The sequence below is a fragment of the Ammodytes marinus genome, assembly GCF_949987685.1.
Source record: "Ammodytes marinus genome assembly, chromosome: 2".
NCBI lineage: Eukaryota > Metazoa > Chordata > Actinopteri > Uranoscopiformes > Ammodytidae > Ammodytes > Ammodytes marinus.
In genome coordinates, this window is record NC_137231.1 from 35,996,948 (window position 1) to 36,069,036 (window position 72,089).

The window sequence follows — 72,089 nt, forward strand, 5'->3', positions numbered from 1 at the left end:
ATCCGCTACCTGTCCGTACTGTGTGCCCTGAAACTAATCACTGGTATTACTACATAGCCTAGGCTCTGTAAATGAGCATGTACACAAAAGGTATGTAAACAAAGGGGCCCATCGTATAAGCAACATTTCCGTTTACAGAGCCTAGGCTGTGTATTAAAACTCAGTTTTTTTGTCAGTGCACACACAGTACAGACAGGTAGCGGATTGTGAAGAGATATTCGCTGATCATGAGAAAAAGTGATTTGACAACAAGCGTTCTCCAGAATCACTGACTCCACCTTTAAACTGCTTTAAATGTGCTGCCTTGTTTTCCTGAACCAAAGTGAACACACACTTACACTTCTTCACACCAGGTATCAGCCTCTGCTCTCCACAATGTTCCACCCTGGAGGGAGAAACAGAGTCAGAATGAACCTTCAGAAGCTTCCTCATCAGCGACATATTCTTTTTGGTCTTTGGTTTTTGAAAGAGAGACAGAATGTGTTTAGTCTTAAGGGTAAGTTGGGAAAGATCGTTGAATATTTGTAATTCTATCTCATTTATACATGGCACAAATAAATAAATGTCTACCCTTTGAAAATCAATGGAAATATACAGAAAAAAAAACAATCATCTGGATAAATTATTAATCGGGTGATAATTTTTTCCCATTAATTAATGATTTTTTTTAATCTTATTCCCAACGCTTTCTTTTAAAACACAGAACATTATTTCAAACTGACAGTGATACAAAGTTCACAAACAACAGGTCCCTGAGCTTTTAAAAGTAATATTAAATTCTAAAATAATAATAATAAAAAATTATTAAATGTTTCCTTTTCCTGTCCTTTTTTTATTCTATATGGCCCATGCTTGCCCTATGTGTTTTTTTTTATTTTTTTTTTCATTCATCCTGAAAAACAAATAAAATAAAGTTAAAAAAAACGTTGATGTGAAATAGCTTTAACCCATTGATGACTATGGCACTCTAGGATACATGTCCTCATTTCCTGAGGGTTTTCTGAAAAAATACTACGAATTTTCAACGTCTACCAAAACCTTAATATCTAAGCCTGTGTAGCACATAGAAACATGAAATAAAATACATTTAAAAGGTAGGGGTCACAGGTTTCATTTGGACATGCTCTCGTAGCACTTACAAACCAACACATTATTCTAAAAATCGTCAAAATTAGATGGGGGGAAAAATTAATAAATTATATAAAATATAATAGCCTAATATATGTGCTAAAAAAGGTTATAATCCTGCTTCCTTTAAGCATGGATAGTAGTGACTGAGTGTGCAGTGGAGAGAGAAAGACAGATAGAGGGAGGAAGAGATAGCTTTATTTTATAATTTAGTTCAGTTATCACTGGCACCATGAATCCGACATCCCAGTACAACTGGAACGCAGACTGACTCCCGCTGTCGGGAGCCGATCAGCTGGTCCAAACGGCTGTATACCACGGAGATGAAAACAAAACTGAAACTTAACTATCGCCTGGCTGGGCTGACTTGAGTTGGAGCAGCAAAATATAGCCTGAATCAATAAATATTGTTACTAAATATAAGTAATGTGTTGTGTGATTTTCGTCAGTAGCCTAGAGTAGACCTAATTTCTGCGCTCTGAACGCCACTAACTGTTTTGTAATACACTATCGCCGATCAAGTGAACACAGAGGTGGAAAGAGTACAAAAATATTCTACTCAAGTAAAAGTATGATTACTTGGATGAAATTTTACTTAAGTGAAAGTAAAAGTACTGGTCTAAAAATCTACTGAAGTAAAAGTGAAAAAGTAGCTGATTTAAAATGTACTTAGAGCACAAGTTACTAGTTACTTTTTAACAGCGGGAGGGGGCGGGGGTCTCTTCTAAGGCATTATATATATAGACAAGGGGATATAAATCTCAAACTAGTTTTGTTTAATTAATGCAACACTTTTACAAATTAAAGTGCAAAATTAAACAAATCATGTCACCACACATGTATGGATGTATACTGTGTCATTATACTTTAGATAAGCAAATATGGAGCAAATAGTCTGTTAATGGGGGAATGGGAATGTAACCGGTCTACAGACCTAAACAGACTGCAGCTGCAGTTCTAATAATGTAATTGTGTATAATTGATCTAAACCATGGAAATTGCAAGGTTAGGCTGCTCGATTTTGACAAATCATAATCATGATTATTTTGATTGATATTGTGTAATTAAGCAATATCACACGAGAGGGAGCATGTTGTCGCTCTATATCAGCACTGCTGTGATTCGGTCGTAGGTACGAGGCCGCAGAGAAACACAGCAGTGCTGATATAGAGCGACAACATGCGACCTCGAGTGTGATATTGCTTTTATACAGCAGTTTTACAACTTAAATTCACAAGTTAACTTTAAAATGTGATCTTTAATCATTTAAGAATGTATTTGCTTCCGCCAACACAAATAGTCCGACAACAGCAGTCAGAGCGGAGCGCGTTGCTAAGCAACAACTTGACAGGAGCTCGTCCTGCTTTGTTTACTCTGGTCACATTAACCACGGCGGCCCGATGTCCCATAAAAATCACTAAAGAACAGGAACGGCGGATCTTAATCTAGTTGGTGATAAGGTCCGCTGCCCATTCCAAACTCCCACGCTTCATTTCCCAGAGTTTATGAGTTTATTTCTGCCCGGGGAAGTAACGTTATACAATGATGTGGGAAAGCTAGGCTAGGCTAAAGCTATGCTGCGTCCGGATCGCGCCCGCTCGTATTATTCAGCAGCCTGAGTTTATCTCCACACACTATTGCTGTCTTCAGTAACGTGAGTGAGAGCGACTACCGCACACTGTCTCTGTCTGTGTGTGGCAGAGATGCCCTCTCATAGGGGAGAGACTCGCAACAGTCAACCTGAGTCACACACACACACACACACACACACACACACACACACACACACACACACACACACACACACACACACACACACACACACACACACACACACACACACACACACACACACACACACACACACACACACACACACACACACACACAGTTTACACAAGTGAAGCTCCGGCTCATCAGTGAGCGGACTGATTTTGACAGATGGTTTACAGTTTGGTGAACAGTCCATGAACAGTCAGAGTGATGTTGTTCGCTCATATCAGCACTGCTTCAGAACGCATCTAAGGTCTCTCGTCCAATCAAATCACTCGCTCAGAACCACTGCTGTATAATCACAATTATTATAGACAATTATTCATTGATTTAAGAATAGCAACATGCACTTAGTTAACATTTGAAAACATGACTTTGGACTTTAAACATATCCTAATTGAACTGAAAACCAGGAAAATGCAAATAAGTAAAACATATTTTTAATAATTAAATAAAATAAGTGTCAAAATCAAAATAAACCGTTGCAAATGTTGTCGATAGGGCACGTCTTTTGCTAGCAGGAATGTGAGGGCATATTTTATTTATATCTCATGGAGCTGGCAGGATAAGCAAGTTGCATTGTAGGCTACAGTGTTCTTAATTGATGACTGTTGTGGTGGCAAGAGTCAAGGAGCTTTAAACTTCCAGTGTTTTTTATTCCTTTATTGCTTGGTCATAGACCACTTGGATTCGACTTAAAGTGAGTAAACTAATTGGTCGTGATGTTTTGAGGTGCAGCTGGGTCGCATATGCCTTTTTCTCTCTCTCTCTCTCTGTCTCACGGTCGCGCATGTCATCTGACTCGCGTGTCCGCGCGTAACATATCTTGCATATTAGTCTATTAGTTTTACCTTTCTTCTCGACCAAAGGCTGACTTTCTGCTGTCTTCTGGAAGTTTTTCAAAGCTCCCGGCAACACGCACCGTCTCCATCCTACTCTGCACTGTAAAGCTGAAAGCTAAACTATCAGGTGAGGGAGGGGCCGATCGCACGGCTGGATGAAAGGTTTGCTGCATTTAAAAGCCTTCACGTCTTCACGTGCGGTACAATGATAGTTGAACTAGGATTATTTTGTTTTAATGATAGAGGGAAGCAATGTGTTGCATTGTTGTTATCATGTAGTCGCAATGTGTTCTCTCCTCCTGTCGATCATTCACTGTGTTTTTTCTCTCCTTTAGCCTATCTATTTTTTTACTCAGTAATGCAGGTGATATAAAATGTAGCGAAGTACAATACTTCACAATAAACATACTCAAAGTAAAAGTAAAAGTATAGGTTTTAAAAACCACACAACATTAGAGTGGTCACGTGGTTTTAAAAAATCAACAAAACCCACGTCATGTGTATTTGAACCAATGACAGTGCATTCTATGCATGAAAATAAGATAAAACAACAATGCTGCACCACGCAGCAGCCGGCAGGAGATACAATGTTGCTTCGCGCAGCATGGGTCATCAACAGTGTTGGGAATAAGACATTAGTTACCTAACGCCGTTATTTTAAACGGCGTTAGGTAACTCCGTTCTTTTTTCAGTAACGGGGTAATCTAACTAATTACTTTTTCCGTCGTTACAACGCCGTTATCGTTACGGAACGTTAAATGCGGTGCGTTACTATGAATTGATTGAATAAACTGTGTAATCCGAACACACCCCTGGCTCCATAGCCTACTACACAAACTGCTGTTTTAAGTTGTGTTTTATTCAGTGTGGATGACATTATAACTGTCAGTTAGCGCCGTCACGTCAGTCAGCCGGAGCGCCTGTTTAGTGAAGTTTATTTTTTTTTCCCTCTCTGTTGTGTGAGCTTGCACGTTGCCGCAGTAACCACCTATCAATCCACGGTTGAAACGTGCTCTCCCTGAGTTTGTTTGCATCGCCCTTGTGAGTAAGTGCATGGAGTTTCCCGATCTCTATACATTATAATTTATGCACGTTATTAAACGGCCGCGATTCGCCGGTTGCAACAGCTGTTTAGCGTGTCATCACGAGCCGAATATTGCCATTGTTCTTTTCCTGGGATCTGTATGCTGCTGTGCATGTTAAAGAAGGAAATAAACATAGGATAAATCCTTACTCCTCCTCTCATGCTTCATAGTCTGACGTTTTTGGCCTTAAGTGGTGTTTTAGCCGACACCCCTGAAGTGAATCCAGTGATATAGCAGATCAGCACGGTACATTCAGCAGTTTCCTTCCAAATTTGTTGACATATAGCAACTTTTTTTTTTACAGTAGGCTAACGCAAATAGTTACTTTCCCTGGTAACTAGTTACTTCTATTATAAAGTAATTCAGTTACTAACTCAGTTACTTTTTGGAACAAGTAGTGAGTAACTATAACTAATTACTTTTATAAAGTAATGTTCCCAACACTGGTCATCAATGGGTTAACTGCAGGCCTCTGCTAAATATATAAGCTTTTAAGTAAATACCACCTCTTTTAATAATTGATTTTTATCCATTCCTTGTTGCAGCCCTAGAGCGTAGTGGACGGGCTGAGGTGTTTGGTTGAATTATTGAGTACAAACTATTTTCCTACCAGAGACATGAAATTAAATATAGTGTAGTGACAGAATGTGACTATTTTATTATTTATATTTAGTCAATTCATTGTCTTCATGTTAAAAAATTACAAACACAAGGTAAAACTTATAAGCAATAGAATTAAAAACAAACAGGATCCTTAGCAACAAAAACAACAACTCAATAATATGGTTCATGTTCAAAAGGGCCTAGAAGAAGTTAAAAACGTATCTGGTCCTACACCGTCTAAAATTGTATACTGTATATTTAAAGGGACACTGTGTAACATTTTAAGTAATTTATTAGCTAAAATCAATATCCTCATTCATAAATATGTCCTCATTGGTGTAAAATCACTCTGCCAATAATCTGAATTATCCTCCTGAGCGGAGAATTACAAATATGAATATTACATTTTGTACATTGAGCAGGCAAGTCTTATGGAGGCATCCATGTTGGTTGGAATGTCATCAGGTGCATTGTTTAACATTTAGAATTGTTCTTGTCCTTGAAGGCCACTGTAGCTTCTGTTATTATTCAAAAGGGGTGGTTTACCCAGGGAGCGTTGCATTCTAGAACTTTCTTGATGATGTCATATTACACAGTGCCCCTTTAATTGCTGTTGTCAGTCAGCTACACTGATACAGACTGTGAGCCAACAGTCCTCAGCCTGTCAGTGTAACAGAGAAACAGTGTGTGAGCTCTTGGTGTCTCTTCATACCTGAGAGTCTCCAGTCTCAAGAGGAGCAGCTTCACCCCTGAGGCTCCTGGATGGTTGTAGCTCAGGTCCAGCTCTCTCAGATGGGAGGGGTTGGAGCTCAGAGATGAGGCCAGAGAAGCACAGCCTTTCTCTGTGATCAGACAACCTGACAGACTACACACACACACACACACACACACACACACACACACACACACACACACACACACACACACACACACACACACACACACACACACACACACACACACACACACACACACACACACACACACACACACACACACACACACAAACCATATATTGTTTCTTTGTTTTTGTTTAGGTACATTTCGGTCCAGATAGAATACTTTAGAGCCATGTTTATAATTAATGTTACACATAATCTGAGGTATTTAGTCATTCAACAACACAAATTAAAAGAAAAACTGATGCAAATCAGACGTTTAATGGTCATCAGTTGAACTGGTGACCCCAGTGCACTTCCAGCCACAGAAAGGTGGTGAGTGGGGCGCTCCTCGTGTGCGACCCGAAGCAGTCTACTAACTGTTGTATAAGTCTTGTTTGTTTTTAACGTTTCGTGTGTGGAGAGGTTTTTATGTCAAGATTCATTATGTGGAGTCTGGGCTCTTTTGCACAGTTCTATGGACTTTTATTCGTGTCAAGGCTGTTGCTGGCGTTCTTCTGTCAAGACGCGGAAGGGCTACATGGCGGCTCAGCCAGCCGAGTGACTTTCAGCCGCGAGCTTCTTCTGTCATTACGAGCATCGATTAGAGGCGACGTGCCGGTGGGATTACCGACTGAGCTCTTTGTACCTCACAGCAGTGTTAATTTCGTTGACTAAGACTATGACGAAAAATATTCGTCTACGAACCTTTTTCACGGACGTAAACTAAATAAAAACTAAATAAAAAGGCAGATAAGATGACGAAGACTGAGACGAATATAACTGACACTATAGTCTACGAATAGGAACGAGACAAAACTGTTAGGGCGGGACGAATGGAGAAGAGATCCAATCAGAACTACTCTTTTTGTGGGACAAGTTGGGAAGAAATCCAATCAGTGCAAAGCAGCGAATACAACCCTGTGTCGGTGAAAATCGACGGGAGACCTCGTCAGTGTGAGCGGGTGGAGTGAGCAGCTGTGCAGAAAAACTGCGGTTTGATGGACAAAAATTATAGTCAGGGATATCCTTCCCGTTAACGTTGTCTAGGGGAACGGCTAAGTTCCGCGATATGTTTGTAGTAGGCTATGTCTCGAGCTTGAATAGAGCCATGTCCCCAAACTGACTGCGCAACTATATAGGAAATGAACTGTGAAACTGCCGCCTCCCTCCGTTAGTTTCTGTTTTCACTCGAGTAAGTTACAAACAACTCCGACGCATGGACAGCGTTCAATTAAAACCTCTAATTTTATTATCAAAAAGGCTTTGATGCAAAAGAAGTCCGAACACACACAGGGGCAGCAGTGTTGCTTAAAGGAAGGCGCAGTTGCTCAGTTTTATCAGCACCTTACTGCGTGCTGCTGCTGCTGCTGCCCAGGGGCGGCCTTAACGATCTCGGGGCCCGTTTCAAGACCAAGTGTGGGCCCCCCCACTTTTTTTAAAATATTTTCTTTATTTTAATTTTTTTATAAATAATGCTTGTGCATGCTCCCCGCAAAAAGAAAAAAGATTGTGGAATCCAGTTGGTTCATAGACAGATCATGAGATAATGGGCCCCCAGCCACAGACTCTTAAAGCCCCCCCCCTCCCTCCTATCCAGTCAGGTACACTGATTTTATGTGAGATTATTACGAATGAAATAGAATACATGTTTTGTATTACAACCATTAAATCTGTGTCTGTATTGCATATTCAAAACTTAATACCATTCAATGAAGAAATAAACACTTAGTCGACTAAGTCCGCTGTAGATTTAGTCAACTAAAATCTGTTTATATTTAGTAGACTAAGACTAGACTAAGACTAAAAGATTTCAGATGACTAGAATAGGACTAAGACTAAATGGTGTGATATTCAAAAGACTAAGACTAAGACTAAATCACAATTTGCTGCCAAAATTAACACTGCCTCACAGTCCTAACAGACTTTTTCCTCCCCGTCGGAAAAGAGGAAGGAGGGGTGGAGTACGCCGAAGACTGAAACGTCTCAGTCTGGATAACCGCCGCAGGCTTCCCCCGCTCCCCACAGTCCTGCTATCCAACGTGCAGTCAATCAGGAACAAGGTAGACGAGTTGGAAGCTTGGGCCAAATTCAAGCAAGAAATCAAGGAATCCTGCCACCTAGCTCTTACTGAAACGTGGCTCAGTGAAGAGGACCGGGATGAGGACCTTGAAATAAGTGGCTTTGGCAGCCCACTTCAGCTGGACCGGTCACCCAAAATCACCGGGAAGAGTCGAGGTGGAGGAGTGTGTTTTTATGTAAACAAGCGGTACTGTAACACCGTCGTTGTTCGGGAAAAGCTCTGTACTCCCGATATTGAACTTTTGTGTATCTCACTGCGCCCCTACTACTTTCCCCGTGAATTTCAGCAACTTTTCTTCACGGTTGTTTACATCCACCCGAGAGCCAACGCGTCCGCTGCTGCACAGCTGATCGCTGACGTCACTCACCGACTCGACTCAATCTGCCCGGATGCCCCTAAATTCATTCTTGGCGATTTTAACCATTGTTCTCTAGGGAAAACTATGAGGACTTATGAACAATATGTCACTTGCTCTACAACCAACACACATTCCACATTGGATCTATGTTATGGATCAGTGATTGGCGCTTATAAATCTCTACCCATGCCTTCTCTTGGTGCGTCATACCATAACAGCGTGTATTTAATGCCCATGTACATACCCTCCTTCAGACGCCTCGAGTGCAGAGAGAAGGATGTAAAAACCTGGTCTGAGGACAGTGTCTTAGCTCTCCAGGCATGTTTTGAATGCACCGACTGGGATTGCTTTTTTGATTCTTGTGACAATGTTGATGAACTCACTGACACAGTTTCATCCTATATATCTTTTTGTGTGGACTCTGTAATTCCGAACAAAAAAATTATTATCTTTCCAAATAATAAACCTTGGGTAACGAAAGAGCTAAAAACAAGTATCAACAAAAAGAAAAAAATATTTTACACAGGTAATCTTTTTGAGAAGAAGGCTGTCTCCAGAGAAGTAAAGAATGCAATAGGCAAGGCCCAAATGAACTATAAGAACAAAATAGAAATGCAATTTACCACTAACATCAGAGCAGCCTGGCAGGGAATTAAATCTATGGCATCTATTAACCACACATGCGAGGCCAAGCAACCGATCGGAATCAGTGGAGTAGTTGAGGCAGATCTGCCAAACTATTTTAACTCTTTTTTTTCTCGTTTTGAAAGGTCTGACCTCACGCACAATGTCTCCAAATTAAAGGATTCTCTTGTACCCCAGAAAGATTTGGTGATATCTCAAGGATTTGTCACAGCCTTGTTCAAAAAAACAAATATAAGGAAGGCTGCTGGCCCAGATGCAGTCTGCGGGCGCACTCTCCGATACTGTGCCGACCAGCTCAGTGGGGTGTTTTCAAAATTATTTCAGATGTGTGCCGATGGTTGCAAGTTGCCCTCATTATGGAAGACCTCAACTATTATCCCAATTCCAAAAATAAAAAATCCAAGAGAACCGAACCAATTCAGACCTGTTGCTCTTACATCACTGGTGATGAAACATTTTGAAAGAATTTTAAAAGATGAAGTTGGCTCCTTGGTTAAAGACAAACTTGACCCCCTAAAGTTTGCTTATCAAGCAGGTAAAGGGGTGGAGGACGCTAAACTCCTCATCCTGGACAGGGTCTACAAACACTTGGAAAAACCAAAATCACATGCAAGACTTTTATTTGCCGACTTCTCGTCCGCTTTTAACAAGATGCAACCACATATTCTGATCAATCGTCTACTTGCTTATTTTAACTTACCCGATCAGCTCTTATTGTTGCTCTTAAACTTCTTAACGGAGAGGAAGCAGCAAGTTTTAGTTAATGGAGCTATATCAAATGTTCTGGTCTCCAACACCGGCTCTCCCCAGGGGTGTGTTCTGTCACCACTCCTTTTTATTCTTTATACAGACAGTTGCAGGTCTCATAAGGAGGGAAGCTGCATGATAACATTTTCTGATGATACCGCCCTCTTGTCTCTCCTTCAGGGTTCAGATTCAGACCATGGTAGCGCCCTATCTACATTTGTTACTTGGTGTGATGAGAATTTCCTTGACCTCAACGTGACAAAAACAAAGGAACTCATCATTGATTTTAGAAAAGACAACACTATACCGAAGGCTAGCATTATTCACGGTGAGGAGGTCGAGATTGTTGACACATACAAATATCTGGGAACTGTGTTTGACTCGCAGTTAAAGTTTGATGTCAACAGTGATTCTATTGTCAAACGCGGTCAACAGAGAGTCCACTTACTTAGGAAGTTAAAATCTTTCAATATTTGCAACAAAATTCTAATCGTGTTCTACCAGTCATTTATCGAGAGTCTCTTAACCTTTTCTTTCATTTGCTGGTTCGATGGCCTCTGTGTTAAGGACAGCAATGGCCTGAACAGCATTGTAAAGGTGTGCTCCAAAATAATCGGAGTTCGGCAAAAACACTTATTCTCCCTTTGGGAGAGGCGCGTGGTCCAAAAAGCTAAAACAATAGTAAACCAAAAGGACCACATCATCTTCCCAGAATTCAGATTAATGCCTTCAGGCCGGCGCTTTGCAGCACCAAGCAGGAAAACGAAGCGCTATTCTCAGTCTTTTATTCCGTCTGCTGCCAGGCTGTTAAACTGATGTTGGATCTGATGTTTTTTTATTTTTTTAACTGTGCAGGCCTACTCATGCCCAGCCATTGTGTCTCTCTGACATATCCTGTGTCCTGTTTATTGTTTTTTATTGGCTGTATATTGTCTGTTATGTGTTGCTTAGTGTGTGTAGGACTGCTGGACTGAATTGCCCTCTGGGATAAATAAAGTTGTTTGATTGATTGATTGATTGATTGAATCTGACCTGAGAGATTCCAGTTTACAGTGTGGACTCTGCAGCCAAGCAGACAGATGCTTCACTCCTGAATCCTGCAGGTTGTTGACACTCAGGTCCAGCTCACTCAGATGGGAGGGGTTGGAGCTCAGATCTGAGGCCAGAGAAGCACAGCCTTTCTCTGTGATCAGACAACCTGACAGCCTACACACACACACACACACACACACACACACACACACACACACACACACACACACACACACACACACACACACACACACACACACACACACACACACACACACACACACACACACACACACACACACACACACACACACAGAACATGTGATGGTGAGTTTTATTTGTTTCTTTGTATTTTATTGTACGTTATGGTCCAGATAGAATACTTTAGAGCCACGTCTATACTAAACACTGATCTGTGGTATTTAATAATTCAACAAAAAAGGAGAGAAATTTCTGAAAACATTTGGAAACTAATCTGGAGTCTAGAAACAACTCTTGAAGTTTAATTAAAGATATTTTGAATAATCATTGTACCAGACACAATCCTACAAAGGTTAAATTGTTATAAACTGATATAAATCAGATGTTAAATGGTCATCAGTTGAACTGTTTGGTAATCTGACCTGAGAGTTTCCAGTTTACAGTGTGGACTCTGCAGCCCTACAGCTAGCCGCTTCACTCCTGAATCCTTCAGGTCGTTGTTACTCAGGTCCAGCTCTCTCAGACTTGAGGAGGAGCTGAGAACTGAGGACAGAGCGTAACAGCTTCTCTCTGAGAGGTTACAGCCACTCAGCCTGGAGAGACAACAATGACAAAAAGAGTAATACATTATTATTTTTTCAGTTAAAAGATGGCAGAGTATGTATTAGTGAATAAATCCTACTGTACGTACAGAGCTTTCTTGGAGGCTTTGACCACTGGCAGCAGCCTCAGAAGAGCCTCCTCTGAAGCAGAGTATTTCTTCAGGTCAAACACGTCCAGATCTTTTTCTGATGACAGTAAGATGAAGCCGAGAGCTGACCACTGAGCAGCAGACAGTTTGTCTGTGGAGAGACGTCCTGAACTCAGGGATTGTTGGATCTCCTCCACTAGAGAACTGTCATTCAGTTCATTCAGACAGTGGAACAGATTGATGCTTTTCTCTGCAGAGGGAGTCTCCTCAATCTTCTTCTTGATGTAGTGAACTGTTTCCTGATTGGTCTGTGAGCTATTTCCAGTCTGTGTCAACAGACCTCTTAGGAGATTCTGATTGGTTGGCAGTGAAAGACCAAGGAGGAAGCGGAGGAACAAGTCCAGGTGTCCATTTGGACTCTGTAAGGCCTTGTTCACAGCACTCTGGTAGAACTGTGTCTCTGCAGATTCCTGGGAGGTTGCAGTTAATTCTTTGGTCGGCCGAGCCTTATGCAGTCTGAAGACTTTAGAGAGCCAGGATGTTTTTCTTTCTTGGTAAAGTTGTTTCTCTGCAGATTCATGGGAGGTTGTTTGTTCTTCTGCCATCAGATTGACTCCGGAGTTGATGAATGTCAGATGGACATGAAGAGCAGCCAGAAACTCCTGAACGCTTAGATGGATGAAGCAGAACACCTTGTCCTGGTACAGTTCACTCTCCTCTTTAAAGATCTGTGTGAACACTCCTGAGACCACTGAGGCTTCTGTGATATCAATGCCACACTCTTTCAGGTCTGATTCATAGAAGATCAGGTTTCCTTTCTGCAGCTGCTCAAAAGCCAGTTTTCCCAGAGACTCGATCATCTTCCTGCTCTCTGGACTCCAGTGTGGATCTGTCTCAGCTCCTCCATCATACTTGACGTTCTTCAGTTTGGCCTGAACCACCAGGAGGCGGATGTACATCGCAGTCAGGGTCTTGGGCAGCTCTCCTCCCTCTCCGGTCTTCAACATTTTCTCCAGAACTGTAGCAGTGATCCAGCAGAAGACTGGGATGTGGCACATGATGTGGAGGCTTCGTGATGTCTTGATGTGGGAGATGATTGTTTTGGCCTTCTCCTCTTCTTTGAGCTTCTTCCTGAAGTATTCCTCCTTCTGGGGGTCAGTGAACCCTCTGACCTCTGTCACCATGCCAACACAGTCAGGAGGTATCTGATTGGCTGCTGCAGGTCGTGTGGTTATCCAGAGGCGAGCAGAGGGAAGCAGTTTCCCCCTGATGAGGTTTGTCAGCAGCACATCCACTGAGGTGGACTCTGTCACATCAGTCAGGATCTCATTGTTTTTGAAGTCCAGAGGAAGTCGACACTCATCCAGACCGTCAAAGATGAACACAACCTGTAACTCTTCAAAGCTGCAGATTCCTGCTGCTTTGGTTTCAGTGAAGAAGTGATGAACAAGTTCCACCAAGCTGAACTTTTTCTCTTTCAGCACATTCAGCTCTCTGAAAGTGAATGGAAATGTGAACTGTATGTCCTGGTTGGTTTTGTCTTCTGCCCAGTCCAGAGTGAACTTCTGTGTTAAGATTGTTTTCCCAATGCCAGCCACTCCCTTTGTCATCACTGTTCTGCTTGGTTCACCTCTTCCAGGTGAGGCCTTAAAGATGTCTACTTGTCTGATGGTTGTTTCTGGTCTATCTGGTTTACAGGATGCTGTTTCAATCTGTCTGACCTCATGTTCATCATTGACCTCTCCAGTCCCTCCCTCTGTGATGTAGAGCTCTGTGTAGATCTGATTCAGAAGGGTAGATTTTCCTGCTTTAGCGATCCCCTCAAACACAGACTGGAACTTCTTCCTCAGTTTTGACTTGAGTTCACGTTGACACTTTGCAACTCTGGCTCCTGAAAGAACAAAGAACAAATGTGATCAGTAACTGAAAGCTACAATAAAACTGATTAATCCAAATTTTAACTTTATTTTCATCTTCCATTAAATCTCTTCAGAACATCAGTTGTGAACAGTATAAACACAGGACATTCTTTTCCGCCCACACTACGGAATAGGTGAGCAGATATTCACTGATTTTGACTAAAATAGTTTTGGATAACAATGACGAGTATGCCTTTAATTAGTTGATGCTAAAATCAATGTTCCATGTTGACGTCTCCAGTCTCTTGCAGTTTGATGCAGAGCTCTGTGTAGATCTCATCTACAAGTTTAGATGTTTTGTTTTTGTGATATTCTCAAACAAAAACAAAAACTTTTTCCTCAGAGTGGATCTGAGTCTTCTCCGACTCAGCAACAATCTCTGAATGAATTAGATTGTAATTCACTGACCTTTTCTATTTGTATTAATAAGAAACGATCCAAAGGTGGTGAGGGCCATTATAAGCCGGAGGTCATTGCACTTGGCAGGAGAATGTGGGTTACGGCATATTGTGCACATGTTAAAATAATTTCTAATCATCAGTGAAAGATGAAAACTTTGTTTCTCTGAAACGAGTCTGACTTGCTGCATCTGACTTCTCCTTGTCCCATGTGTTGAACTGAATCTGATCAGAGAATGTTCGGATCTACCCTTTCACACAGCAGGATGTTGTAGGTGTGAGACAGTCACACACTACGCCCATCCCTGCTCCTGAACCTGAATTAAACCGGGGGTGGGGGGCTCTGAGTAAAGTCAGGGTGGGTGGAATAACCATGAAAAACTTTTGTTTTAAAAAGTGAACACAACATTTTTTTTTCTTGTGAAGCGTAATATGTTTGGAATACACTATTTCTTGTCAAAAGAAAAGCAAATTCAGTATCTGTACTCTGTTTATACAACTTTTGCTAGTGTTCTGATATTCCCTTCAATCTTCACATCACTCACCTTTGGGTTCTGAAATGGTCTTGAGGAATTTTGTCACCAGATCATTTCTATTTATTTTGACCAAAACCTTCCTGGTCACCTCAATAGATTCTGTACTGTAGGTCTGGACGATCAGATCCACAGTCCGCAACCGGTTTGCATTTTCCAATCGACTCTTATGGATTGGTTTGAGGTTGGGAAGAATTGGCTGTTGCAGATGCCAGTTGAATTTTTCCAATTCCTCATTTCCTAAATGATCCAAAATGTTTAAGAGGGCCTCTTTAGTATTTGTCATCTCTTCTTCCTGCAAATATCTGAGAGATACCAAAAGAAAATAACTTCAGAGAAAAATTCTACTTCATATTTAGATTGTAAACACAATTTAAACAGATCATCAGCCTGCTGTTCATCTTTGAACCCGAAAGGTTTATCCCTAGACCTGTCACTCTTATGATGCAAGAAACGCCAACCACATGGGAAAGCAATACCAGCAGTAAACTTTGTAAGGGAGGGACACAAGCCATCAACCGCAGCAACAACAAGAAGCAATCTGCTGCAAAAGGCCCAATCATGGGAACTGAAGGTAGACCTGGGGGGAAGACTGCAATTCCCCCCGGTTGTCCAGACAACCCTGAGGTCAGACGCGGTACTGTGGTGTGAAGAGGCAAAGAAGATCATCCTCATTGAACTTGCAGTCCCATGGGAAGAGGGTTGTGATCAGGCGTTTGAGAGAAAGAGCAGCAAATACCAGGATCTCGTGCATGACTGCAGAGAGAAAGGATGGCAGGCATGGCTCTTCCCAGTCGAGGTCGGCTGTAGAGGATTCCCTGCCCAGTCAGTGTGTGGAGGATGCTCACAGCAATTGGGGTGACGGGGAGGGAGAGAAAGACGGCAGCTCGCAGGTTGGGGGAGGCAGCAGAAAGAGCCTCTTGCTGGTTGTGGAGCAGGAGGGAGGAGTTTGGCTGGAAGCCAGGAGGAGTTGATGGGCAGTGATTTGGCCACCACTGCCGACCCCGGTCAGAATGTCTGGTTGAAATAATTCCCTCTGCAAACTTTGAATTGTGTTCCCATTTGACAGGTAAAAAGAAACCTTACAGGTCACATGACCGGCAGCAATTGTTTCTAGCGGAAACACTGATCTGGTCTGTTACACACACACACACACACACACACACACACACACACACACACACACACACACACACACACAAACACAAACACACACACACACACACACACACACACACACACACACACACACACACAAAGCTTGGAGAGTGAATAATGATGGTGCAGGGCTGGCACTTCACAGAATTACTTACACCTGCTTTGAAAAGCGGCACCTTTTCATCCTGGATTGGTGTTCGTGCAACTGACTAATCCAATGTGCCCAGACTAGACTTTGTCAAGGCTGGCTTTATCAATCATCCTGTATATCTGAATTCCACTTTTGTGCAATAGGCCTCAGTGTGTGTGTGATCTGAGGATGCTGCCACACCCTCATAACTTCACATTCTAAGAGAAATCTTCAAGAATAAGCTTAGACCCTGTTTCCACTTGTCTTTAACATCTGATTTTTGTGATCTGATCACGTGAATACAGCTCTAACTACAGGTGAAAACACTCTCAAGACGCGTTGATCGGATCACAAAAACCACATTCGGAGGTGGTTTACGTCACTTGTGTCCGATGTGTCCGCATTCATTTGGTAGTGGAAACACCAATGTGACTTTTGTCCACATTAGGGACCTCCTACTCAACTGCCGCCCCCTGCCTGGGAGGAAATACGTTGAAAATGCATCACTGGCGTTCATGAAGCTTTTATAGAAGCCTCATGACCGTTAGTTGCATCCGCCAGTATTGCAAATGACAAGCTTTCTGTCCTCTGTTTTCATTTCACTGCGTAAATCTCAAAACACGGAAATCGGTGCTATTGACTGGTGTGCTGCAAGGCAACAACTTCCTGTTCTTATCTGCTTAAAAATAAAAGTCAACTCACGTTTGGCTAGTAACAGGCTTTTACTGTGAAGGCGCACAGGAAATATTCTGTTCGCACGTAAAGTAACTTAACTGCATAAAGCCGTGTACTGATGGTGGTGACAAGAGTGTAGCAGACGTTAGAAAAGCCGCCCGGCAAACACACATCTTTCACCATATACTATCTATGATATTTACCCGCATTTGGCGAATGTAGAGCCCTCTAAGCAGTGTTGTGCATCGCTCCTCCTTGTCTAAATGAGACAGTAGCCTATCTCGTCAACCTAGACTTGTAATTATCTTCGCACGTAATGCATTTTAATAGCAAATGCGATTAAAACTGTGGCACTGTATAGCCCTGTATGTTTACTTGTTTGAACCCCACCGGTTAAAAACACCAATGCAAACGGAAATGATGTACGTGTTGATTTATATACAGCGCGGGTAAATGCAATCCGATCACAAGTAGACAAAGAAGTCACATGTGAAAATACAAGTGGGAACACACGGACTGAGAGCTGGCCACCTTTGATCGGATCACCAAAATCACATCATAATCCCAGGTGGAAACAGGGCCTTACATGTCTGTAATGTCATGTCTGGGGTTGAGGTGACCCTCACCCTCCAGGGGCACCTTGCCAGTAGAGGCCTGGGGCGAGGTCAGACCCCTTGGAAAAGTAACAAAGAGCGCTATGCCCTCAGGAAGGCTGACCTTAACTCAACACACCTCAGCTCAGCAGACTCAGAGACACAGGGTCTAGGCAGGATGTACATACATACACACTGTCAGAGGAGCCGAGGAGCGTTACCAAAAATACGAGAGGAGTGGTTGGAACGTTATAGACACACGCCTGCACATTTATTTAGCCTACATTAAATCGCAATCGCAGCCATATGTGCGGTTATGTAATTGCACTAGCTCACATCGCAATTAGATGAATCGTGCAGCACAACACCCAATATTACATTTAATATGACTTGATACATTTCAGGTGCACTAGTGCGACCAATGAAAATATTTGGGCGCACTCAACACATTTCTGGGAGCCCTGACTAGTCAAGCAAAGTAGATTTTAGCCATCAATGCATATATGAATGCATGAATGCCAGTGTGAGTGTGGCATCAGTTAGAAAATAAATAAATGTTAAGTAAACAAAGCTGAAAGAAAAAAAAACAGGTCATATAACAATTCTAGGAACAGTTTACCTTTCTGCAGCAGACGGTTTTTGTCCTTTAAACTCAATGGAAGCACCTTTAGACCGGTCACTCTTGAAGGACAAACAGCTGGGTCCAGGTTTAGGTTCAGGTTTAGGTTTAAGTTCAGGTTTAGGTTTAAGTTCGGGTTTAGGTTTAAGTTCAGGCTTAAGTAAATCCCTTTTCAACCAGAAACTCTTTAAGTCTGAAAAGCCGGGTCCAGGAGAGTCTGGTCTGTTGAACACAACAAACACACACACACACACACACACACACACACACACACCCGTTGTTTAAAAGTAAAAATATTTAAATTGTAGATGTTATTAGGGATTAAGAATAGACTGTGTGGAGCACAATTATCCCCTTACATTTAATTTGATCATTATTATGTCAAATATATGACACTTGTTATCTCCTCACGTCGTCCATAACAGTGTGTCCACAGAGAAGGTTTCAATCTTTCATATGCAATAAAACCTATTAAAAATTTACTTTAATGATTAAAATAGTTTTTGTCATCAAAAGCAACACTGAATAATCTCTCATATCAATAAAAACAGTTTTTCTACAACATATTCATGTTTTATATGGTTTCTAAGTGGGGGGACACTTTTTGTCACCACCGTCAGACAATCCATTAAAATGTAAGAAAATCAGCCAAAATAAGGGGCAGCTGTCACTATGAAGGACCTCTCATCACATTCCACCTCTGCAGAGTACATTAGAGTCAGATGATAAATTTTGTAGTTTTAGAATATTTTACATTCCAAATCTTGAAAGTCCTGCGACACAACCATGATATGTCAACCCCGACTTACAATTTCTGAAGAAGTTATTTGAAATGTTTCGATCATTTTATTTTCCTGGAGCACCTATCATCGACAGAAAAAACAAATGGCAAACTATCAACTTGGCTAACTAGATTAATTCCATTTGTTTTGTTTAAGAAACGTTAAATATGTCAACACCATCAGATGTCAACTCCATCAGATTTCCTGTCTGACGGTGGATGACAGGCCAATGACAGAGTTGACATTCAATGTGAAGGCATCATATTTGGGTGGTTTTCAAGTTATTATAATTATCAAACACAGAATTAGTCTGACAAGTCTGATTGAAAGACTGTAATGTGAATCTTGAATTAACGCTCAGCCAATAGTATGCTGTTATAAAATCACTGTTATTAATTATTGATGGTTAAAATGATTACATCTGGGAATTTGTGTTTTTGGTGTCTGACGGTTTTGACACAAAATAAGGAATGGCAAGGTAAAAGCCCATTTTGATAAAAAGGACAAAGGCTGGGAGGTTGTGTCAAACCTTAGCTCAGTAGCGTAGTATATGTTGGATACATACATTTAATTTGCCTAAACATAGAATCAAGAATCACTGACATACATATACACTGTCAGGAGCCGAGGGGGGCTACCAAAAGACGAGAGGAGCGGTTAGAACGTTATAGACACACGCAAGTAAGGGTTAATGCCCGACGAGGTGTCCATGTATCAGGGGTTAATGGACACCGTGGAGGTGAGAACTGTCCGACGCGCCTTCACGAAGTCCATTAACCCCTGATACATGGACACCTCGAAGGGCATTAACCCGCTTATACCATAGTCACCTACTAATAAAAATAATAATTAGACCAATCAGTTATATTTTCATGCCTTTTTGCGATCAAATTAATGAAACTAGATTTGTTTCGAACGAATAACAACTCCACAGTTTCCACAGCAACGCCCGAGACCTCGTATAATAACTGGAATACCCATCGCAAACCCATAAGGTTCTTATGTAATGAAAACGTAGTTCAGTACTCCAGTCAATAGGAACTACCAAGGATACGACCTAGCGACGACAGAATTTAGCTGTAATGGTGCGTTCAAATTGTACTGGGAAGTCGGACCAAGGATACGAGCAATGGGAGACTGCGGCAGCTGTTAGCCACAGAGCTACTGTTATGCTAGCAAGAAGATACAAAGTCAAAAAACATTGCGCACGCTGTACAAACAGTAAATGTAATCACCCAACATGTTTAACAACAGTTCCACCGAGCTAACAAAGCATTTCCCCCAAAATAAATAACGCATTTCACGGAGAATGTGACTGGCGAACATGTGTATTATGGGCTACAGCCTGAAGTTACGTGAGGCAGTGACTGACAGCAGTAGCCTGTGTCCAGATAGACAGTGAAGCCGGGCTTTGGTGGCTAAACACATGTAAACTAAGTTACAAACCTTTTTCAAATTAAACAGGAGTCTTACTCACCTTTTTAACGAGATCACCATTGACGTTTAGCCAGAGGACATTAAGTTTAGCCACTTTATTTTACTACTATCGTTACTACAGCTCTTGTGTTACGAGCGCCATCCTGTGGTATCCAGAGGCTATTGCACGGCAGGATATTTTAGGCTTTATAAATCCCTTATAAACACAGTTTAATCAGCGGCGAACCGGCGACGCATTAAAGTGGACAGAATGTAAACAGTTCCATCTAGGTGTCCATACATCAGGGGTTAATCCACACCTATGGAATGTTCTCCAGCCAATCAGAATAGAGTATTCACACAGACTATGGTATAAGCACATTTATTTAGCCTACATTAAATCACAATCGCAGCCATTTGTGCGGTTATGTAATTGCACTAGCTCACATCGCGTTTAGATGAATCGTGCAGCACTACACCCAATATTACATTTAATATGACTTGATACATTTCAGGTGCACTAGTGCGACCAATGAAAATATCTGGGAGCCCTGACTGGTCAAGCAAAGTAGATTTTAGCCATCAATGCATATATGAATGCATGAATGCCAGTGTGAGTGTGGCATCAGTTAGAAAATAAATAAACGTTAAGTAAACAAAGCTGAAAGAAAAAAAAAACAGGTCATATAAAAATTCTAGGAACAGTTTACCTTTCTGCAGCAGACGGTTTTTGTCCTTTAAACTCAATGGAAGCACCTTTAGACTCACTCTTGAAGGACAAACAGCTGGGTCCATGTCCATGTCCAGGTTTAGGTTTAAGTTCAGGTTTAGGTTTAAGTTCAGGTTTAGGTTTAAGTTCAGGTTTAGGTTTAAGTTCAGGTTTAAGGAAATCCCTTTTCAACCAGAAACTCTTTAAGTCTGAAAAGCTGGGTCCAGGTCCAGGAGAGTCTGGTCTGTTGAACACACACACACACACACACACACACACACACACACACACACACACACACACACACACACACACACACACACACACACACACACACACACACACACACACACACACACACACACACACACACACACACACACACACACACACACACACACACACACACACACACACACACACACACAGAGAGAGCTTTGAGAGTGAATAATGATGGTGCAGTGGTTTGAGTCATGGACAGTTAGAGATCCTCATGTCACCTGTGAGCTTTGGTCTGGCCGCCATGTTCCCCTCCCTCCTCTGTGTCCTCACTCTGATCCATAGCAGAGCCCACACCTTCACACACACTTTCACCTGCAGAGAAAACACATCAACATCAACTGAAATCCTCCTTTCCATCACTAGTCCTGTAAAGTATCAGCTGCTCCTCCAGTGATTGGCTGTTATGCTCTGATTCATAACATACAAATATGAAGAAATTACATTAAAATTCAGAAATTATCATCAAATTACAGCATGTTTAGTAATGACATGTAATAAAAATAATTTATCGAGTATCTATCGAGTATCTATCGAGTATAAATGTGAAAATGTCCTACAGATGGCCATGGTTACCAAATCAACAAACTTTGACATCACTTTATTGTCCTGAAAATAGTTCCGTTTAAAAGTGGCTGTAATGACAGAGACATGAAGGGACATATAAACAGTGCAAACGGAAAGTATGTGTAGAATTTATTCCAGGCTGTAACATAACACAATGTGGAAAAAGTGAGGCGGTGAATACTTTACTGTATAACTATATATTATATTTGTTTTAAAGTCAAAATCGCAGTGTTCTTAATATTTGAGAGGAAATAACTGATTCAAATGTGTTTTTAGTAATACATCCTAAAAAGTATTAATTACAAAACCAAACATCAAAACTCTGTGTTGAGGAAAAGATGGAATAAAGAAATTTGAACATAAAACTGTATTTTTTCAACATTCCTGTTTTCTCCCACTTCTCAAGAATCACTGACATAACAATGTTTAAAAAGTCCAGGAGAGTAATTAACTAAGCAATTATAACATAATTAACGTACAATTAAAAAATTAAAACATCCTATCAACAGTTAACCAAATTAAATAATAACCCATAGATGACAGGTGACTGCAGTCAGACAGTGTGAGGCAGAGGAAGCTGCTATCAGCTGCTGTACTTCTACTATCAGGCCACTAGGTGGAGCCATGAATCAACAGTGAAGTGAGGACGTTCATATAATATTGTTTTATTATGTTCTACTTTCAACTGTGTGAATGTGTTTCTACCTGTTGAGCAATACACTTGACCCCAAACTGCTCCAGGGGCGCTGTGCTATGGTCTGCAGTCAACATACTAACACACTAGCACACTGTCAGATTAGATTACTGCATCAACACACTCATATGTCACTAGTACTATAATAACAGTAACACAAAATGGAGGATCCCCGGCACCGGACAGGAGGGTGTTAGTAGTTAAACTAGTGGTGGCTTCTATTACATCTACAGTGCCCACCATCTCTACCATTGTGTCCTTGAGCAAGACACTTAACCCCAAACTGCTCCAGGGGCGCTGTACTAGGGTCTGCAGCCCACTGTCAGATTAGATTACTGCATCAACACACTGTTATGTAACTAGTACTGATACTTTTATAACACTGACACAAAATGGAGGATCTCTGTTAACGGCTGTGTCACCTCCTTCGTCTCTAGTTTCCTGTGAAACTCTGAGTTTTGAGTTTGGACAAATTCCACATCTTTTTGTGTTTCTACTGTAACACGATTAATACACTAGACATAATAAAATAAACCAACATTACAATCAGAAACTTTGTGGCAGAAATTAAAGATTCTAGGGCGGAATGTCCGTTCAAGGGCGGAATGTTCCCCACTAGAACCAACCGACAAAAGCAAAAACTCCTTTAGGCTACGTCCATACTATCTACTTCCAACACGATTTACACTAGAAATAATCAAAAATGATCATTAATATTGTGTAATTTGAGAGCAGAGTTGATCCCTTACCTTCAGCCGTAGAGGAGAAAATAAACTGCGACACGTCTTTCAGCTGAAGTTCAAGCTCCTTGAGTGTTGGAGTTAAATATTAATCTGATAATAAAGATAAGACGGGACAGAGTCTGCTGGTAAATGGCAGCAGATAAAGCCATTGGACAAAGTCAGAATCATCAAGTCAACTTTATTGTTATTTCTGCAATATGTGCTGACACACACGTACACATTAACAGACACACAGACACACACACACACACACACGCTGACTGTTACAACGCACATACGTGCACACACACACACACACACACACACACACACACACACACACACACACACACACACTATACAGAGGAATGGACAGTCAGAACAGAGACATGTTTAAAGGTGCTACATGTAACTTTTAAATATTTCTGAAACAGTCTAATTATTTCTCTGATAATCATACATTACATGTAACAGCAATAATACTATTTCTGTATAGTTTTTCTTAATTTCTTTGTCATGGGTATACGCTCACCCAGGAAAAACAGCTGGTGTAGTAAAAACACTACTGCTTTTGTCCAAAGGGGTCGCTAGAATAATATTGTCTAACCTTCAATATAGTGTCTGGAAAATGTCTGCAGAGGTAGAGGCAGCTAGTGACATAAACTAAACTGAGTTATATTGTTAAAAGTAGTTAGCTGATTGCTAGCCTAGCTGACAGCTAACTAAACCTATTTATCTTAGTAAGAGTAGTTAACTAACAGCTAACTAAACCTAGTTATCATAGTAAGAGTAGTTAACTAACAGCTAACTAAAGCAGGAGATCTTTCTGAATGGAGTTGTTGTATCTCAGAGGTGTAATGATGTGTTGACATACAGCTATTTATAATCAGCTATTTATAACAGTCAAGTTCACTGAAAATATGCTGCTAACAGGATGCTGAGATATAAACTTTATATATTTATCAATAATCTAATTTATTTACTGGAGTTTGTATGTTGTAACATTTTCAGTTGTAAAACATACGTCGTAGCTTATATGAAAAAACAGAATAGTGCCAATGAAAAGCACACATCATGTATCATTACACATTGTGGAGCGCCTGTGAGTTCCCCTAGTGTATTAATACGTTAGTCGGCAGTAGGGTTGCAAAATTTCGGGAATTTTCAAAGTTGGAAAACTTTCCATGGGAATTTATGGGAATAAACGGGAATTTACAACATGTGAGGCAAACCAAATGTACTAAATCCTTCTAACTATGTTATTTCAGTCCTGGCAAACGCAGTAGACAGTAAGAAGCAGTTTTTTCAACTAAGTTTTATAATATTTATGAAAATTTAATTTCAAATCAGATTTTTGTTAGTGAAAAAAACACATCATGTAATTATACTTACATTGTGGAGCGTCTGTGTTCATCTTATTCTCTGAGAAGTGTCCGTCAATCGTTCCACAATCAACTTTTGAGTTTGAGTTTCACCATCTACTTTATCTAGAAGTACTAGATCTGAGGCACGATTCTCATTATTTAAATTAGATTTGTTAGCCGATAGATGTAGCTAACAGGTAACTAAGCCTAGTTATCATCATACGAGTAGTTAGCTGACTATAAATGTAAAAAGTGAAGATTATGTTCCGAAAAATTCCCCCGTCACCTCAGTCGTGTAGAGATGGTTCGCTGCTTCTGACAATGAGGAAAACCACTGACAGCTGTAAAGTCTGTGTGAAGGCTAAAGCAGCTAAAGGAAATGCCACGACTAACCTGAATGTATCACAGCAAACAGAGTGGGAGCTGTGTGTTGCACTGATAGCTGCTGCACTAGACAACCACAACGTTAGCGCTAAAACTAAAACTACAAAGCAGGTTACATTTCACACAGTAACCCATATCACAATACAGAGGCATAGAGGGACTTTTATATATGTTTTGCAAAACGTTGTCAGCTACAGTATTTGTATTTATTAATTTATTAAAGGTGAAGTTAGGTTGGTACTGTATTAATCCCACCAGGGGAACCCATCTTTGTTTGATAAAGAGGAACCTTCTTTAAAAGGTTAAACATGCTACACATTAATATTAACACTAACTGTGCACAATGTTACAGATACGCTGCATGTTAAAATCAAAATGCAATAAAGGGTGCTCCTCCCCTCTCCTCCCTCCCTCCCTCTCTCTCTCTCTCTCTACCTGCCTCCCTCCATCCCTCTCTCTCTCTCCGCCCTCTCTCTCTCCCTCTCTCTCTCAAAATAAAGAACACACATGCTTTATATGACACCACACGTGGATAGACACGCCAGTAAATATATTAGCCCATTAGCCACGTACCGGCAGACAACACAGGTCTGTAACTGTAAATAGCATTAGCCGTATCGGCAGGTAACACCTGTTACTATAAATAGCATTAGCCCAACTCCGTGAAACTCACCGAAACAACGCAGGAAGCGGCTAGCCTCCGGTACACAGGTTGTCTTCCTCTCTTCAGATAATACGTCAAAGGCATTTTACACTTTAGTTTCACTCACGTTCACAGTTTAACTTGTTTTATAAATCAATTGTCTCTCTTTGTGTATTAATTTCATCTCATGCCGTGTCGAACTTTTCTCTCTCATGGAGGCGGGACTTAACGTTACCATCCAATGAGGAGTCTGCATTCCTCATGATAACCAATCAAACGACTCAATGCTAGACCAACATTGATTGACAAGCTATTTTAGCGAATAGGAATGCAGGAAATAAAATAAATAATAAAATAATCATATAGGCTAATAATTATGTATTATAATGATCTTATCATGAACGCGGCTATGGGCATTTCTTTCTTTCTTTCTTTCTTTCTTTCTTTCTTTCTTTCTTTCTTTCTTTCTTTCTTTCTTTCTTTCTTTCTTTCTTTCTTTCTTTATGTTAACCCATTTTTGTCACTGGGTTACACTTACAACGAAACAAACAAAAAAACACAGAACTAAGGTGCGGGGTAGTGGCAAGGCATCTTCCTGTAAAGGTCTATGACAGGGCAGAACACTGAGTTACACTTCATAGTCCAAAGTGAGTTTACTAAAGCAAATAAACAATTAAAGACAAATAACTAAATGTCATCTGAAACAAAACAATTAAGGCAAATAGATCTGAACTTGATATTTACTGTATGTTGAAGAATTTTAGTTGTGTCCATGTGTCACAGGTTTGAGCCCATCTTGTCTCCCTGTGTGCTGTCTGTCTGACTGCAGTGTGTATGTCTGTCTGTCTGTCAGTCATTCAGTCAGTCTGTCTGTGTTTTGTCTGTTTGACTTCAGTGTGTCTGTCTATCTGTCTGTCTCCCTGTAGTGTCTATCGGTCTGTCTGTCTGTCTGTCTGCAGTGTTGTGTGGTTGAGTCTCAGTTCATTGTTGATGCAGCAGCGCCACCTTCTGTCCAAACCAACAAACTACAAGCTGAAGTCAGAGCTGCTGAGAGGAGGAAGAGGAGGACGCTCACACTCAACATGCTTTAGTTTAAAGATGTAGTCAGTGATTCTGGAGAACGCTTGTTGTCTAAATCACTTTTTATCTAAATCAGTGAATATCTCCTCATGATCCACTACCTGTATGTACTGTGTGTGGGCAGTGTTAATACACAACATAGGCTCTGTAAACGGGCATGTTGCTAGCTACAGTGGGCCCTTTTTGTTTTAAGAAACCCTTTGTTTACATACCAGTTTACAGAGCCTAGGCGCTGTATTGTCACCAGTTATTTTTTAGTGCACACACGGTACTTAACGTCAGGAGATATTCACTGAACATGTTCATAAAAGAAATCCCCAAAACATGTCAAACATAATGTAAAATAGATCCTTGAATTACTATTGGTTAAAATCTTGCTTGTTTGCTTTTCCACTAGAATGCCTGAGAAGGGAATGTTTAATAATGTATGACGTTAAAATTGCAAATATAACACATGGCTTAAGATAAATGCCAAAATAAATGATGGAAATCGGGTCAAATATCCTGTGTATGCGTTGGTGAATACAGTTTAACTCAGATGTTTATGATGTAATTATGGGACAGTTATTTTGTGTCTGTAACGTAATGTAGCATAGTACTTTAACTGGAGTAGACAGACAGACAGACACACACACACACACACACACACAGACAGAGACACACACAGACAGACAGACACACACACACACAGACAGAGACACACACACACACACACACACAGACAGAGACACACACACACAGACAGACACACAACAAAAAACAAGACAAATACAATCTTTAAAGTTCCTGTAATTCCAAATCCAAAAAACCCTTCTAACTATGTAAAGTGTGGAGTTAGTTTCATGATAGTAAAGCATCTATCTATCTATCTATCTATCTATCTATCTATCTATCTATCTATCTATCTATCTATCTATCTGTCTGTCTGTCTGTCTGTCTGTCTGTCTGTCTGTCTGTCTGTCTGTCTGTCTGTCTGTCTGTCTGTCTGTCTGTCTGTCTGTCTGTCTGTCTGTCTGTCTACCTACCTACCTACCTATCTATCTATCTATCTATCTATCTATCTATCTATCTATCTATCTATCTATCTATCTATCTATCTATCTAATGTGTGGAGTTAGTTTCATGATAGTAAAGCATCTGAAAGGAGTTATAGGCATATTGATCAATCCACATTTAAGATATTGTCATTTAAGTTTGATTCGGTTTAGATGAGGCTATGGGCTATACTCTGGTTCTTATGACACCATGGGCCGGTTTCACAGACATGGATTAAGCCTAGTTCTGGACTAAATTGTACTTTCAATGGACAATCTCCATTCAAAATTCCATTTAGTCCAAGACTAGGCTTAATCCATGTCTGTGAAACCGGCCCCATAAGTATTTTTAACCAATCCACAGCAGTTCTCTGTCAGCACGTTCTATAAAAACAGTTACAATACAGTTTTATAATAGTTATGAACACTAATTTTTTTTGAAGATATTTTTTTTGGCATTTTTATGCTTTATTGATAGTGTAGAGTTGAAATGGGGCAGAGAGGGGAGTGACATGCAGAGAACGACCGCGGGCTGGAATCCAGTTACAGTTATGAACACTTATTATTAATCAGATTTTTGCCAACGCTTATCGAGAAACCCAACGTTGATATCATGAATTGAATGATTTATTTTTTTTTTTAGAGGTGAACAGAGGATTTAACTCATGCCATTTTAATGAATACATGAAAGCTCGGACCAACTCTTTAAAGCTGCTCCGAGGAACTTGTGTTAATATTCTAGCGCCCCCCTTTGGACAAAAGCGGTAGAGTTTTTACGACACCAGCTGTTGTTCCTGGGTGAGCGTATACCCATGATGACAAAGGCATTAAGAAAAACTATATAGAAATAGCATTCTTTGCACAGATGGTCTCGTTTGCTGTTACATGTAATTTATGAATTAGACTGTTTCAGAAATATTTAAAAGTTCCTCGTACCAACTTTAAAGTTACTCTATGATTTCACCTTGTTTTCCTAGAAATCTGCTGCTTTGTCACTTTTATAAATAAACGCGTCCGTCTAGGTCTCTAACACACACACACACACACGCACACACGCACACACACACACACACACACACACACACACACAGCGAGTCAGAAATAGTGCAGTAATGGATGGTTTCTTTGTGGCTGATGTTGTTCTGCAGTTTAAGGTCGCATTCCAAATCTCTCTATACTACATCTGACCATAAACAGTATCTAGTTAGTATGCAGTATGCTACAACTGGGACATACTTTAACTTATTTATTTCATCCTAACATGGCTCCTTGATCTTGCCTCTTGCTTATATATCCGTCTCATCGCTGGTTGTTTTCACTGGGAGGCTCAGTCTATGTGATGTGTAACTTCTGCTGCAGTGGATTGTGGGTCAGAACCTCCATAAAGCTGCTGGTTTCAACACTAAAAATCACCACCGGATGTAGTAGGACATCTGGGTATTTTTTCCAGCATGCTGCATCTGACATCATGTATTGGGACAAGCTAAATATTTTTCTACCAAACTAAATAGCAAGGAAGGATGGGGGCTAGAACACACACACACACACACACACACACACACACACACACACACACACACACACACACACACACACACACACACACACACACACACACACACACACACACACACACACAGAGGGAAGGATGGGGACTGGAACACAGTTATTTTGTGTGTGTAGCAACATGTCTGCTCCACTTTTCTCTTCACTATGTGTGTGAACGAGCTGTCAGGTAAACCTAGTGTTTCACCTTTGAACATTTATTACAGACTCCACACAACACAAACATGCTCTTACCTCTAACCACAGCGCACGTCAGGACAAGCACTGAGGGACAAATCCACTAAAGCATTTGCTGTCAGACTTTTTACACCGGGAACTTTACAGAATGTATTTATTGAATATATTACTTATTTCATCTTATCTTGTTTTATTCTTTTGTTCTTATTGCACCGTGGGTCGGAGAGAAAGAACATTTTGATTCTTCTGTCTGGAACATTTTGTAGAAATTGACAATGAAGTGACTTTGACTTGACCTCCTTCAAAATATGTACTGTATATGTGTGTGTATATATATATATATGTGTATGTGTGTGTATACACACACACACACACATATAATGTATATCAGGCTCTGTCCCAGTACCGCTGTTACAACCGACATTAAAGATGTAAAGTGATTCTGGAGAACACTTGTTGTCAAAATCAGTTTTTGTCAAAATCAGTGAATATCTCCTCATGATCCGCTACCTGTCTGTACTGTGTGCGCTTAAAAAAAAATCTTGTGGTAATGCACAGCCTCTTGGCCTAAATGGTATGTTGCAAACTATGGTGGTTCCCCTTTGTTTACATACCAGACCAGTTTACAGAGCCTAGGCTGAACACTATATATAAAAACGTGCTGTAGAAACATGGCGGACTTAGCGCCCCGCTCCTATGTAGATACAAAAAGGCTCATTCAAAGGAAATTAAAGAAACAACTTTTATTTTCATTTAATTATTAGTATCATACAGTAATTTAAACATACTTATGGACTTGTGCATATTATATCCCATTTTACACCAAGTTTGTTCTGAAAAATGCCAATACATTCTACACACTGTACCTTTAATATATGACTCGTAGAATAATTTCAATCGAATTAAAATATTTATTTGTTGCAAAAACCTGAAAGATTTCTGTAACTGTGATCCTGTTCAGACTCTCCCTCCTACAGACGACACAGAGACACTGAGGAACCAGCCCCATAGACCATAAACCCAGGGTAAAGAGGTTCAGTGAATGTGGTGTTGAAGGTGTGGAGGTGGATCAGTGAGTCAGAGGAGACTCTGTAGAAGGACAGAGAGCCAGCAGGACAGTCCACATACACTGCTACTCTGTTTGAGACAGAGGAGGAGATGGATGTTCTTCTGTTATTGTGACGGACAGAGTAACCATCACGATCAGAGCAGAACAGACTCCAGGACTGATCATTCCGTCCAAACCAACAGTCTGCACCGCGTCCTTTCCTCCTGATTCCTCTGTAACTCACTGATATAAGAACCCATGCTCCGCTCCACTCGACCTCCCAGTAACGGCGACCAGTCAGACCATTACTACACAGCAGCTGAGGATAGGAGTCAAATCTCTCTGGATGATCAGGATATGGCTGCTTCCTTCCCACACGTGTCACCTTCCTGTTGTTGTCAGACAGTTCGAGGTTTCTGTGTACTGTGTTTGTGTCCAGTGTGAGTTCATAGGCCCCTGATGGAGAGAACAAGACACAACACAGCAGCAGTTTATCATCAGACACCTGATGGGTTCAAGTGTTGTTTTATTAACAGACTGTTAATTAGATCAAACCTTCATAATGACTCACTGTTTTGAATCTATAATAATATATATATATATATATATATATTTTTTTAAATAATAATACAAAAGGATAGTATATATTTATTTATATACAGGTGAAACTCGAAAAATTTGAATATCATGCAAAAGTTCATTTATGTCAGTAATTCAACTTAAAAGGTGATAATAATATATTATATAGACTTATTACATGCAAAGTGAGATATATCAAGCCTTTATTTGTTTTAATTTTGATTATTATGGCTTACAGCTTATGAAAACCCCAAATTCAAAATCTCAGAAAATGTTAATATTACATGAAATCAATAAAGAATGGATTATAAATACAGAAATGTCGGCCCTGTATAAAGTATAATCATCCATATGTACTCAGTACTTGGTTTGGGCACCTTTTGAATGAATTCTTGCCTCAATTCCAATTAATTTTCCATAATATTCTAATAATACGAGTATCACCTGTATATTTAAAGTGTAAATATTGTACATCAAATTGTATTCATAGTTGTATGTGTATATAGATATAGATATATTGATTGTATAAATATATAGATATATGATTGTAAAAATATATAAATTATAAAATATCAAAGTATATCAAGTTGTATATATGTATGAATTGTAAATATCAAATATAGTATCACCAATTGTATAGATAGATTGTATAGAGATTATAAGGAATACAAGAAGCTAATATAATAAACATTATTTTTTGAGCTGTGGAATTAAATAAGTTCATACTCCTTCCTATATTATATCAATATATGTAATTTATTTCTTTTTTCTGAAATAATTTAAACATAATTTGTGTTTATTGTATTTTCATGCTTTTCATTTTGTTTCGTATTTTTGATATGTCTGAAATAAATTGAATCAATCAAAATCTACTTCCTTTTAATTTAAAAGGTGGAGTCAGTAACTTCTGGAGATGGCTTGATTTCATTTTTTTTCCAAAATCAGTGAATATCTCATCACGATCTGCTACCTGTCCGTACAATGTGCCTTGAAATAAATACCTGTTATTAATACACAGCCTAGGCTCTGTACGCGAGCATGTACAGAAAAGGAATGTAAACAAAGAGGCCCATCGTATAAGCAACATTTCCGTTTACAGAGCCTAGGCTGTGTATTAAAACTCAGTTTTTTTGTCAGTGCACACGCAGTACAGACAGGTAGAGGATTGTGAAGAGATATTCGCTGATCATGAGAAAAAGTGATTTTGACAACAAGCGTTCTCCAGAATCACTGACTCCACCTTTAAACTGCTTTAAATGTGCTGCCTTGTTTTCCTGAATCAAAGTGAACACACACTTACACTTCTTCAGACCAGGTTTCAGCCTCTGCCTTCCACCATGTTCCACCCTGGAGGGAGAAACAGAGTCAGAATGAACCTTCAGAAGCTTCCTCATCAGCGACATATTATTTTTCGTCTTTGGTTTTTGAAAGTAATTTGTTATCTTCTTAGTCTATTTTAGGTCTATTGTTAGGTATACAGAATGTGTTTAGAGTTAGGGGATACATTGGAAAAGATGGTTGTATATTTGTAATGCTCTCTCATTTCTAAATGTCAAATAAATGTCTACCCCTTTGAAAATCAATGGAAATATACAAACAAAAAAAATCATCTGGACTAATTATTAATCGGGTGATTTTTTTCCCATTAATTAATGATTTGGATAAAACGCTTTCTTTTAAAACACAGACCATTATTTCAAACTGACAGTGATACAAAGTTCACAAACAACAGGTCCCTGAGCTTTTAAAAGTAATATTAAATTATAAAATAATAATAATAAAAAAATATTAAATGTTTCCCTTTCCTGTCCTTTTTTTTATTCTTGCATTTCTATATGGCCCATGCTTGCCCTATGTGTTCTTTTTTGTTTTGTTTTTTTCATTCATCCTGAAAAACAAATAAAATAAAGTTTAAAAAAACCGTTGATGTGAAATAGCTTTAACCCATTAATGACTATGGCACTCTAGGATACATGTCCTTATCTCCTGAGGGTTTGCTGAAAAAATACTACGAATTGTCAACGTCTACCAAAACCTTAATATCTAAGCCTGTGTAGCACATAGAAACATGAAATAAAAAACATTTAAAAGGTAGGGGTCACAGGTTTCATTTGGACATGCTCCCTTAGCACTTACAAACCAACACATTATTCTAAGAATCGTCAAAATGAGATGGGGGGAAAAAATTAATAAATTATATAAAATATAATAATATATGTGTTAAATGAGGTTATAATCCTGCTTCCTTTAAGCATGGATAGTAGTGACTGAGTGTGCAGTGGAGAGAGAAAGACAGATAGAGGGAGGAAGATATAGCTTTATATTATAATTTAGTTCAGTTATCACTGGCACCATGTATCCGACTTCCCAGTACAACTGGAACGCAGACTGACTCCTGCTGTCGGGAGCCGATCAGCTGGTCCAAACGGCTGTATACCACGGAGATGAAAACGAAACTGAAACTTTACTATCGCCTGGCTGGGCTGACTTGAGTTGGAGCAGCAAAATATAGCCTGAATCAATAAATATTGTTACAAAATAGAAGTAATGTGTGATTTTCGTCAGTAGCCTAGAGTAGACCTAATTTCTGCGCTCTGAACGCCACTAACTGTTTTGTAATACACTATCGCCGATCAAGTGAACACAGAGGTGGAAAGAGTACAAAAATATTCTACTCAAGTAAAAGTATGATTACTTGGATGAAATTTTATTTAAGTAAAAGTACTGGTCTAAAAATCTACTGAAGTAAAAGTGAAAAAGTAGCTGATTTAAAATGTAGTTAAAGTACAAGTTACTAGTTACTTTTTAACAGCGGGAGGGGCGGGGGTCTCTTCTAGGGCATTATATATAGACAAGGGGATATAAATCTTAAACTAGTTTTGTTTAATTAATGCAACACTTTTACAAATTAAAGTGCACAAATGAACCAAATCATGTCACCACACATGTATGGATGTATACTGTGTCATATACTTTAGATAAGCAAATATGGAGCAAATAGTCTGTTAATGTGGGAATGGGAATGTAACCGGTCTATAGACTTTAAACATATCCTAATTGAAATGAAAACAAGGAAAATGCAAATAGCCTAAGTAAAACATATTTTTAATAATTAAATAAAATAAGTGTCAAAATCAAAATAAACTGTTGCAAATGTTGTTGATAGGGCACGTCTTTTGCTAGCAGGAATGTGAGGGCATATTTTATTGATATCTCATGGAGCTGGCAGGATTGCATTGTTTTGTAGGCTACAGTGTTCTTAATTGATGACTGTTGTGGTGGCAAGAGTCAAGGAGCTTTAAACTTCCTGTGTTTTTTATTCCTTTATTGCTTGGTCATAGACCACTTGGATTCGACTTAAAGTGAGTAAACTAATTGGTCGTGATGTTTTGAGGTGCAGCTGGGTCGCATATGCCTTTTTCTCTCTCTCTCACGGTCGCGCATGTCATCTGACTCGCGTGTCCGCGCGTAACATATCTTGCACATTATTTTAGTCTATTAGTTTTACCTTTCTTCTCGACCAAAGGCTGACTTTCTGCCGTCTTCTGGAAGTTTTTCAAAGCTCCCGGCAACACGCACCGTCTCCATCCTACTCTGCACTGTTAAGCTGAAAGCTAAATTATCAGGTGAGGGAGGGGCCGATCGCACGGCTGGATGAAAGGTTTGCTGCATTTAAAAGCCTTCACGTCTTCACGTGTGGTACAATGATAGTTGAACTAGGATTATTTTGTTTTAATGATAGAGGGAAGCAATGTGTTGCATTGTTGTTATCATGTAGTCACAATGTGTTCTCTCCTCCTGTCGATCATTCACTGTGTTAGTTTCCGGTATTGTGCCGTAAAAATAAAAGCCCCCCGCGACATTTCTTTTCTTTTCTCTCCTTTCCCTATCTATTTTTTTACTCAGTAACGCAGGTGATATAAAATGTAGCGAAGTACAATACTTCAAAATAAACATACTCTAGGTAAAAGTAAAAGTATAGGTTTTAAAAATCACCTAAAAAATTTAAAGTACACGAAAAAACTACTCAATTACAGCAACGCGAGTAAATGTAATTCGCTACTTTACACCCCTGGTGAACACACAGCTGGCTTATTTATTATTTTTTTAATTGAGGTGATTTTCGGCAAACCAAACAACATTTGGGTGGTCACGTGGTTTTAAAAAATCAACAAAACCCTTCTCATGTGTATTTGAACCAATGACAGTGCATTCTATGCATGAAAATAAGATAAAACAACAATGCGGCACCACGCAGCAGCCGGCAGGAGATACAATGTTGCTTCGCGCAGCATGGGTCATCAATGGGTTAACTGCAGGCCATGGACCAAGTTAAAAAAACACATATGCCATACAACATCTGCTAAATATATAAGCTTTTAAGTAAATACCACCTCTTTCAATAATTGATTTTTATCCATTCCTTGTTGCAGCCCTAGAGCGTAGTGGACGGGCTGAGGTGTTTGGTTGAGTACAAACTATTTTCCTACCAGAGACATGAAATTAAATATAGTGTAGTGACAGAATGTGTTTATTATATTATTTATATTTAGTCAATTCATTGTCTTCATGTTAAAATAATACAAATACAAAGTAAAACGTATCAGCAATAAAAATAAAAAAGCAGGATCCTCAGCAACAAATAAATAACTCAATAATATGGTTCATGTTCAAAAGGGCTTAGAAGAAGGTAAACACTTATCTTGTCCATACCCGTCTAAAATTGTATTAATGATTAAATTATGAATTAAATTATAGGAAATAAAAGTTGAATTTACAGCGATCAGTGTCCATGAGATTGAATTGCTGTTGTCAGTCAGCTAAACTGATACAGACTGTGAGCCAACAGTCCTCAGCCTGTCAGTGTAACAGAGAAACAGTGTGTGAGCTCTTGGTGTCTCTTCATACCTGAGAGTCTCCAGTCTCAAGAGGGGATCCTCCAGCAGCTTCACCCCTGAGTCTCCTGGATGGTTGTAGCTCAGGTCCAGCTCTCTCAGATGGGAGGGGTTGGAGCTCAGAGCTGAGGCCAGAGAAGCACAGCCTTCCACTGTGATCAGACAACCTGACAGACTACACACACACACACACACACACATCACAACATGTGATTGTTTCTTTGTTTTTGTTTAGGTACATTTCGGTCCAGATAGAATACTTTAGAGCCATGCTTATAATTAATGTTACAATTAATGTTACACATAATCCGAGGTATTTAGTCATTCAACAATAAAAAAAAAAAAAAAACTGATGTAAATCAGACGTTTAATGGTCATCAGTTGAACTGGTTGATAATCTGACCTGAGCGATTCCAGTTTACAGTGTGGACTCTGCAGCCAAGCAGACAGATGCTTCACTCCTGAATCCTGCAGGTCGTTGTTACTCAGGTCCAGCTCTCTCAGATGGGAGGGGTTGGAGCTCAGATCTAAGGCCAGAGAAGCACAGCCTTCCTCTGTGATCAGACAACCTGACAGCCTAAAGAAAGAAAGAAAGAAAGAAAGAAAGAAAGAAAGAAAGAAAGAAAGACACACACACACACACCATATGTGAACATGTGATGGTGAATTTTAATTTGTTTCTTTGTGTTTTAATTTGGTCCATATACAATACTTAAGAGCCATGTTTATTATATATACTAAACATAATATGTGACATTTAATAATCCAACAATTGAAGAGGAGAGAAATATATGAAGATAACAGCTTGTGAAAATTAATTATTTGAGTCTCGTAACAACTGCCAATGTTTAATTATAGATCTTTTGAATGATCATTGTAGCAGACACAATCCTATATGGGTTAACTTGTTATCAACAGGACATATTTTAAATGGTCATCAGTTGAACTGGTGCATGAAGCCTGACCTGAGAGATTTCAGTTTACAGTGTGGACTCTGCAGCCAAGCAGACAGATGCTTCACTCCTGAATCCTGCAGGTGGTTGTTACTCAGGTCCAGCTCTCTCAGATGGGAGGGGTTGGAGCTCAGATCTGAGGCCAGAGAAGCACAGCCTTCCTTTGTGATCAAACAACCTGACAGCCTACACACACACACACACACACACACACACACACACACACACACACACACACACACACACACAACATGTGATGGTGAGTTTTATTAGTTTATTTGTATTTTGTTGTACGTTATGGTCCAGATAGAATACCACGTCAAGAGCCACGTCTATAATAAATACTGATCTGTGGTATTTAATAAAATCAACAAAAAAGGAGAAAAATTTCTGAAAACATTTGGAAACTAATTATGAGTCTAGAAACAACTGTTGAAGTTTAATTAAAGATATTTTGAATAATCATTGTACCAGACACAATCCTACACAGGTTAACTTGTTATAAACTGATATAAATCAGATGTTAAATGGTCATCAGTTGAACTGTTTGGTAATCTGACCTGAGAGATTCCAGTTTACAGTGTGGACTCTTCAGTGCAGCAGACAGATGCTTCACTCCTGAATCCTGCAGGTGGTTGTTACTCAGGTCCAGCTCTCTCAGAAGGGAGGGGTTGGAGCTCAGAGTTGAGGCCAGAGAAGCACAGTCTTCCCCTGTGATCAAACAACCTGACAGCCTACACACACACACACGCACACACACACACACACACACACACACACACACACACACACACACACACACACACACACACACACACACACACACACACACACACACACACACACACACACACACACACACACACACACACACACACACACACACACACACACACACACACACACACAGAGAGTGAACATGTGATGGTGAGTTTTATTTGTATGTTGTTGTACGTTATGGTCCAGATAGAATACCACGTCAAGAGCCACGTCTATAATAAATACTGATCTGTGGTATTTAATAAAATCAACAAAAAAGGAGAGAAATTTCTGAAAACATTTGGAAACTAATTATGAGTCTAGAAACAACTGTTGAAGTTTAATTAAAGATATTTTGAATAATCATTGTACCAGACACAATCCTACACAGGTTAACTTGTTATAAACTGATATAAATCAGATGTTAAATGGTCATCAGTTGAACTGTTTGGTAATCTGACCTGAGAGATTCCAGTTTACAGTGTGGACTCTGCAGCCAAGCAGACATATGCTTCACTCCTGAATCCTGCAGGTCGTTGTTACTCAGGTCCAGCTCTCTCAGATGGGAGGGGTTGGAGCTGAGAACTGAGGCCAGAGAAGCACAGTCTCCCCCTGTGATCAAACAACCTGACAGCCTACACACACACACACACACACACACACACACACACACACACACACACACACACACACACACACACACACACACACACACACACACACACACACACACACACACACGCACACACACACACACACACACACACCATATGTGAACATGTGATGGTGAATTTTAATTTGTTTATTTTTTGTTGGCCAGATACAATACTTTAGAGCCATTTCTATTAAATATATATTAAACATAACTTGTAGTATTTAATAATTCAACAAAACAAATGAAAAGCAGAGTAAAATAAATTATTTGAGTCTAGAATACTGCTTATGTTAAATTATAGTTCTGTTGAATAATCATTTTAGCAGATACAATCCTAAACAGGTTAACTTGTTATAAACTGTAAATCAGATGTTAAATGGTCATCAGTTGAACTGTTTGGTAATCTGACCTGAGAGTTTCCAGTTTACAGTGTGGACTCAGCAGCCAAGCAGACAGATGCTTCACTCCTGAATCCTGCAGGTGGTTGCTACTCAGGTCCAGCTCTCTCAGATGGGAGGAGGAGCTGAGAACTGAGGACAGAGCTTCACAGCTTCTCTCTGAGAGGTTACAGCCACTCAGCCTAGGGAGACAACAGTAAGAGGAAAGTTATCAATTTTCAACTTTATCTTCCTGCAAAAAGATCTACACCTATGTAAAAACTTATATCAATCAGACAAATAAATATAATTTGATAAATCATTGCAGCAGACAAAGTCCTTCACAGGTTAAAATATAAAACTAAAACTATACACTCATTTAAATTGTTACTCAGGTCCAGCTCTCTCAGTGACTACACACACACACACACACACACACACACACACACACACACACACACACACACACACACACACACACACACACACACGTGTGAACATGTGATGGTGAATTTGAATTTTTTGGTCCAGATACAATACTTTAGAGCCAAATGTATCATATATCAGTGATTCTTGAGAACCGGGACAAAAGGCTGGGACAAAATGTAACTGCAGTTATCTTTAAAAATAAAAATATTTAAAATTGTAGATGTTATTAGGGATTAAGAATAGAATGTCTGCAGCATAATTATCCCCTTAAATTTAATTTTATTATTATTATGTCAAATTTATGACACTTGTTATCTTCTCATGACGTCAAAAACAGTGTGTCCTCAGAGAAGGTTTCACTCTTTCATATGCAATAAAACCTATTAAAAATGTACTTTAATGATTAAAAATAGCTTTTTTCATCAATGGCAACACTAAATAATCTCTCATATCAATACATTTTTTTTTTCTACAACACATTCATGTTTTATAAGGTTTCGAAGTGGGGGGACACTTTTTGTCACCACCATCAGACATTTCATTAAAATGTAATAAAATCACGCAATATGAGGGGCAGCATTCCAAATCTTGAAAGTCATGCGTCACAACCATGATATGTCAACACCGACTTACAATTTCTGAAGAAGTTATTTGAAATGTTTCGATAATTTTATATTCCTGAAGTAGTTCATACTAGCACCAATCATCAACAGAAAAAACAAATGGCTAACTTAATTCAATTTTTTTTTTAAGAAACGTTAAATATGTCAACACCGTCAGATGTCAACTCCGTCAGATTTCCTGAGGTGGTGACAGGCGAATGACGGAGTTGACATTCAATGTGAAGGCATCATATTTGGGTGGTTTTCAAGTTATTATAATTATATTAAATATAGAAATAGGGTTTAGTTTTTCTAATACTGTACCTATGGAAACTCTCACAATCTTCTTTTGTCATGGATGATTCTTAAAAATGTACAGGATGATATACAAAATGAGGCAATTTGGTCTGAGTCTTTTAGAGGAAGTCTGATTGAAAGACTGTAATCTGAATCTTTGAATTAACGCTTAACCAATAATATGCTGTTATAAAATCACTGTTATTGATTATTCTACGTATTTGATGGTTATCTGGGTTTTTGTCACCACCGGCAGATATGTCAAATTCATAAGATATACTTGTCAACGCCGTCAGATATGCGTCAACTCCGTCAGATTTATATTAGTATAATAACAACACATAATGATATTTCATAGTTGTTGAGGAATGGTTGGTCATATGTGAAAATCTAACCAGTCACCTAACATGAGAATGTGTTTTGAAATTTGAAACACATCTTGATTGCTGTTAATTTTAAAGTAAACATTCTATTACACAGTTCAACTGAAGAACATAGAGGAAAATCGATATAAAATATCTATAGCCATATACATTTTGAAAATATTTTTTGTGGCCTCTGTCAGTCTTGGTGAATACTTGTGATCACAATTCTTCTCATGGGTCTAGCATAAATTGAGGGAAAATTAATTTGTGATTTTGGTGTCTGACGGTGTTGACACAAAATAAGGAATGGCAAGGTAAAAAGCCCATTTTGATAAAAAGGATAAAAGCTGGGAGGTTGTATCAAAGTGTAGCTCAGTAGCTTAGCATATGTTGGAAACATAGGGGAGAACGGGGCAAGTAGACACACTTTTTACTCTACTGAGAATTGCTCATCACCTAAACATATTTCGATAGTCATTCCTACATTACATTGAAGCTTAAAGGTCACATATTATGCTAAATGCACTTTTTAAATGTGTTCTAACATATCCATGGGTCCACGGTGTGCCTAGAGACTGCCAAAATATTTAAAAAAATAACACTCTCCTTTTCTCACTCTCCCCCTTTCTGAAACCACCACCCCTCCCCCACCCAATATACTCTAGTCAGAATTCTCCCCTTTTCTGACCTCACAAACTGGAAAGCCAGAAGCTTCCACTGTGCAGCCCACACCCCTATTTCTTATTGGTCCACGGCCCTGACAGACAGAGGGCGAGGCGTATCTGGCTTCGCTTCCGGACAGGGGGCGGGGGGAGCTCAAAGATTGTATATTTACGAGGGGAGCTGCAGCTCTTTTTTAAAAAATAGGCCATTGTGAGATTAGCTGAACATCAGCATAGTACAATAAATTATCTGAAAGTTTTTTTCAGCAAACAATTAAAGAAAAACGTATTAGGGACCACTAAGACCATATACTATGGTGTATAATACAACCGAAAAGTGTATAATATGGGAGCTTTAAAGTGTTGGCTTGAAATGTGTACCCCTCACTTTTTCTATCTTATTGTAATAAAGAAGAAATTAATCATCAAAGACACCCTAACACATTGTGACAATCAACCCCATCAAGGGGTCGGTTGTCATACACTATGGGGTTGTTTGTCACAATGTTATCTTAATGGGAATAATCTTGAAAAGAAGGAAAGAAAGTAGAACTAAATTTGAAAATGCAATTGCATTGTCAAGTTGACAAATAGGCCTATATAACTTACTGTAGCCTTGGCAGCTTGTCTAGTTTGGGATGCACTGGGTTGTTTTGATTTTGTTGCCCTTTTTTCCTTTGCATGCTAGCTGCCTTTTCCTGCTCTATTCTTTTCTTCTCTGGGGTGTCAGTGAGGATACAGCTTGACAATTTATTTCGTTATTGGGTTCCTTTTCTGGCTGTAGCCTTTGGATAACTTGTGACAACCAACCCCCCCAAAAATGTGACGACCAACCCCAACTTTAATTTTTTGCTAGCATCAATGCCAACAACCATCTGACAACTAATTAGCTTGCTAACCGCAATCTAAACTATAGTTTACCCTTCACACTTTTTATGAGTAACAAGTGTTTTGTTATAAACCCATTCTGTAAAAGCCTAGAAGAAAAATACTGAGGAGCTAAATATTTTCAATTTGACATGAAAAACACAAACAGTCCTCTCACCTCAAATTCAGCAGTCTAACTCCAAGGAAGACTATGTAGGTGACCTCTGATCCCAATTCTGGATATTTACATACCAAAATTTCACAGACAGCGCCTTCTGGTTCTGAGATATATCGATTGTGACAACCAACCCGTGTGACAAATTACCCCGTTCTCCCCTACATGTAATTTAATTTGCCTAAACATAGGGTTTGTATTTTTTCAACATTGCACCCTGTTTTGTCCCACTTCTCAAGAATCACTGATATATTAAACATAATCTGTGGTATTTAATAATTCAACAATACAAATTAAAGTGAGAGAAATATATGAAAAAAACAGCAATGAAAATTAATTATTTGAGTCTAGAAACTGCCAATGTTCAATTATGGATCTTTTGAATAATCATTGTAGCAGACACAATCCTAAACGGGTTAACTTGTTATAAACTGTAAATCAGATGTCATCAATTGAACTATTTGGTAATCTGACCTGAGAGTTTCCAGTTTACAGTGTGGACTCTGCAGCACAGCAGACAGATGCTTCACTCCTGAATCCTGCAGGTCGTTGTTACTCAGGTCCAGCTCTCTCAGATGGAAGGGGTTGGAGCTCAGATCTGAGGCCAGAGAAGCACAGCCTTTCTCTGTGATCAAACAACCTGACAGCCTACACACACACACACACACACACACACACACACACACACACACACACACACACACACACACACACACACACACACACACACACACACACACACACACACACACACACACACACACACACACACACACACACACACACACACACACACACACACACACACACACACACAGAATGTCTGGGGTTTTTAAATCAGTCATGAAAGGAATCTTGTTGACTGACACTAAAAACCATAAAGTAAATGTTTTGAATTGAATGCTGCTTCAGTACAATCGATACATTTCTACTTCCTAGGTGGAGCTAAGTCTGGGGGGGGGGCAGTGCAGATAAACACACCACCACACAATCTAGTGGGGAAGAAGGCAGAAGTGATCGTGTAGAAGGATTATTTTAGTGTGAATATACTTTGCGTGTTACCTTTGATATTTAGTGGATATTGGATGATATTATGGGTGAAATATACAGTCAATGGGGATCAAGTGGCTTGTGAGTTTTTATTGGATTTTTAAATGAGACAGTTCTGATGGAGCTGAGGATTCATCAAAGTGTAAAAGCCTGCAGTTAGTTTACAAAATTCTTAGTATTGAATAATTCTATCATCATAAATCAAAACTAAATTATTTTGAGGAACATGGAACCAAAACCATGCGTAAGGCTAGAATATATTCGTAAACCAAACTGTGGGCCCTGCAGTAACTTTACAAGAAGCTTTCTTACTTCAAATAGTGTTCCATGGATCAAATTTTCCTGTGATGAAAGTTTGTTCAGTTGTGAGAATACCATAAAAGATGTTCACTTCTCTGACACACCCAAAGTTATATAATGCACCTTTAAGTGTCAGTAACAATTCATGACTATATTTATCAAGTATATTAGAGGTATATTCATATACTTATATGATCATTAATGTCACAGTATGATCCAAATGTATACTTATCTTTCATATAGACTTGTTACCAAAAAAAAGATTAACATAGAAGCTAAATGTTACAGATAAACATCACAGTGAAATCTTACTTAAGAGTCTCCAGTTTACAGTGTGGACTCTGCAGCCCTACAGCTAGCCGCTTCACTCCTGAATCCTTCAGGTCGTTGTTACTCAGGTCCAGCTCTCTCAGACTAGAGGAGGAGCTGAGAACTGAGGCCAGAGCTTCACAGCTTCTCTCTGAGAGGTTACAGCCACTCAGCCTGGAGAGACAACAGTGAGAAAAAGAGTAATACATTTAAATTTTTTCAGTTAAAAGATGGCAGAGTATTTATTAGTGAATAAATCCTACTGTACGTACAGAGCTTTGTTGGACACTTTGACCACTGGCATCAGCCTCAGAAGAGCCTCCTCTGAAGCAGAGTATTTCTTCAGGTCAAACACGTCCAGATCTTTTTCTGATGACAGTAAAATGAAGACCAGAGCTGACCACTGAGCAGGAGACAGTTTATCTGTGGAGAGACTTCCTGAACTCAGGGACTGTTGGATCTCCTCCACTAGAGAACTATCATTCAGTTCATTCAGACAGTGGAACAGATTGATGCTTTTCTCTGCAGAGGGAGTCTCCTCAATCTTCTTCTTGATGTACTGAACTGTTTCCTGATTGGTCTGTGAGCTTCTTACTCTCTGTGTCAGCAGACCTCTTAGGAGATTCTGATTGGTTGGTAGTGACAGACCAAGGAGGAAGCGGAGGAACAAGTCCAGGTGTCCATTTGGACTCAGTAAGGCCTTGTTCACAGCACTCTGGTAGATGTTTGCAGATTCATGGGAGGTTGCAGTTGAATCTTTGGTTGGCCGAGCCTGGTGGAGATGTTTCAGTTTAGTTTTTTTTCTGAAGACTTTTGAGAGCCAGGATGTTTTTCTTTCTTGGTAAAGTTGTGTCTCTGTAGATTCCTGGGACGTTGTTTGTTCTTCTGCCATCAGATTGACTCCAGTGTTGAAGAATGTCAGATGGACATGAAGAGCAGCCAGAAACTCCTGAACGCTCAGATGGATGAAGCAGAACACCTTGTCCTGGTACAGTTCACTCTCCTCTTTAAAGATCTGTGTGAACACTCCTGAGACCACTGAGGCTGTTCTGATATCGATGCCACACTCTGTCAGGTCTGATTCATAGAAGATCAGGTTTCCTTTCTGCAGCTGCTCAAAAGCCAGTTTTCCCAGAGACTCGATCATCTTCCTACTCTCTGGACTCCAGTGTGGATCTGTCTCAGCTCCTCCATCATACTTAACGTTCTTCAGTTTGGCCTGAACCACAAGGAAGTGGATGTACATCGCAGTCAGGGTCTTGGGCAGCTCTCCTCCCTCTCCGGACTTCAACACTTTCTTCAGAACTGTAGCAGTGATCCAGCAGAAGACTGGGATGTGGCACATGATGTGTAGGCTTCGTGATGTCTTGATGTGGGAGATGATTGTGTTGGCCTTTTCCTCCTCTTTGAGCTTGTTCCTGAAGTATTCCTCCTTCTGGGGGTCAGTGAACCCTCTGACCTCTGTCACCATGCCAACACAGTCAGGAGGGATCTGATTGGCTGCTGCAGGTCGTGTGGTTATCCAGAGGCGAGCAGAGGGAAGCAGTTTCCCCCTGATGAGGTTTGTCAGCAGCACATCCACTGAGGTGGACTCTGTCACATCAGTCAGGATCTCAGTGTTTTTTAAGTCCAGAGGAAGTCGACACTCATCCAGACCATCAAAGATGAACAGAACCTGTAACCCTTTAAAGCTGCAGATTCCTGCTGCTTTGGTTTCACTGAAGAAGTGATGAACAAGTTCCACCAAGCTGAACTTTTTCTCTTTCAGCACATTCAGCTCTCTGAAAGTGAATGGAAATATGAACTGTATGTCCTGGTTGGTTTTATCTTCAGCCCAGTCCAGAGTGAACTTCTGTGTTAAGACTGTTTTCCCGATGCCAGCCACTCCCTTTGTCAACACTGTTCTACTTGGTTCATCTCTTCCAGGTGAGGCTTTAAAGATGTCTTCTTGTCTGATGGTTGTTTCTGGTCTGTCTGTTTTCCAGGATGCTGTTTCAATCTGTCTGACCTCATGTTCATCATTGACCTCTCCAGTCCCTCCCTCTGTGATGTAGAGCTCTGTGTAGATGTCTTTCAGAGGGGTTGATTTTCCGGCTTTAGCGATCCCTTCAAACACACACTGGAACTTCTTCCTCAGTTTTGACTTGAGTTTACGCTGACACTTTGCAACTCTGGCTCCTGAAAGAACAAAGAACAAATGTGATCAGTAACTGAAAGCTACAATAAAACTGATTAATCCACATTTAAACTTTATTTTCATCTTCCATTAAATCTCTTCAGAACATCAGTTGTGAACAGTATAAACACAGGACATTCTTTTCCAGCCCACACTACGGAATAGGTGAGCAGATATTCGCTGATTTTGACTAAAAGAGTTTTGGATAACAATGACGAGTATTCCTTTAATTAGTTGATGAGTAAAGTCAGGGTGGAATAACCATGACATTAGGCTGAACAGATTAAAAAGAAAATTAAATCAATTTGTCATCAGATTAATTTCAGGATTGTATTAAAAAAAACACATATCTTTTGTGAACACAAAAAAAGTTTTCTTGTGAAGCGTAATATGTTTGGAATACACTCTCTTTTGTTAAAACTCGATATCTAGAGATACTTGACTTGTGGTCTTGAGCAGTATTTAAATCTCCATGTTAGCAGCAGTTTCAAAGCTTCTTATTCAAAGGAAATACATTTTTACCTGCAATCGGAGAGGAGGACGCTCCGATGTTTGCTGAAGTCTCTTGAACATCGTTGACGTCAACTGACACCATGAGAGAGGAAATGTTTTTTAATTTATGTGTTTCGTTACACATGTATTATAATGATAATAATACCATCCACATTCCTCACAGTCTCTCAAACTAAGAGCAGCAACATCACACCTCTGTTCTCTCAATCAGCAATGACTGATAACCTAAACTTTTTCTCATAATCACAAGATCAGGCCTCTAGTTATTTGGTGAATGCACTGGGCCTCTGTAGTGAGGCCATGTTCCTCCACCAGTATTATTTTGCCAACTCTTTATGCCTGAAGGTAGTAGTAGTAGTAGAAGATTTTATTTGACATGGACATGACAATGTCATTGTACGAACCAGATGCATTGTTTTCAGTGTATTAGCATAAATGCTAGTTTTCAACACCTGTCCACAGGAGGCTTTTTAAAAACAACAAAAAAACTAAACAAGACAGAAACAAGATCAAATACTGATAAAAAAAAATTATAATTAAAAGAATAAAAATGCAGTATACAATAGAGTACAGAGCAGCAATGTAATGAGTCAAATATATATATATATATACATAGAGTAAAATAAAGGCAGCATGATCAGACAATAAACCAGTTGTAACTTATTTGTGTGAGCACTGTTGATTTGATTTGAGCCGTTTAACTTCTCTGTTAAAAGTGTTGCTGTTAGTCTCTAGTTTTAGACTAGTGGGCAAGAGGTTCCATAGTTTTGCCCCTTTTACAGAGAAAACAGACTGGGCGAAAGATGTCTTGTACATGGCAACAAGACAATCACCATTGATGGAGGCTCGTGTATTTGCCCGACGAGAGCTCGGACGTCTGATGGCCAATTCAGACAACAGTGGTGACACATGGTTATTTACACACTTTAAAAACAATTTAAGATTACTAAAATTAATAACGTTTTCGAAGGTGAAAAGGTTGTGTTTTTTTAGAATGCCACAGTGATGCCATCTCATGGGTTTCCGGTCCATGACTTTTATTGTCTGTTTGTATATTGAAAAGATAGGTTTTAATGCGGTAGAAAAAGCTTGTGACCATGATGTGATACAGTATGACGAATAAGAAGAAATCATAGCGTGCATAAATAATTTGGCCGTTTGAAATGACAAGTCCCTTCTTATGAAACGGAAACAATTTAGATTTAGTTTGACCTTCTTTGCAACAAAAAATCCTATTTTTGCATAGGGAACCATTGGTTTAGGCGCGTTGATGTATTAGCCGTGGTAAAGCGGTGCGCTGGTCGCAGTAGCCGCCTTACCAACGCGCGTAACGCACCAACGCGCAAGTTTAAAAAATGTAATTTTCCGCTCCAACGCGTGACGCTTAGCCGCGATAGCCAATCAGCTTGGAGAAGGACCCGACGTCACGGACATCGACACGGTGGAAGGACAGTGTACACAGAGGCTGAGAAACACCGAGGAGGAAAAGTATTTGCGGGCGGCTGTTGCTGTATGAAGCCGCTCGGGGTTAGAAGACATGGGTAAAGTAAACCAGGAGAATGGACTTCCTGCAATGTTTTGATAGGGGATGAAATACTTATTTCCCTCAATGAAATGGAAAAAATTATATATTTTATTTAGCGTGATTTCCTGGATTTTCTTTTTTTTATTCTGTCTATCACTGTTAAAATAAACCTACCATTAAAGTCATAGACCGCTCATTTCATTGTAAGTGGGCAAACTTACAAAATCAGTGGGGGCGTGAATATGCAATGCTGTTTTAAGGCTATTTGTTCCATTCAGTTGCTGTTTATTTGTCTTTCGGCACGATTGTTGGCCGTGTTGTTGTTTTTTTGTGCAGACATGATCGCTCTTGTGTCGGGTCGGGTCTGATCGCAGCCATGGTTGATTAGGGGAATAAATATATGTGGAGGGAGACTAGCTGCGTAGGCGCGTTGAATCATTTTTGACACAAAATGATCAAGCGGCAGATTAGGTGCGTTGGGCGCGTTTTGTTGTGGCCGCACCTTAAAAATACAAATAAAGAGTATGACTAACCTTCTGGTCCTGCGATGGTGTCTGGCAGTTTCTTCACCAGATCATTCTGCTTCATCTCCTCTAAAACCTTCTTGGTCACGACCAGAGCTCCAGGAAGTGTGTAGGCGTCCACCATCAGATCGACTATGATGCATGTCGTTTTAGCCTTCTCTAGTTTGGACTTTTTGATGGGTTGGTGGCCTTTCATGATGCCAGGCTCCCTCAGATACCATTTGAAGAGATTCAACTCATCGTTTAGTAAATCGTCCAGAGTGTCCAAAAGGTCCTTTGATGTCATCGTGGCTTCCTGCTAAAATCAGACAGTATTGTCAACCTGAAGGAAAACTAACACAAATGCATCAAAGCACCAACAGGAGTTATGATTGGCCGACACAGGAGCTTTGTTAATTTGATTTGTGTGTTAAAACTCCTACTGCTGCTCTGAGAGCTGTACTTAACCCAACTGTAATAAGGTGGCGCACAGCCTCAACTTTTTTCAATTAACGTGAGGGATCTTTGAGGGGGGCTTTACATGGTAAGGATAACGACATGGACGCAAAGGTATTTTTATGTTTGGGACATATCATTAACATGATAACAGCAAACGCAGTCTTGAAAACTTTTGATCAACAGTGCGTAGAAAAGGTTCTAAATTCACTCTTACAAATAAGGCTGCATTTCTCGGCCGCATACGAGGAGCCTTGCAAGGAGCCTTGCAAACGGGACAGCCTTTGCGCGCCGCTATGACGCAATCGGTCTTCAAATGCAGCCTACGTAGGGTGCAACCCCTGAATCAAGACACAGCCACTCTTTAATGCTTTGCTTTTTGCTTGTAATATCGCTATTCTAACACTAGATTCTGCTCGTAAGCAAAATTTACACACAATCCTAAGTATAAGTACATTTTGGTAAATTCCATACTTTGCGTGGCAATGTTCATACGCACACCTGCTGAACTGACTTCAGGTCGACTTAATGACACTTTCCTCCTTCATGTGTGGAGGAAACACTGGGAGAGAAGACGCTGCTCATTTCATCCTGCTTAGTCCTGGTGTGTGACACCCTCATAACTTCTCAGTCAAAGTCTAAAAACAAACAACAGTCACGTGAAAACCAGTTCAACAAGTGCCAAGTGCTTACAGTCTGTCCCCGCCTTCTCTGCTTTACCTGTCTGAGGCTAATGTGGATCTCTGCAAAAAAAAATTCTGCTGTATTGTATTCATCTAGAGATGGGAACAAAACATGAAGAATTGTTAAGAAAATATAACTATTACAAATGCGAAAAACAGTTTCCACACCTGAACCTACAGAATTCAAATTACCTTTAAATTAATGCAACTCAACAATGCAAAAAAGTTTCCAATACCATAAAAAAAACACAGAAAAGTATTTTAACCAATAAGAACCATATACAATATCAACAAGATAAAAAAAATAAAATCATGAACTAAACTAATTTCAACTTTTAAATGTTGTAATTCTCCTGTCTGTCCACTAGATGGTGCTAACTGACCAGCTAATGATATAAAGCTCAGATCAGCTCTGACAGATGTGTTGCAGCAGCAGAGTGGATCCCATTGGTTCACTACTGTATTAACCACATGTTGCTTTAGTTAGTTAGTTAGTTAGTTAAATCTTTATTGTCCACGGTGTGGAGATTCGTCTTTGGTCTCATACAAAAAAACAACAAGCAGGACAACACAACAACAACAACAACAACAACAAAAGCAACAACAACAACATTTACACACAAACATCTTCAGGGCAAGAAGCAGGGCAGCAGTGGCAGTATACACATCAGCGGGACATGGTGTTCAGTACCCCAATCGCTTTAGGAGTGAAGGAATTTTTAAAAATGTTACGATTTGCCATTGGCACTCTGTAACGTCTACCCGAGGGAAGGCCTTTCACTGTGTTCCTCAGTCCTGGTTCCTAACAAAGGGGAACCAGAACCTCTAGAACCTCAGGCTGCCACAGAGCCTGTCTGCTTTCAAAGCTCTTCTTCAAAACACACTCAACACTTCATCCTCCATGCTTTTTTAGATCACTGTTAGTAGAGCCGCGGTTGTGTGTAAACACCAACTTTTTACAGTGTGCACACACACTAGAATGGTAGCTGATAATGAGCAGAAATTAGCACATTTTGACAAAAAGTGTCCTGGATAACAATCGCTGAGTGCCTTTAACAGCTCAACAATAACAGCAGCTCAGTCAAGTGGATCCAAGCTGTGGAACCAGTTCAGACACATTCTGCAGATTCACTGATATCGTGAGCTCAGATTACAATCAAACTGCTGCTGATTCTACTGAACAAACTAACAACATTACATGAGAATCTGACTAAAGTAATTGTTCTTTAACTCTACAGAGTATTTCAAAAAGATATTCACAAACATCCTGCACAGAGACATGCACAGATACATACACACTCATAGACACACTCACACATACACGCGCAGACACACAAACTCACACACTAGCTGTCACTAAAGAGACATGGCTGGGCACTGAGACCTGCGGCGTGGAGGAAGCTACCTTTTGGGGGGGGGGGGCAGGACAGCCCCCCAACGGCCAGACCAGAGACAACTCCCAGTCTGGCAGGCCCCCATGAGGAAACACTGGAGATTAAAAAGTGCCAAGTGTTTCCAGTCTGTCCCCGCCTCCTCTGCTTTACCTGCCTGAGGCTAAGGTGGATCTCTGCACCTGTGTTGACTGATAGAGATGTGTTCATATTGTGTGTGATCCGTTTGGTATTTAAAAGCGGTATTTTTTTTACCACGCCAGCTGTTGCTCCTGGGTGAGCGTATACCCATGACAAAGGCATTAAAGAAAAACTATATAAAAATAGCGTTCTCTGCACTGATGGTCTCGTTTGCTGTTACATGTAAATTATGATCATCAGAGGAAAAATGAGACTGTTTCAGAAATATTTAAACTCTCCTCGTAGCTGATTTAATAATGATGATAAAAGATTATGATAAAATCCCACGTTGGGCATTGATGGGTTAAAATGTTTTTCAATGTGAAGACAAGACAAAGTTTGACTTTTGTGGCTTTTCTTATTTTAGAGGAAAAACTGCAAACAGGCAGAAAAGATAAAGATCAAATGTAAAGTTTAGCTGTTCCATTAAACACGTGCGGAGATTTCCGTATCACGAAAGAAGACATAAGAACCAGAAAACCATTAAAGAGTTAAATACAGAATCTGTTTTCTGAGCTGATTTTAAATGAAAAGAGAGATTTGAGCTCACCTGTTCTGCTGGGTTGTGACAGTCCGTCCTCTCAGGTGAGTCTATCGCGCTGTGAGGCTCTGATCAGATCATACAACGAGTCATACCCTGAACATTGTCACCGCCCACTCCTGTGTGTGTGTCTGTGAGAGAGAGAGTATCTGTGTGTGTGTGTGTGTGTGTGTGTGTGTGTGTGTGTGTGTGTGTGTGTGTGTGTGTGTGTGTGTGTGTGTGTGTGTGTGTGTGTGTGTGTGTGTGTGTGTGTGTGTGTGTGTGTGTGTGCGTGAGAGAGAGAGTGTCTGTGTGTGTGTGGGGGCGGACACACACACCTGAGCTGCGTTTACATGGACTTGGCTCGGCTCACCTGCTCCACCTGTTTGACTCCAGAGGCCTGTTTCAGGTAGCTGGTTTTACATACTCTGGGTTTAACCCTGCGCTCTGAGTTGGTAAACTCAGAGCGCAGGGTTGATAAGTAACTCTGGGTTTTCGGTTTCAGAACAGTGGATCAGCATTGGGTTTATCAACTCTGAGCGTGTTCACTCTGGGTGGAGCGTGTGCGTAAAAGCCATCGTCAATGGATCGCTGATAACATGATTCACCATGGAAACAGAAGAAACAAATGCTTGATCCTCCCACTTCTCCACTTCTCAAAAAAGAAAAAAAGAAATCTCCGCTCCTCCCACTGAGTTAGAAATATTAACGAATGAGCTTATGGTAGCCTATGGAGAAGAATTAACGGGATATTGTCTCATAACTCTGATCTAATCTCCTAGGCAATTCAGAAAAAAAACAGAGCAAACATTTTTTGTCAAGATAATAATTTCGCTTCCGTATGAGAAGCCATAGTCTATTTTAAAAAGTTACGCATATCAGCTGTAAAGTAATAAAGCTGGCGCGGCACAGCATTGCTGACAGTGTTTTATATTAGCTGTATAATATGTTGGCAAGCTATAGCCTAATAGCCTACTGTGCAGTAAACAGACTGTCGCTTCTTTTAAATGGGGAGTGAAAGACATTAACGTCTGACACATAAGGTGACAGTTTCCATTGAAGCGCCTGATTGATTTATTACCAGATCCATTTTCCTCAAGTGATCACAGTTTAAATTTTTATATCATTTTTATATTCATATTAGGCTATTTAACGAGGCTCGTCTGTGACTTTAGGATCGCACAAGTGAACTATATAGTCCAGGCAAAATAGCGTTTTTCATAGAATAAATTGTAAAATAATTTTTTTCAGCTCAGATCATTTCTATGAGGTGTCCAGAACAACATACTAAAAGTCCTAAGAAATCCTAGTTGGGGAAATATGTTTAATTCTCATCAATCCGAGATGTGTGCCAATAAGGCGAAACACCAATAAATCCCAATAGGGCTATTTTTTCCTTTAGTCCTATCAAAATGAAACTTTACACAATGAAAGTATCCATGATAATTAAAACAATTTGTATTACAAGTTTCTTTGAAAATGAATTGTAATATGCAAATGAGCTATACACTAATCGTACACGCCCAAAATAAACCCAAATAGGCTTAATTTTTTCCTTTACTCCTACCACAATAAAACTTTACATAGTAAAAGTATACTTGAAAAGTAACTTTTTTTGTATTACACGTTTCTTTTTAAATGAATTTGAATATGCACATGAGCTCCACACTTATTGAATATCCAATCATCGTACTGCCAATGGGTGATGGCGATGCTGCTTTTAGACTGGCCTCTAACCTGAAAAACTGCCTGGCTTACCTGCCAGGGATATAACAGGTGCCTCTCATGAATTAGATTACCCCTCCCCTAGCTAGTGTAATTTTTTACTTTTTTCAGTGCCATTCCCTTTCCTATGCCAAATAGACGAGATATAGAATCACAGCCTGAAATGGCATAGAGAAAGAGGAGATTGTCACACACCGTGGGACCAAGTAACTCCTTTGTCTATTTTATGCACCATACAGTGCTGCTTGAAAGTATGTGATCAGGTGGGCCAAATTGAGTGATGAAATGGACCAATGTAATGAGAGATCTTTAGGAAAGAAATTGGGCGGCACTAGATAAAACACAGATAAAACCAGCCAGGTCAGTTTAGGCCCACCAAACTGAACCCATACAGGTCAGACTTGCCAAGCTTGTGTGCATTCAGATCAGCATGACGCAACAAGAGTACTAACAAGTCTGTGTCATCACCTTCTGAGACTGTGTCTTTTGTTCTAGCAGAGGCAATGGCAGTTTGGACAATGAGCACATCTGCATCGTGCTTTGCATGGTTTGTGAAACACCATTTTTTGTCTTACAAGTTTCTTTGAAAATGAATTTCTATATGCAAATGAGCTATACGCTAATCAAATATAGGCTACCCAAAATATATCCGCATACACGAGCTGTTTATGGCACAAGAACCAAAGAAAGCAACAAAAACAAGACGGATATGGTGCATAAAATAGACAAAGGAGTTACTTGGTCTCAAGGTGTGTGACAATCTCCTCTTTCTCCATGCCATTTCAGGCTGTGATTCTACAATTTGTCTATTTGGCATAGGAAAGGGCATGGCACTAGCCTGGAAATCCAGACCTGCCACTAGGCGCTGGCAAATTAAATGTGCTGCGCCTGTTGGTCTGAAGCTCATTAAATATGTCAAGAAATCCTGAGCTACGTTTCAATTGGTTCTATCTAATATGGGCGCGCCAGAGCCCTTTATATGGTACTCTGGGGAGGACGTAACCGGATGACGACAGTGACGTGCACACTGTAAACCCGGATTTCGCTTTTTTGTTATCTTAACAAATGTTTTCTTGTCAATATGACATGGGTGTGTGTAGAAAGTTGATTCAACTTAAAATAATTAATTGACAGCGCCTCAACTACATGGAAGTTAACCAAATTGAAAATAAATGTTATGTTAGCTAGAAAGTCCTAGTTGAGTTAAAAAACCGGGCTAAAATTGGTAGTTTATGCGTCATCACGTTGTACGCTGAGAGTCACGTGGTACGACTTGCGTGCCTGCGTGACTTTGAATCCACCGGGAACTGGAAGGCACTGCCGCCATCTTTTTCCTCGCAGTGAAAAGGAGAGACTTAGCGGACTCTTTTACTCGACAGAAGGTGAGTGCAAATTCTTATAAACATACATGTAATACTTCTGAAACATTTAATGTGTCTGGCCTTCCGTGATACTCGTTAATTGTAAACTTAACTGAACAAAATGCAAGGTTTACACCGAGCAGAGTTTTTCTTAACCACTTACTAGCTTACTTAAACATATGTTCGACAGCACAGTAAATATCGAGTGTAATGACATTAATTTACATCGAAAGTTGTACTTTTCATTGTCACAGGTGGCAAAGAAACGAATTCTAAAAATTGAACAAGTAGCGTTTTACATGAGGCGGCACCGTTAAAAAAACAAACACCAGAAACAACGTCTCCGCTGCAGTCTGCTATGCCAGAGCTGATTTTATTCATGGGTTAGTAACAACCGCATCAATTTCTAATTTTTAAAATAGTCCATTTCCTAGTGCCATTTGTGAACTAAACGAGAGCTTTTCCTTGCTACCTGTTTGAATGAATAGGCTATGCAATAACCTTAATCACGTGTTTTTACTAATCCAATTTTCATGGGGTTTTAATATTGCGGTTCACAGTAAAAGTACGGCAGACTCGGCGGGCGTCTGGTGTTTTTTTTATTATTTTATTTAAACCACTGCTGGACGGCCATAGTCTGCTGTGAACGTCACGGGCACATCTACAAACAAGGCTGCATAATGGCTGCTGTTCAGGCTTCTGTGTGCTAACGTGAATTGTTATGTTATTTGGACCACGGCGGCGGAGGGTAGGCCTACCGAGGACCTCGTGATTATTTTATAATAACACACACAGTCGGCTCTACAATTGTTAATAGCATCGGGAGTTATTTCTCATTTTAGTTTCTGCCTACTTGCTGTGCTTGTGTGAGGAGAGGGGAGAGAGTGGAGTGCTCTAATGCCACCTCTTCTTAGCTGCTTTCTTTAACTGTTTTAGTTACTCTACAATTAAGACAGGGGAAGAACGCAGACAGGAGGTGGGGGCATTGGAGCACAATACATCCGACCGGTGTTGTATTTATTTTTCTGTCTTCTTGTTGTATTTATTCCTGGCTGGCCGCGGACCTGTGCGCGCGGACACACGCATGGCTAGGTGGACTTTGACCATAACGTTATTCAGTGGTCTTCAATAGCTCCCAATAGATATAGTATAATAAATGGAACTTTGCCGTTTACAAGACTGGTGCACTTGTCTTGCTTTAAGCTGCCACTTTGAATAGAAATGAGAAGGTGCTATATTATTTGTTATGAATAAACTTTTAAAAAAAAAGTAGATATCAGCTTAACTGCCTCTTACACTTAACTTTTAGCCTTATTATGGAGATATGTGTACTGTTGTATGTAAATAGGAAATAGTTATTTAACTACCAAGTCACATATATGTCCCAATTCTCTTGTATTTTTTCCCCCTTCTGTTTCCAGTTTTGCATGCAAATGTAGGTTTTTATTTTTATTTTGTAAATTGCTTTGAGGAATATATACAGTAAAGTGCTTATTAAAGTCAAATATCTTTCTTAATTATCTTTTCTTTCTTTTTCCAGGTCTACATGTTTTGAATACAAACGTAAATGCGGTGGATTTGTAAGTATTGTACCTACTTCTCAGAAAATCATTGAAGAATAATTGAACATTATAGAGCTGTCCATGGATATTTTGGAAGAAACTGTCCATTGCCCTGTATCTACAGTGCAGTGACTGTCATCTAGTTTTCCCATCACAACAATCTCTGAAAAACCACTTGAGACAACATGGAGTTTCACAGCAAGGACCTATTGGACATTTAAACTTGAAAATGAACTGTCAGTTATACGATTTCAATGATCCAGTGACTATAAAACCATTTCTGTACATTGTGGTAGTGGACAACAAGGCATTCTTTAATCTTCAACCTTTCTCTGCCTGCAGTGCCTGGTACCTGGACCACTTCAGATGTTTTGAAGTTTGCAGCGCTGATGATCTCCAACTGGTTGTGGTCGAACCTGCTGAGCTGAACCACTACGCCCCTCTGTCAGCATACGCCGTGCAAGAAAGACACCTGATTTCTCCGAAGGCCTCCCTACTGCACTGAGGTGATAATTTTTCTGATTGTCATTTGAATACTTATAACTATCTATAGCTCATCCTTTCACCGCCAAAATAAACATTCAAAATTATCTCTGCATGTGACAGGTGCGTCGGAGAAGGGTACTTAAACATAAGAGGAAAGTAACGTACATTGTCTCGTTTTCTAGTTTATTCTTTCCATGAAAGGTAACGTTTTGCTGAATTGTCTGATTGCTGAAACGTTGCCTTTAATTGAGTAAATATGCCAAAAAATTAGACAGTGTGCGGCACTTTCCTCTTAAAGGTGTCAGTGTTTCTGGAGAACCCTTGTTGTTGTTGTTTTGTCAGTGAATGTCTACTCATCTGCTACATGTCCGTACTTTGTGAGCAATAGTAAAATCCAATGGTAATACACAGCTTAGGTTCTGTAAACTGGAATGTAACAAAGGGGCCACCATAGCTACCAACATGCCACTTTACAGAGCCTAGGCTTTGTATTCCCACTTCATTTGTTTGCAGCACACAGAGTACGGACACGTAGCAGATCGTGAGGAGAAATTCACTGATTATGATAAGCATTCTCCCCCGAATTGCTGACTCTACCTTAAGCTTTACTGCCAAAATATACAAAATTTTTAAATAAATGTTCGGTTATTTCATAGGGTTTAATTAAGGCATTCAATTTGTAGTCTGGCATAAAACAAATCCAACACCTTGAAGTTACTTGTATGATATCCATAGGCTGATTTATGATATTTGATCATGACACAACCATTTTTGTAACATAATTTCTATTTTTTATTAGTTGGGATTCACCATGTTGCTGCGCGTCATCCTTAGCCAAGAGGACATCCGGAGGATAACAATTGACAGCATGCCAGAGACTGTTGATGGCCTTCACTTGATGCTGAAGAACAAGCTTGGATTGGAAGGTGACTTGGTGGTGCAGTTCCAAGATCCAGAGTTCGATAATGAGCTTTGCAACTTGAGTAGCATGTCAGAGCTGCCTAAGGACAAAGTGACTTTGAAAGTATACAGCAAGAATCTTGAATCCTATCATACAGACTCAACCTTAGACATGGCAAGCCTATCCACATCCTCTGAGGGAAGCCCCAGCCCCTCTGCCTGTCATACCCGTCAGCTGCCACAGCCATTTGACATCCCTACTTTTTCATGTGATGTGGAACTTAAGTTGAAGAAAGGAAATGAAGCCTTCCATAAAGATGGAACCCTTCTTGATGTGTCCAAAGACACAAAATCAGACATTTTGGATAAAATAGCAGAAGCCATCTATGTCCACAACCCATACCCAACACGTGAGGATTATGACTTGGCGTCACAAGCTCTCGTCGACAAACATCCCTGTCTGAGGGAACCAGGATCTGTCAGCGGTTGGTACTGTTGGAAATTTAGCTTGAAGTTCAAAATGGGAAACTTCAGACAGAAGCTACGATCGGTTGGATGCCCAGAGCTCAAGATCAACTCAAGCTCTTCAAGTACACCTGGGAAAGAAAAACTTAAGAGGGCCAGAAAATCTGAAGTCAATTTCCTGCCAGACCTCCCAGAGGGAAAAACACAACGTTCCCTCGAAGAGGAAAGAACCGAGATGGTCACCGAAATGAAGAAAAGGAAAATTGATTGGCAGAAAATAAAAGGATTGATGACCAGCACCTTTTCTTTACGGAGAAAAGAAATTGTGGAGGATGAGCCACCTGTGGCGGACGTCAGAGAAAGATGGCCGGCACTGTTCTCTGAACGTCAGGTAAAAGTATTTTTCTATTTCAGATGCGGTTAGGACGATCAGATTTTAAATTGCTTAAGTTTTGCTAAATAATTTATTTAAGAATGGTTAATATCAGTCATTAATAATTTGGTATAACGAATACATTGATTTAAAAAAAATAATAAAAAATCTGCAACAACAGTAAAGTAATTGAATTTACAGCCAACCGCTTGTGTTCCTTTGCTTTTTTCTGCCTACCAGATAGAAGCGGAGTTTGCTCGCCTTACGTCTGTTGACCTGAAAGACTCCCTCTTCGCTGGCCTAGACAAGTATCTGCTGAGGTTCCTTGAGTTGTACAGAGCCAGGGGTCTGGTGGAGCTGAACTGCCTTTTGAGGACTCTGGATATTGACGTACGTGTGTTGATATTTGTCTGTTCACACAAAGCCAATTACATCTACCTAATCCATTTTTCTTGTCTATCTATCTAGTCTATAACCTTCCCATGCGTTACAGATCATAGAGCAATAGTTTCAAAACCTCTTGTAGACTCATATTTTGAGCTAGAACTTTTGGCATACTTCTATAATGAAAAGTTATTTATTTAATTTTAGTCCAATATTCATCTTTTCCGAACATATTGATTTATTTCTGAACTGAAACAAGTATGAAGACTTTAGTAGAATATATAAAATCACTTAGAATTATATTCTGATTTCTGGTCTAATACATCCCATCTGTATGTTTATTGTTTTTACAGGGTTCCAACCAAAGGCAAAGGGCAGTTGTTTTGATGGGGCTCCCCCACTATTTAAAAGATGGGTCCACACTGTACAAGAAAGTACAGGTATGTTTTTCAATTATAATTTAACAGACCACACCAGATAAACCAGCACCACACATTTTAGAGCGGCAGAAGTGATCATTGAGAGGGATTATTAGTTTGACTCTACTTTGTTTTTTCTTAAATGTTGCATAGTCTGCCTTTAATCTGTTTAAAAATGTCCCATATGATTTTAATTAATACTTCACCCAATTCATATTACAATTTAAGAAAAGTTCCAATATATCTTGTCACAAGTGTATGTATGAACCATACTTAATGGATCACAAAATAAGTTATCTAAATTTTTGGGGAATGTATTTAAATTGAATTGGCCAATATGGCTAACAGAATTGTGCACTCCCTAATATTGGTATCTGTTACTGCTGTTGTTGTGAAACCTGAAATCCATGGGTATCGTTAAAGGTTTATCTTTTTTTAACATATTTGTCCACTTTGTGTAGGTCACAGATGCAGAGGAGGACTGGACAAAGGGAATGGCAGTCGGCATCCTCATGGTGGCACAGGTTGATGAGCTGGTCCGTTTTGCAGTGGTCCTCGAGGAAGAGATCATCCTTCCAAGCCTAAGTGATTTTCCAACTGCTGTGGCACTGCTGATGGGTCTGCTCTTTGCCCTTAACATCGACTACCCCAGGGGCCTTAGGTACACTTTTGAAGTTATTCAGAAGGTGCTTATGGACATTGGTGGAGGGCAATGCTCTGCAGTGGTTCATGGCTTGAAAAACCGACGCTTAAAAAGCAGAGTTTACACATTTATCTGACCAAAAGTGAACATTGTTGAGTGTTAAATGGACTCATTTAAGGTTAGGTGTTTGCGATCTGAAGAAAGCAATGTTCTGCATTGGTTCATGGTGTAAGAAATTAAGTTGTTGAAACTGTGCATGTTTAAGAGTTCAAGCAGAGTTTACCGTGTTCTGGTAACAAAACCAAATTTCACAAATGCAGGGGGAAAACTAGTCTGAAAATATGCATTTCCAGTTGTAAATGACTACCAAAAATACACATCATATATAGGTGGTGTCAACTTGTGTATAATAATAAATAATTTGTTGCCATGCAACAATGTGGATTTACAAAAAGCGCATAAAAAATTATCAGTAAGTAAACACAACTCAGAATTGTCTGTATTGCTGTCTCCCACATCCAGACAGTGTCTAATCTTCTACAGTGGCCATTCACTTTCACAGGCTGATAAAGTGTCAAAATATAATGCCCATCCAGGTCTTTATTTAGTTAACCAGAACAAAGTTGGTGCTGTAAGTTGCATGGTTTTCAATTAAGAGTCAATTTCTCATACCATGTCCACATTTTGGTTGGCATTCAGATTATGAAGACAAGTTTTCCCCCTGCATCCTTTTTTGTTTTATGTTTTGTTGCACTATTTGTAAAGGCAAAGTGTTGAATGCCAACTAATGTTATCACAATATAAATCTGTAGAAGAGAATTTGGGGGAGGAAATTATTTTAGGACTGATATCTAAATGAAACGCATTAAAATAACAAGTATTTGGCAAAAATGTGTGCATAATATAATTGGTAACAAAATAATATATGCAGAAAAGGGCTGTAAACATCCTCAACAGTACAGATTTGATATTTTGATGTGTCGGTACAGTTGTAACTTGTTACTGTTTTTTTTATATGTGAAGATTTCATCTTCAAAAAAAGAAAAAGGTAGGCCTACAATAAAACTGTCAGTGACTGCCAATCTCTGGTGTAAAGGCTCGTCATTTACTCTTTTGAAAAAAAAAATCCTTAGACGTAATGAAATGTGATGTACGCAGATAATATGTAGTGAGCAATGTTTTTACAGGTTAAAAAGAGAAATCATATCCACTTAGAAATGTAAGTAGATCTTAATAGAGTATTTAAGATATTGGTAAGTGCAAATAACTAGTATATCAGTTAAATTAACTTGTACATTTATGTTAACTTGATTGAGGTTTACATTCAATCAGTTCATAAATGTAAGTACAACTCACTAGTATTGCAGTTAAATCAACTTATAAATTTATGTCATCTTGATTGGGGTTTGTTTTCAATCAGTTCATAAATGTAAGTTAATCTCACTAGTTTTGTAGTTACATCAACAAGAAAATGTATGTTACTTATAATGCTATTTAAGTTTAATCAACTAATACATTTAAGTAGTTTTGACTCAAGGTAAAGTTATGTCAACTAAAGGTTTCAAGTAATAAGGACTGAAGATGGAGTTGAGTCAACTAGCAATATCTAGTTAAGATAACTTATTGTCTTAGTTGTCTTGACATAAAATTTCAAGGCAGCATGGACACTTGAATTTTTAAGTTGAAACAACAAGTTCGGTTTTACAGTGCATGCGCCGTCGAAGCCGTGATAGTAAACATCAAAGATAGCTGCGGATATGTTGTGTGAGTTTGAGACTGCTTTGGCCTCAACCCTTTACGATTTGGAAGACGGCACTCAAATCTTTCATTACCAAGTAAGAGGAATGTTCTGTTTTGCCGACCGACCACGGCAAATGTTAAATTTAACAGTTAACCCGCTGTTCACTAAATGAACGGGGCTTAATACGTCGCATTGTTCATTGCTCTGATTGGTTGTAGTGCTATCAAATTGCGTGCAGTGGCATTTGAAGAGACAAATCTAATTCATGAGAGGCACCTGTTATACCCCTGGCAGGTAAGCCAGGCAGTTTTTCAGGTTAGAGGCCAGTCTAAAAGCAGCATCGCCATCACCCATTGGCAGTAGGATGATTGGATATTCAATAAGTGTGGAGCTCATGTGCATATTCAAATTCATTTAAAAAGAAACTTGTAATACAAAAAAAGTTACTTTTCTAGTATACTTTTACTATGTAAAGTTGTATTGTGGTAGGAGTAAAGGAAAAAATAAGCCTATTTGGGTTTATTTTGGGCATGTACGACTAGTGTATAGCTCATTTGCATATTAAAATTCATTTTCAAAGAAACTTGTAATACAAAAAAATGTAATTATCATGGATACTTTCATTGTGTAAAGTTTCATTTTGATAGGACTAAAGGAAAAAAATAGCCCTATTGGGATTTATTGGTGTTTCGCCTTATTGGCACACATCTCGGATTGATGAGAATTAAACATATTTCCCCAACTAGGATTTCTTAGGACTTTTAGTATGTTGTTCTGGACACCTCATAGAAATTATCTGAGCTGAAAAAAATTATTTTACAATTTATTCTATTTTTGGCCCCAAAATGCCTTACTTTGCCTGGCCTATATAACGATCGTGTGCAGCCGCAGCGTTACATGAATCCACCTGACATAAATCTGTTCAGTGGCACAGACGTTAAAAAGCATACAATACAAATAGGTTTATTAATCTGAATGTAGAGCATGTCACGATGTGTAAGGTGGCCGCCTATATGAACGGACCGAGGGCTGAGAACAAGGCTACTGATCAGATAAATGATCGGTCAAACGTAAAATCATCAGGAAATGATAAAAACATCCCGATGGAGATTTCTATGCAGTGATTTTGCTTCAAACTGTACAGGGACGCGTGTGACAGTGACACTCTTTCTTCAGTCGGAGCTGCAGCGTAAAGTGAAAACAAACTCAGGGTAGGTCTAACCACCTCCCGAGCAGGTTAGACCCACGGCGTATGTTGCCGCAGTAACTGACCCTCGGTTGCGCTGAACCTGCTACCTGAAACGGAAAACCCAGAGTTTCCACCAACTCAGAGCGAACAAACTCTGGGTTGCCTCAAAACCAGCTACCTGAAACAGGCCTCTGGTGTGTCAGTGAAACTCACTGCACGTTATTATGTCTCTTAAAGGGCCATAGCCTTATGGTTACCATCTGTCTGTCACTGAATGTGTTCCTGTCAGTGTGTCGTCTGATTCTGCTGCTGTGTGTGTGTGTCTGTTTCTGTGTCTGTGTGTAGGCTGTCAGGTTGTTTGATCACAAAGGAAGGCTGTGCTTCTCTGGCCTCATCTCTGAGTGTGTGTGTGTGTGTGTGTGTGTGTGTGTGTGTGTGTGTGTGTGTGTGTGTGTGCACGTTACCTGTCCGTCGAGGTGATGGAACACCTGATCTGTGTCACGTGGACTCGACTCACATGACTTGATTTGATTCTTTATGTTCATCATTTCCTTCACAGCCAGAAAGAAAAAGAAAATTGCAGAATTACAAACCTATAAATAAAAAAGAAAAACATTAAACTATTGTTGTTTTGATATGGTTAAAATATGTAGGCCTATGTCAATGCCACGTTTTGTGGCTTGTAGCCTACGATGTGAAACATCATTTTCACTGTATTTTTGCTGCTGGACAAGCAGCTTGCGAGGAGAATAGGCTCAAGCTGATTTAGCTGTGTGTCAGTTTGGCGCGACTGGCACAGTGCTAGTCTTAACGGTCCAATCCATTAAGATGTGAAGCAAAATAAAACACACTTCATGCAAAGCGCAGCGTGAACCTGTCGGCACTGTGCAGGAGATGCTCCTACTATTGCTAACTAACACATTGATACAGTTGGAAATCCGTCCCCCCCCCCCATATAACAGCTAACGACACAACGCATTTAGGGCTGCAACTAACGATTATTTTGATAATCGATTAATCTGTCGATTATTTTCTCGATTAATCGATTATTAATCGATTAGTGTTTTGGCCCGTAAAATGTCAGAAAATGGTGAAAAATATTGATAAATTTTCCAAAGTCCATGTTGACTTCCTCAGATGTATTTTTATGTCCAAAACACAAAGATATTTCAGTTTACTGTCATAATAGGATTAAAGAAACCAGAAAATATTCACATTTGAGAAGCTGAAATCAGAGAATTTGGACATATTTTATTAAAATATGACTTGAAACGATTATCAAAATAATTGGCGATTATTTTAATAATCGATTAATAATCGATTTGTCGATTAATCGTTGCAGCTCTAAACGCATTAATACAGCTGGAGGGAAACAACTCACTCACTACAGACACTATACTAAACTACACTCACTTAGTTTATATTGGGTTTCCACAACTGTATAAATGCTTTTTTTTTGCGTGCGGACATTCCAAAAAAGTCAAAACAGTCGCTACAGACACAACACTACAGTGTCTGTAAAATGTAGAAGCACAAGTAGCTGACAGCTCACTCAACTTAGTTATTGTAGTAAGAGTAGTAAACTAACAGCTCACTAAAGCAGGAGATCTTCTATGTAATTGTATCTCAGAGGTGTAATGACGTTTTGACATATAGCTATTTATAATCAGCTATTTGTGGCTGTCGCTACTAAACAGACAAGATCACTGAAAATATGCTGCTAACAGGATGCTGAGATATAAACTTTATATATTTATCTATAATCTAATTTATTTACTGTCTGAAAAACAGACATACAGCAGTTTGTATGTTGTAACATTTTCAGTTGTAAAACATACAACATCATAGCTTAAATCAAAAAACTGTAGTGCCATTGAAAAGCACAAATCATGTATCATTACACATTGTGGAGCGCCTGTGTTCCATAGGAGGAGTTCCCCGTGTTAGTCGGCAATATGGTTGCAAAATTCCAGGAATTTTCAAAGTTGGAAACTTTCCATGGGAATTTATGGAAATGTACTAAATTTGAAGCAACCCAAATGCACTAAAAAAGCAGTTTTTTCAACTAAGTTTTATAATATTTATCAAAATTTTATTTCAAATCAGATTTTTGTTAGTGAAAAAAACACATCATGTAATTATACTTACATTGTGGAGCGTCTGTGTTCATCTTATTCTCTGAGAAGTGTCCGTCATTCGTTCCACAATCAACTTTTTCACCGTTTGAGTTTCACCATCTACTGTATCTAGAAGTACTAGATCTGAGGCACGATTCTCAATATTTTAATTAGATTCGTTAGCCAATAGATGTCGCTAACAGGTAACTAAGCCTAGTTATCATCATAAGAGTAGTTAGCTGACAATATAAATGTAACATTTCACACAGTAACCCCTATTCTTCAAATCTTTGTTTGATAAAGAGGAACCTTCTTTACAAAAGGTTCAACATGCTTCACATTATAATATTAATATCAACACTAACTGTGCACAATGTCACAGTTACGGTGCATGTTAAAATGCAATAAAGGCTGTTCCCTCCCTCCCGCTCTCTTTCTCTCTCCCGCCCTCCCTCCCTCTCTTTCTCCGCTCTCTCTCTCCCTGTCTCCCCCTCTCTCTCTCCCTTTCCCTCCCTCTCTCCTCTCTCTCTCCTTCCCTCTCTCTCTATCTCTCTCCCTCCCTCCCATACATAATTAACACTCTTATTTTTACATAAAATAAAGAAAACACACGCTTTATATGACACCACACGTGGATAGACACGCCAGTAAATATATTAGCCCATTAGCCACGTATCGGCAGACAACACAGGCCTGTTACTATAAATAGCATTAGCCGTATCGGCAGGTAACACCTGTTACTATAAATAGCCATAGCCCAACTCCATGAAACTCACCGAAACAATGCAGGAAGCGGTTATCCTCCGGTACACAGGTTGTCTTCCTCTCTTCAGATAATACGTCAAAGGCATTTTACACTTTAGTTTCACTCACGTTCGTAGTTTAACTTGTTTTATAAATCAATTGTCTCTCTTTGTGTATTAATTTCATCTCAGGCCGTGTCGAACTTTTCTCTCTCATGGAGGCGGGACTTAACTTTACCATCCAATGAGAAGTCTGCATTCCTCCTGATAACCAATCAAACGACTCAATGCGAGACCAACATTGATTGACAAGCTATTTTAGCGAATAGGAATGCAGGAAATAAAATAAATAATAAAATAATCATATAGGCTAATAATGATGTATTATAATGATCTTATCATGAACGCGGCTATGGGCATTTCTTTCTTTCTTTCTTTCTTTCTTTATGTTAACCCATTTTTGTCACTGGGTTACACTTACAACGAAACAAACAAACAAACAAAGAACTAAGGTGCGGGGTAGTGGCAAGGCATCTTCCTGTAAAGGTCTATGACAGGGCAGAACACTGAGTTACACTTCATAGTCCAAAGTGAGTTTACTAGAGCAAATAAACAATTAAAGACAAATAAATAAATACATGTTGAGCCCATCTTGTCTCCCTATGTCTGTCTTTCTATCTATCTATCTATCTATCTATCTATCTATCTATCTATCTATCTATCTATCTATCTATCTATCTATCTATCTATCTATCTATCTATCTATCTATCTATCTATCTATCTATCTATCTATCTATCTATCTACAGTCATATGAAAAAGTTTGGGAACCCCTCTCAGCCGGCAACATTGCACTGATTTGTTGAACCATGTACAGATACACAATCTGCAGCCAGATGTTCTTGCTGCAGATTCACAGTAGGGAGGGAGTGACATAAACATTAGAGTTTTATTAAAAATGTGTGTCCCCCCCACTTCTGAAATCAAAATTTCGTCCTTGGTTACAGGCATTAAAATCAACAAAACCACAAGGGTACCCATATTTTTGCACAGCCAGTTTTTCACATTTTATTTTATTTCATACAACCAAATACTGCTTTTCAAAAAATCTTTGTTTAGAAAACATCCCAGTAGTTAGCTGTTCTTGGTAAATTAAAGACATACCACTTTTATCTTTTTTTTGTGAAAGCAGAGTCAATTATAATGCCGGCTGAGAGGGGTTCCCAAACTTTTTCATATGACTGTATCTATCCATCCATCCATCCATCCATCCATCCATCCATCCATCCATCCATCCATCCATCCATCCATCCATCCATCCATCCATCCATCCATCCATCCATCCATCCATCTATCTATCTATCTATCTATCTATCTATCTATCTATCTATCTATCTATCTATCTATCTATCTATCTATCTATCTATCTATCTATCTATCTATCTATCTATCTATCTATCTATCTATCTATCTATCTATCTGTCTGTCTGTCTGCAGTGTGTGTGTGTCTGTCTGTCTGCAGTGTTGTGTGGTTGAGTCTCAGTTCATTGTTGATGCAGCAGCGCCACCTTCTGTCCAAACCAACAAACTACAAGCTGAAGTCAGAGCTGCTGAGAGGAGGAAGAGGAGGACGCTCACACTCAACATGCTTTAGTTTAAAGGTGGAGTCAGTGATTCTGGAGAACGCTTGTTGTCTAAATCACTTTTTATCTAAATCAGTGAATATCCTCTCATGATCCACTACCTGTCTGTACTGTGTGTGGGCAGTGTGAATACACAGCATAGCCTCTGTAAACGAGAGGCACCTATTTGCAGACCCATGGGGAAGCGGAGCTCCACCGGAAACAAGAAATGTCTTCTTCGTTTTGTTTTACTGCCGGCGATCACCCAGCGGTGAATAATAACAAGACACAGTTTCCACCGGTTATGGTGCTAGTAGACAGTAAAATAAGTCAGTTTGTTAAGGGTCCCAAGTGGCCAGGACGGTGGTAGAAAGTAGATGTTGAGGTAGAAGATGAATGAAGCAACGAAGCTTTGTGTACATCTTCCGAAATCCGTCTCTTTAATTCACAATTATCACAAGTAGGTCAATCACATACAAATATCAACTCTTATAAATAAAACACAAAAAGTGCCACCACATTAAAATAAACAGATCATTTTAAAAATGGGGTGAAAGACATTAACGTTTGACACATAAGGTGACAGTTTCCATTGTAGATCCTGATTGATTTATTACCAGATCCCTTGTCCTCTAGTGATCACAGTTTTAATTATTATATCATTTCTATATTCATATTAGGCTATTGCACGATCGATGCTCGTCTGTGACTTTGTGATCACGCAAGTGAACAGTAACGATCGCGTGCAGCCGCAGAATTACATTTCAACCAGACATAAATAGATGTTCAGTGGCACAGACGTTAAAAATCTCCTGATAATAAATAAATAAATAATGAGATACATACAATACAATAGGTGTATTAATCTGAATGTAGAGCATGTTCACGATGTGTAAGGTGGCCGCATATGAACGGCACGAGGGCTGAGAACAAGGCTACTGATCAGATAAATGATCGATCAAACGTAAAATCATCAGGAAATGATAAAAACATCCCGATGGAGATTTCTATGGAGTGATTTTGTTTTAAACTGTACAGGGTCACATTGTGACAGTGACACTCTTTCTTCAGTCGGAGCTGCAGCGTAAAGTGAAAACATTAGCCTTGTTTGAGATGTCGCCGTCTGGCTCAGACCTGCGCAATTATGACGCTCGTCTTGCTGAGCGCACAGCATTTATGCAGCATTTTTGTTGTGTGCTCAGCAAGACGCGCGTCATAGTTGCGCAGGTCTGAGCAAGACGGCTCCAAGTCGAACGAGGCTAATCTCAGAGTAGGTTACAATTCTGACCAATGAAATGAGTTCAGGGCGTGGCCCCATCGTGTTTCCGGTGGAGGTCCGTTTCTCCATGGGCCTGCAAAGAGGTACTCTTGCTGTAAACGGCATGTTGCTAGCTACATTGGGCCCCTTTTGTTTAATAAATCCCTTTGTGTACATACCAGTTTACAGAGCCTAGGCTGTGTATTGTCACCAGTTTTTTTTCATTGCACACCCAGTATGGACAGGTAGCGGATCATGAGGAGATATTCACTGAATATGAACGTGTTTATTAAAAAAATCCCAAAAAACGGGGGCGCTCCGGTGGTGTAGTGGATAGAGCGCGTACCATATTGGCTCCGGCCTTCGTTGCAGTGGTCGCGGGTTCGAATCCGACCCGTGGACCTTAACTGCATGTCATCACCTCTCTCTCTCTCTCTCTCTGTCTCCCCATTTCAGCTCTGTACTGTCAATAAAGCTTGAAAATGCCAAACAGTTATCTTAAAAAAAAATCCCCAAAACATTTCTACTGTTATGTAAAATAGATCCTTGAATTACTATTGGTTAAAATCTTGCTCGTTTGCTTTTCCACTGGAATGCCTGAGAAGTGAATGTTTAATAATGTATGACGTTAAAATTGCAAATACAACACATGGCTTAAGATAAATGCCAAAATAAATCTTTCCCCAATTCCACTCCGTCAAATAAATGTTTAACCGCCGAAGACAAAATGTAAATAGTAAGCTTTATTTATAGAGCGCCCTTCACAGACCAGGGTCACAGAGCGCTTCACAATGGGAAGCAACAACAGATTAAAAATATACATACATTTAAAAGGCCAATTACAATACAGTGATAAAACATAGCAGCCCCAAGAACAAATTAGGCAAAAGACTCTATTGAACGCAGAGAGATGGGAAGATCGTTCCAGAGCTTGGGAGCAACAGCCTGGAAGGATCGGTCACCTCTGGTCCGCAAACGAGTACGTGGAACCATCAGCAGTCTCTGCTCCACAGACCTCAGAGCCCGAGCAGGGGTGTAAGGCTGAATCAGATCACTGACAGAGGATGGAGCCTGGTCATGCAAAGCCCTAACAGTTAGAACCAGAATTTTAAAGTTGGTCCTAAAGGGCACTGGCAGCCAATGCAGAGCTTTTAGAATAGGGGATATGTGGCTCCTCCTATTAGAGCAGGACAGAATTCTCGCTAAATCCACCTAAATCTAAACTGGTACGAGTCAATCTATCATATCAAAGTTGGGCGTCTCAATAAGCTTTGGCAAACATCTGATGTAAAATAAATCTTCATAAATATTTTTAAACTTATTTTAAAGAAACTGCTCTCTTACTGTCTCCAGACCGCCAGACAGCCAGATAACTGTTGTGATCAAACTAGAATGACAATGTCTTTAATGTGGATTGATAAATATTCCTATAACTCTTTCCAGATGCTTTACTATCAGGAAACTAACTCCTCAATGAAGGATGGAAATACGATGAAAAATAATGGAAGACATTTTTTTTTTTTTTTTTTTTGGTCTGTAGCAGTGACAGTTTCCCTCCAGTAGATGGCAGCTGCATCGAAAAGATTTAGAAGATTTTAGCTTCAGTGCCCCCGACTCCTGGAACAACTTACAGCAACAAATTAAACTAAATATCTTCATATCCTTTAACCAATTTAAACAAACTATCTTAAATCTGCCAAACTCTACCTGTAACTGTTTTAATTAGGCTATATTGTGCTTTCACCCATTTCATTTTAATTGCTGCCACTCTTCACCACTGTGTAAATGTTTCAATAGTTTTTTCTCTTCACCTGTTGTTGTGTATTTGATGTTTTTGCATTGAATATTGTGTATGTATTGTTGTTTTTCCTTTGAATTTGTTTGAACTCGACGTCATTGTAAATGAGGGTCATCACCCCTCAATTGGTCTCTGGAGGATAAATAAAAGTTAAATGAACAATTAAAAATGAAATATAGAACATCACTGAACATTTAGTTTTTTCTGCAATTTGATTTAAAAATATTTCCATATATTCTAGATTCATTCCACTTGAAGTGAAATTAATCTAGAATGAACCTACTTTTCAGATGGTTGACATTTCTGCATTATAAATCCTTTTTTTAACTGGTTTTGTGTAATATTCTAATATTTTGAGATACTGGTACTATGTACTTTTTGAACGGACTTTTCCATGATATTCTAATTATTTTAGATTCACCTGTATATCATATTAATAGAATGTGTGTGTGTGTGTGTGTGTGTGTGTGTGTGTGTGTGTTTGTGTGTGTGCGCGCATGCGTGCATTTGTGTGTGTGTGTGTGTGTGTGTGTGTGTGTAATCGGGAGAGAGACTATGTTTATTTAATGAGTTTTAACTTTAACTTCTGTGTGTTTAATGGAAGACCCGATGCTTACTGCTGACACGGCAACTTAGCATAATTAAAGAGACACGCACACACACACACACACACACACACACACACGCACACACACACACACACACACACACACACACACAGACACACACACACACACTGACACACACACACACACACACACACAAACACACACACACATGCACGGAAACACACACATAAACACACACACATAATTAAACAGACGTGTGTGTAACAATTGTAAAGTAAACATACAAGAACAAACCAATCAGGGAGCAGCGTTCAAAAGCATTTAAATCTTCTGTCTGTCATGTAAACAGGATCAGACCAGAACACACACACACACACACACACACACACACACACACACACACACACACACACACACACTCACACACACACACACACACACACACACACACACACACACACACATATACACATGCACATAGCCACATTAAAGGTGTAGTCAGTGATTCTGGAGAACGCCTGTTGTTAAAATCACTTTTTCGTCAAAATCAGTGAATATCTCCTCATGATCCGCTACCTGTCTGTACTGTGTGTGAGCTGAAAAAAACATCCAGTGTTAATACACAGCCTAGGCTCTGTAAACTGGTATGTAAGCAAAAGGACCCACCATAGCTAGCAACATACCAGTTTACAGAGCCTAGGCTGTGTATTAACACTGATTTTGATAACAAGGGGGTTGTTGAATATTGGTGATAACATACGCACATTTCTCAATAAAAATATATAGAAGAGAACAGTTATCAAGTATGATTCTCATGTTGGATTTAAGGCCTTTGCACAGCTGATGCATTTATTCTTTTGTGAAATTAAATTGCGCTCAATTAATAATACAAAATAAATTATCAAACGAGTGAATACAAGCTTCCATATCAGCGACGTAAATACATTGTCTCTGTGGT

At 39.5% G+C, this 72,089-nt stretch overlaps 2 protein-coding genes across 2 annotated transcripts in view; both read right to left on the reverse strand.

Annotated features, from left to right (window-relative positions):
• LOC307257348 (uncharacterized protein) overlaps window positions 1-15,670 on the reverse strand; it is a gene marked incomplete at both ends in the record, with an annotated part of 17,047 nt that extends 1,377 nt beyond the window's left edge. The window contains 5 exons of the mRNA XM_080036549.1: window positions 339-385; window positions 12,148-12,845; window positions 12,984-13,084; window positions 14,929-15,221; window positions 15,558-15,670. Coding sequence (XP_079892675.1) covers window positions 339-385; window positions 12,148-12,845; window positions 12,984-13,084; window positions 14,929-15,221; window positions 15,558-15,670 — 1,252 coding nt within the window. The remainder of the gene's footprint in view (window positions 1-338; window positions 386-12,147; window positions 12,846-12,983; window positions 13,085-14,928; window positions 15,222-15,557) is intronic.
• Window positions 15,671-30,236: 14,566 nt separating this feature from the next.
• LOC307260131 (NLR family CARD domain-containing protein 3-like) lies at window positions 30,237-48,821 on the reverse strand. The gene is made up of 9 exons (XM_080040274.1): window positions 48,578-48,821; window positions 46,529-46,591; window positions 44,103-46,008; window positions 43,834-44,004; window positions 42,646-42,819; window positions 36,434-36,607; window positions 36,044-36,205; window positions 32,436-32,482; window positions 30,237-31,012 (listed from the first exon to the last, which is right to left on the reverse strand). Exons 1-9 carry the CDS (start codon window positions 48,762-48,764, stop codon window positions 30,480-30,482), a joined length of 3,417 nt encoding a protein of 1,138 aa, XP_079896400.1. The 5' UTR covers window positions 48,765-48,821; the 3' UTR covers window positions 30,237-30,479.
• Window positions 48,822-72,089: the final 23,268 nt, after the last annotated feature.

Coding starts and splice junctions, on each gene's coding strand:
- LOC307260131 (XM_080040274.1), bottom strand. CDS start 48,764: ATGAAAGGCCACCAACCCATCAAAAAGTCCAAACTAGAGAAGGCTAAA. Junction 42,820..43,833: donor TGTAAACTGGAGACTCTTAA/GTAAGATTTCAC, acceptor GTGTGTGTGTAG/GCTGTCAGGTTGTTTGATCA. Junction 36,608..42,645: donor TGTAAACTGGAAACTCTCAG/GTCAGATTACCA, acceptor TTCTTTCTTTAG/GCTGTCAGGTTGTCTGATCA.